Raw genomic sequence first — 72,089 nt, 5'->3', positions numbered from 1 at the left:
TATTTAAATCAGAAATTAATTCGGAATTAATTTTGGGATTAAATGAATTAATTAAAAGTACATGGCTATTTTGCAATTAACTGATAATTGTGAAATACGGCTCTTGGACTCTTTGGATAGGAGTGGATGTTATAGGGAGGCCCTATAAGTTTTTGTCCAAGGCTTCTAGAAGAGGAATCCATGGTTTGTTTAGGCCTTATACAGCAAATTAGGGTTTCCACCTACAAACCCTAGCTTTAGGACTAAGCAATCTCAAGTATAAAAGGAGCCTAGCCCTTGAGATTTTTAGCAACTTGCTCTTAACTTGAGCATATCCAAAACATTGGTGCAATTCCCTCCTCTCCCATCTGATCCTCTTCCAAAGCGTGTTTGTAAGCCATTAGAGGTGTCATATTTGAGGCATTTGCTCTTAAGCGTTCAAGATATACAAGGATTAACTGTTATTACTACATAACAATTGAGGTATGTATTAATTTCGATTCTATAGATGCATATTAGGGTTTCTTTTTTGTACTCAAGTTTGCATGTTCAACTAGTGAAATCCTAGATCCAAAGTTTATAGGGTTGCATCAACACATAGGATTTGTAGTTATGCTCAAAATCCATCAGTGGTATCAGAGCCTAGGATGTTTTTCAGTTAAATATGATGCAATTGTGAAATATTCAAAGGAGAAGGGACAAGAATAGCCATTCTGTTCATAGAACAACGAGTTCATATTGGAACTTGATGAGTTGGCTCCAACTCGACGAGTGCATTACTCAAGCTCGACGAATTGTGCTGTCAGATCCCAAATTTTCGGTTGTGACAAATCTTTCATGGATTGATTAGGATAATTATCTTAAATTCGTTTTAATGGGTTAAATTGGAAAATTTAATCAATAATCTTGTATCATTATCATGAATTCATGATTGGGTTAAATTTTAGATAAACATAAAATTAATTTGTTAATTTAATCATTAAAAATTCAACCTAGTATTTTTTGAAAAGTTTAAAATACACCCTTATATATTGTAAAATTAAAAGTATATATATATATATATATATATATATATATATATATATATATATATATGTATGTATGTATGTTTGTATGTATGTATGTATGTATGTATGTATGTATGTATGTATGTATGTATGTATGTATGTATTCGAAAAGTCAGTCTTACCATTAGTAGGCCTCATTCATAAAGCTGGTCTATAGGGGAGTTTAAGGAAGCGACCTATAAAATTACCGCCATTAGGTACCTACTTTTACTCACCGCTCTTTTGACTAGTGCAGGGTCGTTAGTCGAATGGTTTTGATAGGACACTAAACTCTCATTAATAAGTATAATGAAGTAAATAAAGTAAGTAAATGTTTTCAAGAAAATTCTCAATCTAAATTACTTTAGCAAAATGTGAATTTGATGCTAACCCATGAAATTACACATTACACTTTATGAAAGTCGTTACAGAGTGTGTGTGGTTAATTGGCACACTGGTATCAACTAATAATGGGTGGCGATTGGTAGCTCGTAAATTATCATTGATCAATGGAGCATGTGTGATTAACTGACTCATTGATTAGGTGATAAATGGAATCGAGAGTACCAAGCTAATTTGTATGGTTACTCACACCTTGTTTGTGATCCTCAGTATCCCAGTCACAAATGGAAAGGGCATAATCGAGATTAAACATGCCATTGAATAGTTCAATGAATCTCAAAAATCTAGGAATATCATTTAAAACCTAATTTATTTAAATTTTGTATTTTTTCGTGGTGAAATTGGTAAATCGTCATTTACCTACCTTCAAATAATTTACAATTCGATTACGACATCCCTCTTCTGAATTGTGAATTATTATGTTGGGTCCTAGCCTTAACATTTCATTTGGGTGTTATATTAAAGATTTTCTTATCTACTCAAAATTTCTCTTTCTTCTTTTGTAGACGTTTACCTCAAGCAACCCTTCTGGCTCCAACAAGAATTCCTCAGACGCCTTCTCGCTCTTGAGCATTTGTGCCAAGGTCACATTCTGTGACAACCTGAAATTTCTACCTTATACATCTATTCAAATCAATCAAGTTCAGACTCATTTTATGATCTTGTAGCACTGTTGTGAGTCAACTAGAGTGTTCTAAGCCTAGTACCTTCAAGTTAGGATGTAGAAATAGGTCCCACAAGTTCAAACACTTCACAAAATGGCCAAACACTCCATCACGAGGAGCGTACGGCCGTACACTTGGGTGTGCGGCTGTACACCCCCCTCTGGCCATACACTCTAAGCTATATATGGGGGGACTTAGTCTTCATTCAACCCTTTTCACCTCCCTTTGTCAAGAACTCGTTTATTCTCTCAACTATCATCCAATTCTGCACCTAGATCTTCAAGATTGTAAGTATTCTTCCCTTGATTTGTTGATTCTTCCTCTATCTTGTATGAATCACTGAGTTCATCCATGAAATCACTCCATTTGGTAGATCTTCAAGTGTTCTTCAGTTTTACCAAAAACAACAAGAACACCTACTAAGTTTTTGGACCTCAAAGACCCCTATAGGCTTCTATATCGTAAGTACTCCTTCCCATGCTTGTTACTTAATGGATATGCTGCTTAGAAATTGTCCAAATCATGTTCATCAAGTAGTGTACGGCCGTACACCCCCCATTGGTTGTACACCCCTTTGGTTGGTTCATATTAGCCTCAAAACTCGCATTCTATGCTAAACCATGTTCAAGATCACTTAGAGGATGCAAGATATGACCTTGAAGCACACTTTTGACCATCTTTACAAGACCATCGAGGGTATACGGCCGTACACACCCTTTGGGTGGCCGTACACACCCTTTTAAGGTCCAAAATGGTAACTAACACCCCTCTAAGTTAAGCTATGGCTAAAACACACTTCCTAGGTGGTTCCCAAGGCCTTAAGACACACTTTAGCATGTTTCATAGGGAGTGTGCGGCTGTACCCCCACTTGGGTCGCACACCCTGGCCGCACACACGCAAAACTGATGCACTCTGGCCTTACATTCCATTTGTGAGGCTATATACCCCTTATATGCAATCATATGTGATTGTAGCACTTCAAAATAAGTGTTTCCAAGTGCCTAAAGTAATTCCCTATCACAATTAGTTATATGAACACTAATTTAATACATGTATGTACCATTATACGCTTATTAGGATCTGCTTGTGCCCAAGATTTCACTTAGCATTTAGCATCCTTTGCCGATCTTCCAGTCAAACAACTCATTGTAGGTGAGTTTATACCCATGCAATCAACCTTTTAAACTATTTTAAATGCTTTTAAGGCAGGGGGATACAAGTAAACATAATTGAGATTGTGTTAGTATACACATTGATATACTTGCTAAACATCTTGTTTCAAACTGCTTTGAAGACATTGTTAGGCTTCTTTATAAAACCCTTTCTAAACTGTTTATTAAACTCTTATCAAACTCTTTTACTTTCAAAACCATATTCATTTATGTATTAGTGTATAAGTATGCTTTAATGGACTTAGGACTATTGTGGATAATCTTAACTCATGTTCCTTGTTTGGTTGTGGGCTTCGGGTAGGATACACTAGTCCGACTATCGATTAACTCATAGTTATACATGCTAAATACGTAATAGAATATAAAATTTTATATTTAAAAGTTTTACTTAACTCAATTGTTTAAGCTGAGCAACTGAGCCTTGTCTACAAGTCGAGATCAAACAATCATCTAGTAAACTATAATATGTATAGTTTAGCGAACATATACAAAAAACAGAAGCGAGCATATACATATACATTTACATATATAAAGAATGGAAGAGAACATATACATATATAAGAATAGGAATGAACATATACACATACATATACATAAAAGTACAGTAAAAATACGATAACTAGAATGTGAAACACTACTTCATGATACAACAATACATTGTCGTATCACCTTTGTAACCAGAGTCTCTTCGAGGGAGAACAGGCATTGTGTGTATAGATCTATATGGGAAAGTCACTCTCACACCCCGACTGCTAGCTACAGTCCCAGTCAGTAAGGCCAAGGGGTGACAAAATGTCACCTCACTATTTTATGACGCCAAAAGGTCGTCAGGTATTTAACCGTCAATCAGTATGGTTACAACTAATTCACATCTAACCCTTTAATTAACCAAACCAGATTTAAAAAGGCAATAAGACTCTCTAAGGAGTGTAGTACATTTAATACAACTCTGAGTCTTCAGTTTTATCATTTCATATTCGGTAGTGTTATTGCTGAGATAAAACATTCTATTTTTCCAAATAGATGATAGTAATAAATGGGAGAAAACTTACTTTTATAAATTACTACTACATTTTTCTATACTATTTCAAGTATATATGCAAACATTACATTTTTATATGAGAACAAACATGTAAAATAGTCGGGCCCCGGGTAGAAGGCTACATTCAATTTAAGCAGGAAATATAGGATTTTCTAGGAAAACTTTACAAACTTTTCAAGGTTTTAATACAAACATTTCGAGGCTTTAAATTACTAAATGACACTAAACACTTATGAACTCACCAGCATTTTATGCTAATACTCTCTTTCAAAATAACCTGTATTCTCAGGAAACTAGTAAGATAGGTACACATTGCAGCTTTTGAAGGACGGAGAGGATTCAAGACTCGTAATTACTTTGATTATACATTTTTGGTGTCATTTAAACCTTACAAAAGAACAAACATCTATTTAACTATTCTATTAATGCAATGGATGTTGTTGCTTGTTTTACTATTATGCTTTGTTATGATGTTGTACATGACGTCATCCGCCCCAAATGTTTTCGTCAATTCGTTTTGGGGGTGTGACAGATTGGTATTAGAGCATTGTTTATAGTGAATTGAGTATATCAACCCATAAAAGATATACAAACTATAAACACAACGGGATTAAAATACTCTGACCAAGAGTTTATACTTTTAAATTATAAAATATTTAACTAACTATACATACATGCATGCATACTAAGGTCAATATAATACTAGAATAGAACGAAAGTATTATGATTGTTGAACAACACAGGTAGGCTTGGGGATGTATGGTCAGTTTCGGGAATGACATAGCTTGATCAACTATGTCAGTCTGAGAAGTCATTAACATATGCCCAAGAATGGTTATGGTGTCGCAACAAGTATAAAAAAAACTTACTAACACTACTACAACGAAAACTTTAAAAAAGAACAAACTTAAAATACTATAGGAGTATTTTGTGTTACCATAATTACTTATTTGAGAGCTAAAAAGGTCTTTACCAGTAGGTCAATAGTTGCGGAGTGAATACGCTAAGGTTATATGTGACTAAAGTGTCATAAACTTAGAATCTCTTATCTTTGCTTTATTTCCTGTTCCTTGTTTGGTTGTGGACATGGAGTTAGGGTCACCTAGTCTAATGTCTATTCTAATTCTGGTCATATATGACTGGTATGCACTGCGTAATTATTGAAGTAACTGGTAAAGATCGTCCTATAATTATCTTAATTAGTTCGTCTATTAACTTTTCTTTTCGCCTATTCTCGCATAGATAACATGGATGGCTTCCATCTCCCCGACGATCCGTACTTTCCCAACCAATGCAATGGTGGATGGCTCGATGATTAGCCAGAAGAGAACCATCCAATCCCTTTGGATGACAACCTCGCAGATGGATTTTTGGAGGATTCTGACTCCGAGCCTGAAGTCAATAACCTTCCCCCTGTGGCTCCTGTCCCAAATCCTAACCCCCATCCGGCTTTTCAAGGCTCGACGCCTCCATGGATGGAAAGCTTGGAAACATGGAGTTAAGAGCAGGATCAACCCATTCAATTCATTAGAGACAAAAGCTTCTATGACCTGTCGAAGGAGGCTCAGCAGATAGGGTCCTTCCAATCCTGGTCCACAGAGTTGCTCAAAACGAAATACAAGGTAGGACAACTCTCAATCGAATCAAGGAATTCAATGCCAATGTGAGAATGCATACAATCCGCACAATTCATCTTGGAAATGTTCGTGAGAGGTCTATGAGAGACCACGAGGCCCTGCAACAAGAGCTTTCTGTGACTTGGTGTGAAGTCATAGAACTCCAGCTTCACAAGAGAGTTTATGAACGACACCTTCTTGACATGGAGCGTCAACTGGCAAGCTTGATGGTTCACCCGAGGTGTACCCATCGCCGGTAGAAGATGCTCTGCTCATCCTCTCTTTTGGTTTAAGGAATATCCTTCGTATCTATTCTCTATGTAACTCTTTTCCTGTAAAATATTTCTGTCTTTCAAGTACTGTAACTAAAACTCCTATGCTGTCAAAATTTTCCCTTGTTGGTATGATCTAAGACCTACTCCATGGTTGAATTTTACAAACTCTATGTAACTCCATACCAACTATAATGACAGAAGTAGTTTCCGCTATATGATCATCTCTTTTAAATACTATTCTGACACTGTATTTCTCTTGATAACCCTAAATAAAGTCTTATTACCATTTTATCTCTTATAGATAAAAGATTTAGCCTCGCAAGCATCCAAACAGATGTACGCCTGTAAATCAAACTCCACCACCACCACCCGCTCTGCAATATGATGCGGTGATGTTCCAGGCTATTGTGGCCGTTGCAGTGACTGCAACCATGACTCAAGTAAATTCTGGTGGTGCTAGTGGAGCTGGGATGGGCACCAACTCTAACCATGGTGAAAGCTAAACACATATACGGGAGTGTACCTATAAAGACTTCATCAGATACAAACCGATGTTCTTTAACGGAACTGGAGGAATAATTGCACTGTCTCAATGGATCGAAAGAACAAAAGCAATCTTTGAGATTTGCTGCTGTCATGATGGAAGCAAAGTAAAATTTGCTGCGTACACCTTCTCTGAAAGGGACTTGACATGGTGGAATGGACATGTCAAGTCCCTCACACTGGTAGTGTCTAACGCTATGGGAATTGGAAGAGAAGCGATCCCACGTACTTGCAAGATATAAAGGATGGCAGGATCAAGCCAACCTCGACAGGTATTTACATTATTCAATCTATAAAGTCATCGCATTCTAATTCTTGGGTCATTGATACAGGATGTGGTTTTCACATTTTCTCTAACTTGCAGGGACTAAGAATAAGTGAGGATGTGGGGCATGGGAAGATAAACCTGATTATGGGAAATAGTTGATCATCGCCTGTTACCAAGATTGGGATTTACTCTTTAGTGCTTAGTGGTGGGTTAAGTTTAGATTTATATAATTGTTGCTATTCGTCAGAAATGACAATGAATATTATTTCATTCCACGGTTTATACAGACAAGCTATTAGATATTCTTTAAATAATGAGAATGGTTCTATTAATGCTTATTATAATGGTGTATTTTATTTTGAAGTGTTACCTTGTGATGGTGTATATGAACCTGCAATGGTTGTAGACAATTTAAGAAATAGTGTGTTACAAATTGATGCATCTAATGGTTTAGACAAAGCATGCTTGTGGCATTGTCGTCTTGGACATGTTAACAAGAAATGTATTGCCAAACTCCAAAAGGATGGAGTGTTGGAATAATTTGACTTAAGGTCAGATGATACATGCGAGTCTTGTTTGCCTAGAAAGATAACTAAAAAACCTTTCATGGCTCCGTGTGAAAGAGGTGAGGGATTGTTGGATCTTATACACACGGATGTGTGTGGGCCATTCAGATCCACCACAAGGGATGAAAACCGATTTTATGTTCCTTTTACCGCTGATTATAGCAGATATGAATATATCTACTTAATCAAGCATAAGTAAGAAACCTTTGAAAAGATCAAAGAGTTCAAACATGAATTCGAGATCAATTGGGCAAGAAAATCAAGATACTCAGATCAGGTAGGGGTGCCAAGTATCTTAGTATTGAGTTCCACGACTACCTCAAGGAATGTGGTATTATTTCACAATCAAAACCTCCTAGGACACCATAACTTAATGGTATGGCTGAGAGGCATAATTGAACCTTTTTGGACATGGTGCGTTCCATGATGAGTTGAGCTTCACTTTCAATATCATTTTGGGGGTATGCCTTAAAATACTATCGCCCATATTCTTAATCTAGTCCTGACAAATAAGATATCCAAAACACCTCACGAGATGTGGATAGGGATGGTTCCCTCATTGTCACATATCAAGGTTTGGGGTTGTGAAGCTTTCGTCAGACGAGAGACTCACGACAAGCTTGAACCTCAAAGTAAAAGATGTATTTTCATCGACTATCCACAGAAGTCCTTTGGGTATTTGTTCTACAGACATAGTGAGAACGTGGTCTTTGTAGCATGAAGGGGAGTCTTTCGAGAGAGAGAGAGAGAGAGAGAGAGCTCATATACAAAGAGGACAAATGGAGTACAATTGATCTTGAATAAATTCAAGAGTCAAGCGATGATGGAACCTCTAACACTAGCGCTCAACCTGAGGAAGATATTTCTGTTGAACCAATTGACGAGTCATTGCCTCTTAGACGTTCCACTCGAGTTAGAATGGCACTAGATTTTATGGTTTCCATACTACTATAGATGGTGATACGTTTATCAGTGATATTACACTGGTAAATTTAGATGAGCCTTCTAAATACAAGAAAGTCATGGCCGGCCCTAAGTCTGCTAAATGGAAGAAGGAAATTAACAGTGAGATACAGTCCATGTATGACAACCAAGTTTGGAATTTGGTTGATAATGTTCCAGGTCGTAAGACATTTGGGTGCAAATGGATCTTCAAGAAAAATACCAACATGGATGGAAAGGTATACACGTTTAAGGATCAATTGGTCGTGAGGGGCTTTACTCAAAACCTAGGGGTTGACTATGATGAGACCTTCTCACCAGTGGCTAAGAACAAATCTATTAGGGTTATGTTAGCAATAGTTGTGTTTCATGATTACGAAATATGGCACATAGATGTTACAACCACTTTCCTTAATTGAAAATTGGCTGAGGATGTTTAAATGAGTCGGCTAGAGGGGTTTGTGGATGCTAAGTACCTCAATAGAGTATATAAGCTTGATAAATCAATCTATGGATTGAAGCAAGCTTCTCGCAGATGGAATCTTTGCTTTAATGAGAAAGTCAAAGAGTTTGGTTTCTCTAAGAGTGAGGATGAGTCCTGTATATATTTCAAAGCTAGTGGGAGTATAATCACCTTCCTGGTATTGTATGTTAATGACATAATACTTATTGGAAATGACGTTCCAACTCTGCTAGAGGTTAAGTCCTGGCTAGGAAAGTGTTTCGCTATGAAGGATCTGGGAGAGGCTACATATATTATAGGAATAAGGATTTTGAGAAATAGGAGTAGAAGACTAATTCGATTTAGTCAAAGCACATATTTAGATAAGGTGATAAAGCATTTTTAGCATGGAAAATTCAATAAAGGGAGAGCTACTTATCCAGAGTAATACCAACCTATGTAAGACTCAGAGTCCGAGTATTAATGCAGATATAGCAGAGATGAGTCAAGTTCCATATGCTTCTGCCGTTAGCTCAATCATGTACGCTATAACATGTACTTGCCCTGATGTGGCTTTTGCTTTAATCATGGTTAGTCGATATCAGGTAAATCCGGGTAAAGCTCATTGGATATCCGTTAAGAACATCCTTAAGTATCTACAAAGGATGAATGATTGGGCCCTTGTGCTTAGTGGCAGTGATGACTTAAGAGTTGCAAGATATAGCGACACCAACTTTCAGATCGACCGAGCAAATTTCCGTTATCATTCAGGCTGGGTGTTTACCCTTAATGGAGGAGCAGTAGCTTGGAAAAGATCCAAGCAAGAGACCATAGCTGATTCAATGTGTCAATCCAAGTATATAGTTGCGAGCGAAGCGTCAAAAGAGGCTATGTGGTTGAAGAACTTCATTGGAGACCTTGAAGTTGTACCAGCCATTAGAGAGTCAATGGAGATTTTTTGTGATAATGAAGGGGAGATTTCCTTGACCAAGGAACCAAGAGATCATGGAAGATCTAGGCATATTGACAGAAAATATCATTTGATTAGACATCGAGTAGAAGGACACCTCGTCGTTAAGAGGGTATCATCAGAAGATGCGATAACGGTCCATTTTTGGTCAAGTCAAAGTCAGAGAAAGTCAACGAGTCAAACTGGTAAACTCAACTAGTGCTTGTATGTTGGGGCTTACTCTATGATTACTAATGTACAACTCTATCATAATACAAAGTGTCACTCAGAAGTTTCAAAGGCATAGAAATTCTAAACCATAACCAAGGTGAGTGATGTAACGAATCTACAAAGCATAATATTGTACCCTTCGAGGGCATAAAACACTCATAACGAGGCATAGTGGGGTTTATAAACCTTTCATTATGGGGCCAAACACTAACAAAGGCTACAAACAAAGTCTCCCTCAATCTCTCCCACCCTATCTCTATCTCTCCGAAATATCTCTCAAAATCTCTCCCAACCTCTCTCAAACCTCTTGGTAATAAAAATCACATTTTACAATGTTTATTTGAACATCCATACCATCCCAAACCTTCCCTTAGTCGAAAACAGTTTAAAATGGAAGAAGGAATTCAAAAAGAGGCCTGAAGGTCCATATGTCACTATTCACCTGCGAACCCTTGCAGGTCCTTGCAAGCCCGAAACTACCTTCGCTTTAATAAGAGGTTCACACTCTAGCCGGAAGATCTCACTCCAAACCTCATCCTCGAATTCGTGCTCTTTCACATGCTTCTCAACAAAGTTCGCAGCATAGCCTCACGCACCGGAGACCTTCGTACCCCCTGACTCTTGCACTCTCGGACAGGTTCGCTCCTTTTTACAAAGGTTCGCTGTGAACCCTCTCGCACCCGAAGCCCTCCTCTTGCAATGAACTCCACGCTCGCAGTTACTACCCTTCTCACCTGCGAACCCTCTCGTATCCTCAACAACCTTCGCAGTCTCGCATTTCCTTCTCAGTTTTTTACCACTTTCGCATTTCAAGCCCATTTTTTATGATTTTGATGTAGCATTTTCACCCAATTCATATTTTTGACATATTTGGCCCCCTAGGCTCATAGTTTATTCTTATTTTGGGAAAATATTATTTATAAATCATATCTTTTGTCCAAGATAATATTTAAAGGCTTGTTGACTTTTTCATAAAGTTATGACACTAAGTCATCCGCACACCCACTTTATGTCACTATTCACACTCTACCTAGTCAAATCATTGTCCATTTTCTAGTCTTCCAAACACTCGCTCAGATTTCCTTAATCAAATCCACTCAAAGAATTCTTTATTCTTCACATTTCCACAATCTCATTCGCCTTCACCCAAAACAAACTTATTCTCTCTCTCTCTCTCTCTCTCTCTCTCTCTCCCTCTCCCTCTCTCTCGCACTCTCTCTCTGGAACTCAAATTCCCCAAGAAGATCTCGAGTTTATCCTCCATTCTTGGTAAGTATATTCATTCAACTCCTCAACATTCTACACATTATTATACAAATCGTTATCATTTACACAAATATTCACATATTTGTTCATAGTATCGTCAAAACCTCAAGTGTTGTTCAAGTGTTCTTGACTTAAAATCCTTCATCCTCGACCTTCCAATCTACAAGAAATCACTCAAGGTGAGTTCATACCCCTATACTTTCATGTTCTCTTCAATTTTTAGGAGCGTGGGGGGGGGGGGGGGGGGATACAAGTTACAACACTAAAATACATTCTAACTCAACCAACAAATTTCAACAGAAACGTTATGGGCTATTCATGAACTATTTTGACCATCTTAAACTTAATATTTTTCAAAACTATTTAATATGAAAATATTTAAGGTTTATACTTGTTTAATGAATACTTGCACACACTCATACGATTTTTCTATAATTTATGTCTATTTTTACAAAACTGCGTATCATTTCATAAATGAATTCGGACTAGTCTGTGAATCTGGACATTTTCACACTGGTTAGAGACTACTAAAAATCATCATAAAAATTATGAGCAAACTAGACAGATTTTCTGGACTTCTAGATTTTACGTATTCAGTTTTCGACTTTCGGTGATTTTTCTGTCATTTTTCTAAAAACAATGACAGAAAAGTTAAAAATAGTAAAAATAGTTTACAAGTTTATTTACACTTTTAATCATGTTGAGCAAAGTGTATAACAATAAATAGCTACATCTTGATTGTATTTCATATTAGCTTACTTTCATGAAATAGAAATAGTCATTCATCATAAGGATTATCATTCACTACAAACATATATGATAAACTATAATATTTATACTTTATGGTTCGTTACACTACAAACTCACTATGAAAGGTTCCATTTATACTACAAAAAGGGTTTTCATTCACTAGAAACATATATGATAAACTATAATAGGTATAGTTTATGGTCCATTAACACTACGAACATACTAAAGAAGGTTCAATTTATACTAAAAAAGGGTTTTCATTTACACTACACGTAAACTCGTTGAATCAAATTTGTGAGACATTACTTCATTGTATTCTTTAGATTATTAGTTAAAGTGCTGTATTATAACCATAATCTCCTATAGGGAGAGCGTGATACTTGTATATAGATCTATATTGGTACTGACAATCCCACACCTTAGCTACTTGCAATAGCTAGACCGGCAGGTCTGGGGTGACAAATATCAAAACATTCCGACGCCCGAAGTACTTTGCAACAGGCTTACTATGTCATTGTACAGTTATAATAACTCACATAGGGAAACAACGACACATATAGTTTACTAGGATTCTTATATTCAAAAGGGTTTTATTTATTTAAAACTGCGTATACTATCATAAGTATGGTAAATACTTGTACATTTCGGTCTTTGAGTCTTAAGACTACATCTCAATTTATAAGGAAAATATTGGATTTTTCTTAAACATACACTACATTTACAAAGAAAGGTTTTCAGCTCTATATATACAAAAACTTAAGTACTCACCAACTTAATTATTAACACTCTTTCAAAATTACTTGTATTATGAGGTAATCAATAAAAATAGGTAACTACCAGCTGTAATGATGAGATTTTCAAAACAAAATTTTCATTTTTCAACAACCATATTTTAAATATAAAACATTCTCAAAAGTGTTTCACAATAATTATTAATCAAACATGTTCCCAAGATCATAAATCAAATCTCCTCTCAGTGTGTACGGTTCATGCCAACACCTTCCAACGATCCTCGCTAGTACCTGAAACACATAACACAACAACTATAAGTATAAATTCTTAGTGAGTTCCCCAAAATACTACATACAACACATATGCCACTCGAGGCTACTGTACATCCCACCGGTCGATGTCTCTCAGCGGGACCCTCCAGTCCCGTAGTTCGTTGGACCCCCTAGTCCGGTGATAGCTCGTTGGGCCCTCCGGCCCGGTCTGAATCGTTGGACCCTTCGATCTGGTCTATACAATTATATATCATGCATACATCACATAGCACATAATCTCACACATGGCAAGCAATCTCATACATAGCACATAAGACCTTCCGGTCAACTCATAATGCCACTATAGGTAACGTATGGTGAGAAGACTCACATCGTGTAGCTCGGTAGCTCGGAATCTCGGTCTCCGTGAAATAGGATCTAGCCTCCGCCTAATCATACGAAAATAAACACTCGGCATCAACACAATTTCTAAAACTAGACCACTCCCCCCACTTAGCACTCTTAGGAGGGTAATAGACCATTTTACCCCTCTCTTGACTCAAAGACCCCATTGTTGACCAACCCTAAAAGTTAACAAAGTCAATGGTCAAACTTTGACCCGACTCGTCGAGTGCACTTGGGCGACTCGACGAGTCTACACATGTTCACTATCTCTCTAGCCTCTCATGACACGTCGAGCCTTTCCACTGCTTGACGGGTTACACCTGGCATGAATCGTGGGGCCACCCTGACTCAACTCATCGAGTTTAATTATGAATTCGGCGAGTTCCACCTTCAATCCTCTACCCACTTTCAATCCAAAACTCATATCTCTCAAAGACACTCAATAAAGATCAAGGAGTAAAGGTCTTCGCACCTCTTTGGATCGAGATTTGAAGCCTCAACACAAGAAGGGACCATTTGCTTCACAAATCATACTATAAAAGGGGCTAGAAACCCTTACTCTCAAAACCTACACCAAAACTGAAAGAGGATCGAACATTTACCTCAAGATGAAGTCCCTAAGCTCTGAAATCCACATATTAGCACCCTCTTTAGTTCCTCTTTCCTTGGCGACCTTCTTCTTGCAAAGGCACCCACACAAAGATCAAAATTGGCTTCCTCTCTCTCTCTCGCTCTCTCAAAACGTTCACACACTCTGGGGTTTCTCTCTATCAACTGGTAGCCGCAAATGAAGGCCATAAGGGCCTTTAAAGAGGTCTCAAACCCCGGGGATTAGGGTTTCATTAAATAGCGTGGACTAGCCAAGTCCACGAATGGACTCATTGAGTTCGCCATTAAATCAGTCTGACCATCCGCGCTCCTACTCGGTGAGTCTGAGCGCCTACTCGCCTAGTCTCTCTCCTAAAACTCAATATTAAAGCATAAGTAAGATACATGGGAGTCCGGATGTTACAATTCTCCCCCACTAGAATCAAACTTCGTCCTCGAAGTCTCATTCCGCAAACAACTTGGGATGCTTCTCACGCATCTCGCGCTCCGGTTCCCAAGTCAGCTCGGACCCCCTCCGATGTTGCCACTGGACCTTCACTAGGGGTACTTCTTTGTTCCTCAGAACCTTGATCTTCCAATCCAAGATTGCTATCGGCTTTTCCACATAATTCAGACTCGCGTCCACCGGGATATCCTCTAATGGTACTACTGTCGACTCGTAAACTATACACTTCCTCAGCTACGATACGTGGAAGGTATCATGAATCTGGTCCAACTTCGCAGGTAACTCCAAATGATATGCGCTACTCTGCCCACCCTCATGATCACCCTAAATGACCCAATATATCGGGGCCCCAGCTTGCCCCTCTGCCTGAAACGGATCACTCCTTTCCAAGGAGACACCTTCAGGAGCACAAAATCCCCGACTTGAAACTCGAGCTTTGACCGATGCCTATCCGCGTAACTCTTCTGGTGACTCTGAGCAGTCAATAACCTCTGTCTGACCTGTTGTATCTGCTATGTCGTCTGAAGCACTATCTCTGTACTACCCATCACATGTTGCCCTACCTCACCCCATCAAATGGGATTCTGACACCTCCTTCCATACAACAACTCAAAGGGTGGCATACCAATGCTCGAATGATGGTTGTTGTTATAAGAAAACTCAGCCAAGGGCAAATGCGTGTCCCAACTCCCACCGAAATCCAACACATACGCCCGAAACATGTCCTCAAACGTCTGAATCGTCCGCTCGCGTTTTCCGTCAGTCTGTGGGTGGTATGCGGTACTAAGATGCAGTCTCGTACCCAATTCCTCATGAAATTTCTTCCAGAACCTGGAAGTGAAACGCGCATCTCGATCTGAAACAATCGAGACCGGTACTCCATGCCGCGATACCACCTCTCTCACGTACAACTCTGCCAGCTTCTCCGCAGAAGAGCTCTCACTAGTAGCAAGGAAGTGAGTGCTCTTTGTCAACCTGTCCATAATCACCCAAATTGCATCGATAACCCCTCGTAGTCCTTGGCAATTTGGTGATGAAATCCATGGTAATGTGTTCCCGCTTCCACTCAGGAATCTTTAAAGGCTGCAGCTTAGCATGTGGATGCTGGTGCTCAGCCTTAACCCTGTGACAGGTAAAGCATCTCTCTACAAACCACACAACATCCCTCTTCATACAGGGCCACCAATATTCTCTCTTCAGGTCTAAATACATCTTAGTGTCCCCGGGATGGATCAAGAACGTTGATCGATGCGCCTCCTCCATCAAAATGGTACGCATTCCACCCACAAACGGTACCTAAATCTGACCATGAAATGTCATATGCCCCCGACTATAGGTAACGAGCCCTGATACTTGCTCGATAACCCTTTCTCTCTTACGATTCTCTTGTCTCACGGCCTCAGCCTAGGCCCCACGAATGGTGTCCAACACCGGAGTCATCACTGTCAATCTCAAGCAAACCTCTCGCATCGGGGCGCCCTCCACCCTACGGCTCAGGGCATTGGCTACAACAATAGCCTTGCCTGGATGGTACAGGATCTCATAGTCATAATCCTTTACCACGTCCAACCATCTCCTCTGGCACATATTCAGGTTGGGCTGATCCATCAAGTACTTCAGACTCTTGTGGTCCATGTATATAGTACACCGAACCCTGTACAGATAGTGACGCCAGATCTTGAGGATGAACACGATTGCCCCCAATTCCAGATCATGGGTGGGATACCTAGACTCATGAGGTTTCAGCTGCCTTGATGCATATGCTATCACATGCCCCCTCTGCATAAGCACCGCTCCCAACCCTGATATCGATGCATCACAGTACACCATAAAATCCTCCATCCTTTCTGGGAGTGCAAGCACCGAAGCTTCGCACAATCTCTGGCGATGTGTCTCAAATGAGGTTTACTGCTCCAAACCCCACGAAAAAGCAACACCCTTCCGGGTCAAATTGGTGAGTGGCATGACGATCTTATAGAAATCCCTGATAAGTCTCCGATAATAACCAGCCAACCCAAGGAAACTCCTGATCTCGGTAGGTGACCTCGGCACCTCCTAACTCATCATAGCCTCGATCTTGGCCAGATCGTCCAATATCCCTTTCTGGTTAACGAGGTGCCCAAGGAAATGGACCTTTCGTAACCAGAAATCACACTTGGAGAATTTGGCATAAAGCCTATTTGATCTCAAAACTCCGAGGATCTCTCTCAAATTCTCCTTATGTTGCTCTCTAGATATCGAATACAACAATATGTTATCGATGAACATGATCACTGAGGGCTCCAACATCAGCCTGCACACCTTGTTCATGAGGTCCATGAACACCGCCGATGCATTGGTGAGCCCGAAAGGCATCACCACAAACTCGTAATGCTCGTAACGAGTCCTGAACGTTGTCTTCTGGATATCCTCATCTCACACCCTCACCTGATGATATCCATAACTCAAATCGATCTTGGAGAACCAAGATGCTCCTTGCAATTGATCGAACAGATCGTCGATCCACGGTAATAGATAATGGTTCTTGACCATCAATTTGTTCAACTCTCGATAATCAATACACATCTGGTGTGAACCATCCTTCTTCTTGACAAAAAGGAACAGGGCTCCCTAAGGTAAGCTACTTGGTCTGATGAACCCCTTTCCCAACAGCTCCTAAAGTTGCAAGGATAACTCCGGTATCTCGAGCAGCGCAAGGTGATAGGGTGCCTTGGAAATAAGTGCTACCCATGGCACCAAGTCGATACGAAACTCCACATGCCTCTCGGGAGGCACACCCGGCAACTCCTCGTGGAAAACATCAGGGAACTCCCGCACAATCGGGACCTCATCAATCGAACTTGGGCTCCCAGAGGCCACTCGCTTGTCCATCACATAAGCCACAAATCCCCTACAACCCTGCTGCAAACTCTGCCTTGCCCTAGCAGCCGAACAAAATGCTAACTCAGGACGGGTACCCTCACCGTACACCGTAAGTACTCCCCCACTAGGGTGTCGAATTGTCACCAGCTTACGCTCGCAGTCTAGAATAGTCGCAAATTGGCTCAACCAATCCATGCCCACTATGACACATACGTCCCCCATCGCAATCAGGACTAGATCGATCGAGAAACCCACACCAAAGATCTCAGGTCTATATCCTCGTATCACCTCCGTGGCATACACTGCTTGCTCATTAGCTAAAGAAACTCACAGAGGTCGACTCAAGGCCTCTCCACAAATACTGATATGATGACTAAAAGCTAACGACACAAAAGATCGACTCGCTCCCAAGTCAAATAGCACTAAAGCAGGTACCTAATTCACAAGAAAAGTACCTACGCATAACATGATATACGTATAATATCTCAGACTCAAATAAATAGAGAGAAGAATACATACCGGCCACAACATCGGGTGCTATGCGGACCTCCTCCGCTGTCAACTGCAAGGCCCACCCACGAGCCTTTGGCGCCTCGGCCTTCACTGGCCGAACCTCGGTAGCCCTAGCCGCAGACACAGATCCCTGCTGTAGCTTAGGGCACTCGGCCTTCCGATGGCCAGTCTGGTTGCAATGGAAGCAAACAGAGAATCCCTTGGGGAAATCCCTCACAATATGCCCCTCCTTCCCGCACTTGTATCATACCCCTGCCCTGCATAACCCCTCGTGACTCTTGCCGCACTTCCCACAAGTGCGGCCCTTCGCGCTCCCAGATCTCGAATCAGCGGGCATAGCCCGCTTGGCTGTCGGCTGAGACTGAGATGGCCGTCGATCCATCCTCTATGACTCGGCCTCCTCCCTGGCCTGAGTCCAACTCAATCTCCCTCTTTCGGGCATTTCCCTGGAGCTCAACAAATGTTTGTTAAGTCGAGTTCTCCACGAACTCTTGAATATCTCTCCTAAGGATACTCAGATACTGGCTCATGTGAGCCTGCTCGATAGACACCTGCTCAGGGCAAAACACCGCCCTCTCATGAAACTTCGTGGTAACAATTGTGACAAAATCGATACCTTGCTTGAGGGTCAAGAACTTCTGAATCAACCTTTCCCTCTCCACCGGGGGAACATACTCGTCTCTGAACATGGCGGTGAACCTCTCCTAGGTCACCTCAGAAATCTCTGCCAGAGTGAAGCTCGCCGTCACAAACTTCCACCAATCCTTCGCCCCCAAGCGGAGCTGGTTCAGAGCGAACCGTACCCTCAAGTGCTCTGGACAAAAACACGTATAGAAACACCCCTCGATGTCAGAAATCCATCTCATCGTAGAAATTAGGTTCTGCGTCCCATCGAACTCTGGTGGCTTCGTGTTGCTGAATTCTCGAAACAACAACGAGTCACCTCCCTGAGGTCTAGCAGCAGCAACAGTAGCAGTAGCTGCAACAGCCGCAACCTTAGTCACTGCTGCATACTGCTCATCAAAGGTCTCAATCAATGTGGTCTTGATGTCCCTGAATATCTCTGGAATCTCAGCCCGGATGGCAGCAACGACCTCCTCAGGAATCAATCGACAGATCTCCTCGTCGCTGACACCACTGCTCCCAGGTGTGTGTCGTGTCCCAACCATGATGTATCTGACATACAACATAAAAATATCAGAGATTTGATCGAGCATAATCACACTCGATAACGCAACCCTAGTCGTCCTCTAATATGCAAAGGATTCCTACTTGGACTGCTCACTGATCCGTTATCTTCAGTAGTATGGGTCTTATACTACTGACCACACTGCATAAGCATTTACCCCAAGTCCTCCACCTTGGATCCCAGATCGCAAGTACTCTATTCTCGCTATGCATTGGCTACCCTCCGATAGACCTCTCATGAGCTCCTAACTGCTACCTACTCACTCTCAAGGCATCTCCTAGTAGCATTAATCTTCTAGGCTAAGGCATCACAAATCAGGCCACTCTAGTCCTAATATAAATACCTAGCCCACTCTAGCATGCATAACATAATATATCATATAACACATAATGTAAGGTTATTTTGGGGATTCACCGTTCGGGCACTGGATGACCGTACACACTACTCTGCTCTTCTCTTTTAAAACCTTTTACTCTTTCAAAACTTGTTTTGTTTTTAAAAATCTCTCAAATCCACAGTTTGAGTTCAAATACGCCCGAAGGTGCATCCGAATCCCTCAAACCAAGGCTCTGATACCAACTTGTAACGACAAGATTTTCAAAACAAAATTTTCATTTTTCAACAACCATATTTTAAATAAAAAACATTCTAAAAAGTGTTTCACAATAGTTATTAATCAAAGATGTTCCCAAGATCACAAATCAAATCTCCTCTCAGTGTGTACGGTTCATGCCGACGCCTTCCCACTGTCGTCGCTAGTACTTGAAACACATAACACAACTGTAAGCATAAATGCTTAGTGAGTTACCCAAAATACTACATACAACACATACGCCACTCGAGGCTACTGTACAACCCTCCGGTCGATGTGTCTCAGCGGGACCCTCCAGTACCATAGTTCGTTGGACCCTCTGGTCCGGTCATAGCTCGTTGCGCCCTCCGACCCGGTCTGAATCGTTGGACCCTCCGGTCTGGTCTATACAATTATATATCATACATACATCACATAGCACATAATCTCACACTTGGCACACAATCTCATACATAGCACATAAGGCCTTCCGGCCAACTCATAATGCCACTCTAGGTAACGTATAGTGAGAAGACTCACCTCGTGTAGCTCCGTAACTAGGAATCTCAGTCTCCATGAAATAGGATCTAGCCTCCGCCTAATCATATGAAAATAAACACTCGACATCAACACAATTTCCAAGACTAGACCATTCCCTCCCTTAGCACTCTTAGGAGGGTAAAAGACCATTTTACCCCTCTCTTGACTCAAAGACCCCATTGTTGACCAACCCTAAAAGTCAACAAAGTCAATGGTCAAACTTTGACCTGACTCGTCGAGTGTACTTGGGCGACTCGACGAGTCTACACGTGTTCACTATCTCTCTAGCCTCTCATGACACGTCGAGCCTTTCCCCTGCTCAACGGGTTACACCTGACATTAATTGTGGGGCCACCCCGACTCAACTTGTCGAGTTCAAGTATGAGCTCGGCGAGTTCCACCTTCAATCTTCTACCCCCTTCCGACTCACCGAGTCATTCCCCCAAGTTGACAAGTTACTCACTAAGTGTCTTACGGGAAACCCTAGCCCTACTCGCCAAGTCTGTTCTTGAGACTTGGCAAGTTCATGCCATGCTTTTTCAGAAATGACCTCCTGAGGTCAGATCTATTCCTCTAACCCATAGATATGCCCTCCTTGATAATAATAAACACGTAAAGTTTGGATCCTGATCCCATGCAAAGACCCAATGACTCTATTTGATGAAATGACCTCAACATGCCATCCAAAACTCATATCTCTTATAGACACTCAATAAAGATCAAGGATTAAAGGTCTCTGCACCTCTTTGGATCGAGATTCGAAGCCTCAACACAAGAAGGGACCATTTGCTTCACAAATCATACTCTAAAAGGGGCTAGAAACCCTAACTCTCAAAACTTACACCAAAACTGATAGAGGATCAACCATTTACCTTAAGATGAAGTCCCTAAGCTCTGAAATCCACAGATTAGCACCCTCTTCAGTTTCCTCTTGCCTTGGCCACCTTCTTCTTGCAAAACCCCCCACACAAATATCAAAAATGGCTTCCTTTCTCTCTCTCTAAAAATGTTCACACACTCTAATGTTTCTCTCTCTCAACTGGTAGCCGCAAATGAATTCCATAAGGGACTTTAAATAGGTCTCAAACCTTGGGGATTAGGGTTTCATTAAACAGCATGGACTCGCTGAGTCCACGAATGGACTCACCGAGTCCGCCATTAAATCAGTCTGACCATCCGCTCTCCTACTAGGCGAGTCTGAGCACCTACTCGCCGAGTCTCTCTCCAAAAACTCAATATTATAGCATAAGTAAGATACCTGGGAGTCCAAATGTTACACCAGCTTTTGAGGATGGAACGCTATGGCGTCAGACAAACTCTTTTATCATTATATTGTAATCAATTTTGAAACATGTAACTCATGAAACCATGTAACCTTCTCGATTATATTTATGGTGGCTGTATTTACTTTGATCATAATTATACTCGTTGTTATGATATTATACATGAAGTCCTCCACCCCCGGACATTTCAGCCATCCTTGGTTTTTGGGTGGGATAGAAGAGAATCGTGTCGATGCCCTCACAAAGGGTCTAAGTAGGATCAAGTACGTTCAACATGAGAGGGACATTGGTCTGAAGGATGATATTAATTTTAGTGATTAGATAACTATTTTGAAGATCGGAACAAATAAATGTAATGGACATTTGATGATTAAATAAATGGAGATTTGTTTATAAGTATTGTTTACTATCTTTTATCAATTGTTTATCATTGTGTTTCACTTTTTCATGTTTTACTTCCTTAATAATTGGATTAATTAAATTATCCACAGTCGATCATACTTTGTAAGTAAGTAGCGAATTTAGGCTGTCATCGGCTTGTAGATTGTATAAGTGTTTAGACGTAGCAATGGTTTGCTGCAACATTCATTAGTACTTTTGAAATAGGGATTGAAGTATTAGATTAAACCCATGCTCATAGACTTACTTCATGGAAGTTATCACAGGTAATTATGAGATGATAATATTGTATAATCTTTAAACTGAGATATATGAGTTGTTGTTTACGAGTTGGTTGTGCATTGATAATGTGTAAACGCATCAGTAACTTGATGTTGTAAAACGTATTGTTATGTACGATTTGATGATTAACTAGTACAAACATATAAGTCAAATTTTGTCTATTCCTTTTTCCCTAAAGGAAAAAGCAATTTCTTGGGCCCCTCAATGATTTGGTGTTGACTTATGCGTCGGGCTCGATTAGGACTGAATTGATGTGTTGAATTAAGTTCTCTGTCATTACAAATAAAAAAATCAGGAAACAAACTATCGAACATTAAGAATGACTATGTCCCATGTCATTTATCCATATGCTATCATGTATAACGGAGGATTATGTGATCCTTTATCTTAGGACACGTAACTGACTAGGTCAGAGTTCGACAGTGGATTTTAAGAGCTACAATATGCTGGTAAAATTTGAAGTAGTAATTACATTTATAGTTATTAGAATTATCCAAGTGGGAGATTGTTGGATTAGGTGTCTAAATCCATAACTATAATTGGTATATACTTGAATTGATAGCAACACAGTCCTTTTGGGTTGCCTTCATTCTTGCAACTTCACAGGATGACTTTTAGAGAGAAGTTGAATTTATTATTTGGAATGATAAATTCATATAAATGATTTATTAATATATTATAAGAATGATATATTAATTGGAAATCATGTTATTTAATTCATATTTAATCAGAAATTAATTTTGGAACTAAATGAATTAACTAAAAGTAAAATTGATGTTTTGCAATTAACTGATAATTGTGAAATAGGGCTCTTAGCCTACTTGGATAGGAGTGGATGTTATAGGGAGGCCCTATAAGTTTTCATCCAAGGGTTCAAGAAGAGCAATCCATGGGCTGCTTAGGCATTAAGTAGGAAATTAGGGTTTCCACCTACAAACCCTATGTTTTTTTGCCTTTGCATTTTCTATTTTGCATTTATTGTTTGTTATCTATGAGCTATGGTAGTCTAATATATTGCGTTTTGTTTTGTTCTTTGTTTTTGGTTGTTCTCAGCACATTTGATGAAGGGAGTATCATGGATCAAGCTTCGCTACCGCCTATATTTGGTTTGATGAGTTCATCTTCTTCTTTCCCCTTCTAAATTTGCGATCTATTTGTCTTCTTTTTTCATCTTCTGCTTTGTTTTCCTTCTCCCAGTCAGTTCATTCTATTTTTTAAGTTTATCGAAGGAAATGGATAAATGAATGATATATATATATATATATATATATATATATATATATATATATATATATATATATATATACTTATTAGTGTTTATGGTTGATATATGTAGGGTGGTACCTCAAGGTTTCTTGGATTCGTCGGTTGCAACTGGCATTGCAATCGGATTACTTGAACTTTCAGGAGATTGAGATGTAAAATTTATAAACTTCACTTGCATATGTTTTCATCTTGATTGATACATAAACAAATATAACCTTATGTGATTTTTTTCATGGATAATTTGTTCGTTAGAGATGCGTGTTGGTGTGACTTTGGTAGAAGAAATCATCCTGAGATTGGTCTTTGATGTTGTTTATTTGTTATTGAATAAAGGTGGAAATGATAATGATGTAGCATCTGCATCAAGTTATGATTCCTTTTATGCATCTTCATCCTATATTTTTTTATGGTGTATTTCCATATACTATTTAAGTTTATAATTCAGGATTTTGTGATTAGGTACCCATTTCTCTACAAATTATACGTTTATACATGATTAACAAATTATATATGTATGAGTAATTAAATTGTGTATGCGTCATGTCACAGGGGGGCAGTTTGAAGTCATTGGAATTTGAGGATTCAAAATTATGATCGGATGATGAGACTGAAGGTATAGTAACTTCTTCACAAACAGATGAATTTAAAGATATGTTAAGGAATGAAGGTAAATAACAAATGACTATCTATTCAAAACTATTATAAATCACTATTCATTTTCTAAAAGTTTGAGTTTTTATACTAATAAAAATATCAATTACATGTCTACCAAGGACATAATTGAGTTGGAGCGAGAATATGACAGAAGAAACAATGTTGTTAAAATGGCCAAATGGATCAAGTTATTTGAGCAATAAATCAACAATGTTAGTGAACAACATATGAAAGACACACAAGTTTCATGTCTATATCATCTTCACCCTTATAAATATTTAGCAATTTAGCATTAACATGGATATCTAATATCATATATGGATTTTGTAGGCTGAAGAACATGAGATGGAGAATAAATTGAAGGAGCCTCAACAAGAGATCAATGTTATTGATTTAGATTGCCTAAGCGTTTGTTTGTTTCATGGATCTTGTGTAACATCAGAGTATATTTAATAACAATAACAATAACAACAACAACAACAACAACAACAACAACAACAACAACAACAATAATAATAATAATAATAATAATAATAATAATAATAATAATAATAATTTATGCTTTGTTAATTATCAACTTTCAGATTGCAGAATACTAAGGATGATTTATCAGAAAGTTTAACGATTGCAAGAGATGAACTTAGAGAGATCACTTATGAGGTGTGGACTTGCTTTAATTTATTTCTTTACCAAATTAGTCAATGTCAAAATCGTGACCCACACCTGACTCAGACAAACAAGGTATTGTAATTGGAAATGTCTTCACCAACGATGCATCAAATTATGACATCATTAATGATTTGATGAGTGTTGGTCTGCATAGGTTGTGGAAATAAAGGTAAAGTGTAACATGTTACTTTTTTTCTAAATATTCCTTCATATTTTTATTAGGGCTTAATTTTGTTTTTCATATTGGTTTTAAAATTCAGCCCATATCCTAATGTTAGATGTTGATAAATGGGCTATAGAGGATTTAGGTGGCCATATGTGCCTCCTTATTTCTGTTCCGCCTATGGATATATGTTAGCTTCTCATATTTCACTTCAACAAATACCAACCTACTTCCACTCATTTTTTTTTGTTTATTATAGCATTTTCTCAATTTTTGTGATTAGCCTAATTTTTTTTTTCTATTTTGTTTCCTTACGGATGGTTATTTTTTTATGCTAATAGTTTTACAATGCGACTGTCTTAAAATTGGTATTTCATCAGGTTTCAGGTCTTTTGTTTGAAGGTGAAGGAAACATCAATAAATAAGGATTAATAAAGACAAACTTGGTTACGAGAATTGAATGGACTTTATACTATAAATCTCTAATTATGTCGAGTGTCAAGTATTGTTTTTATGGTATGTGAGGACAAAAAGGAATTGTACTAATCATATACAGGAAGGTAAGAAAATTATGAAACTTAACCATTAAAATACAACTTTTAAGTATGTTCTCCAACTGTGAAGTCTATTGTGTCTCTATTTCATAGGGAATATGTTGATTATTGTCTCTGAATTCCAAGAAGAAGCCATGTAACTACCATTATTTAGCTTCTATAAAATAGCGAATGTCACTGCCAAGTTTCATTTGACAATAAACTTTCATTTTATAATTAGGTCTCCAAAAGCAATTGCTTTCGAAACAACTTTTCAACTAAAACATATTGAACGAGATGATTGATTTTCATTTCTCTATATCTATAGTGTTGATGAAGAAGGCCAAAAGATATCTGTTCGATTGGGCTGGCTTTAAATTTCCCAGCCTTTTATTATGAAATCATGAATTCATCTAAAGGTTTTGCTTTTAACTTTTAATCATTAAATTAATATGATTTTCATTTGTGATTACCATTTGTTCTTAAAAGGGTATGTTATTTACCCAAACAGTCTTATGATGAAGCAATTTCACAGCTTCATACTTTGAAGGAGGAATCATATAAAAATACTACTTTGATTATGCAGCTTCTAAGGGACAATGTCACCGTTTGGACATATGATATTAGAAAGGAAGGAAGGAAGTTTGTTTTATGTGTTTTTTGTTCTTTTAATAACATACGATTATTATTTTAGTCTTTTGATTAAGTTTATGATGCTATAGAAGATTCACACAAACACGGTGGTAGTGGCAAAACTAGTGGTTAGATTGACAATGTAGAGGTTGGTGATTCATTTTAGTTTTAGTTTTTGATTAAATTTTAATTTGATTTATGATTCTATTTTTTTAATTTCAATTAAGGGAAGCTGTGAAAAGAGAGGGTGGTGTTGGTTATGGAATTGGAAGTGGTTGGTGATGGACAGTTTGGTGAGTATGAAAACATCGAAAAACATTTACCTGTTATTCCTTATAATTATCTATAAAAAATGTTTGAATAGATGAATATTTTTTTATCTATTGTTTATGCTTGGTATAAGAAGTTGAGCTTCATAAGGAGAAGACAAATGGTTAAAAATTAGACATAGCACATGTTTTTTATGTCAGTATGTTTGATGAAATTAACAGTTTCATGCAATTCCAAATGACTGGGCCCATCCTGAAATCAAGCCATAAGAACAGAAGATCCCTATTTTCTTCCTCTTTCAATACTATCTATATGATTGACAATCTTTCCATTGTTCGATGTCAATCAAATTTTAATGTACCAACAATGTTTTGCATGGATTTGAATATTATGAATATTTATCTTCAAAAATAACTTACATCCAAATGAAATACAATGACCCATGCGGAGCATGCGTAACTATGCTAGTTGTTGTTGTTGTTGTTGTTGTTATTTCTTTTTTTATTTCTTTATTATCTTTATTTAGTACTTAATCTCTTAAAGTTTATCGAATCACGTTTCTTCGTTTTGTTCGCCGATATAATTCTATAGAATTTTTATACTTAATTATATAATTATTTATTTTAATTAATACAACCACTTTTGAAAAAATACTAACAAGAAATAGGGCGTTACACCACCAGACCCCCTCACCCCTACCAGCGAAGCCACCCCCACCCCTTCCGACCACCACTGTAACGCTTGGAAATGAAGATGTTTCTAGAGGCCCATCGGAATTGGAAAAATCACATTTTGGCCTAGTAAGTAGTATGTGGGGCGTACAACAGGGTACACTTAACGTACTAGCTAGTAAGCTAGGACGCAAGGCGTACATTATGTGTATGCTTAGCGTACTAGTGATGGAAGGTCTCATGTTTGAGGCCTCATACGCTGGGTGTATGAGGAGTATGCTGAGCGTATGAGGGAGAGGCAAGAAAGTCCTAATTTTTCTAGTGTGCCCTATATAAGCTTTATGTTAGCCTCTTTTGATCATTTCCTAGCTACCCTCCATATCCTAAAAACCCAAATTCGTTCTGAAGTCCATTTTTGGTGATGTCGAGCTCTTGTGAGGTTTTGTGGAGGGATTTGTGGATCTAGAAGAAGAAGAAGAAGACGCTCGAAAACTTGTTCTTTGGAGGAAGGCTTTGAGATCCAACATTAGCATCTCCTTTTGGTAGCTTGGAAGGTATAAAGTTCAAACCTTGCCATTTCAAAATGTCTCGTAACCATTATTCTGGTAAGACACCAAAAAGCTCTCTGATAATCCATAATATGACAGGGGACCAACTCCCTACCCAACCCTAAAGATTGTGACTTCCCTTATACGCATATGGGTCCTATGCTTTCAATAGTAAGAGCCCATACTACCTTCCATACCTACCCATATTTGTCTCAAGTATCACCATAACACCCTAACAATATACATAAACATGGCGAGCACTCGATCCTCATTCCTAGAGGAATGCTAAATATGTCGTAACCGGCCTCCCGGCCTCACACAACCCACCCATCCATGAAATTTACACCAACCCTATAGAACTAATGTATGCTAGCCATACATAACGTTGGACCCTATTGACTTTCGAATATCCAATCCTACCCTAAGCCCTAATCAATAAGAATAGAACATAAGGCCAAATCAAACATTCTCAGGCTATAAGATCTTAATTATATACAGTCCTAATGCATACACAAGCAACTACAGGAATGATGTCAATCTCATATAAGGAAAACCCAAGGCTAGCAGGCATCATGTAATCAAACAATTCTATCATGCAATTCCTGAAGATCCCTAGCCTAGTACTAGCATGTTGTTCTAACATATCGCATAATCAAATAACTGCATGATATTTTAGGGTCTACTTTTGGTTCCGACTGATCGTACACTTTACATCCTCTTTTACTTTCGAGTTTTTATGTATGTTTGGTATGGGGTGTTTTAGGGGAAACCCACCAAGCTTTGTGCTTACAGTTTTATGTTTATAGTTTCATGTAGTTTCAGTTCAAAAGGGAAGGATCTGGGATGATCGCACCATATCCACCAACATTTCACATTTTATGACATGATTTTTACTCTTATAACTATTTTATACATTCACATTTTGTTGGATTTTTAAATGAAAATGATGTTTCTGTTGGTTTTATAAATGGAACTTTTACATAGTAATTTTTGGGAGGTTACACGTACAGTCAATCAAAGCTTAGAAAACTTATCCATATTTGTTATGTTTGTTGATATGTGGAATGTTAAAAAATGCATGCTAATATATAAGTTTAAGAATATCTTGTTATTTGCTGCTTAGAACCTATATTAATATTAGTTAGTTATCTGACAAATAAGTTAGGTTGCACGCTCCCAAAATTAAATAGTTTTAGATTGCATGATTTGGCACTATTTTGTAGCTCTCGTGAGAGTCAAACTATTGTAGTGTCGGATCTTGCAATCAAAAGACAGTTTGGTTTAAAGGTATGCAATCATATTCATCTAGTAGTTACTTAATATTGGTAGACGTTTTCCTCGGAAAATAGTAGGATGAAGTGGAAGAAATCCAAGAAGAATTCTTTGAATGGTCTAGTATGCTCAAGGGTCATATTAAAGTGATATTGCTAATTAATATATGATACTAATGGGTAATAGTAACAACAACTTGATATAATTGATTATTTATTAGAAATTGATTTTAATAAATATTCAATAAACTCTTATAATTAAATTGGAAATTATTTATTTCATGGAAATAATATTCATTAGCAAATAACATAATATATACATACATATATATATATATATATATATATATATATATATATATATATATATATATATATCATATGGTATAATTTATAAGTCATGTGCAATATTTTGGACTAGAAAGACTTTTGTCTTTTAAACAAAAGCCAAACTTTATAACTTATAAAAGAGCTTGTGAGTTTTTTATAAAAGTTTGACTGCTTTTTATATCTTAAAAACGTGACATGATTCTAGGAAGCATGTTATGGGATTTAGATTATTTAAAAGAAAATAAACTATGCTTTAAAAGCATGGGGAGACAAGTAGGCTTTAGGAGACATTACTGTCTTAAAGTGTTAAGGACTTATGGTCCATAAAATCATTTTATGCATATAAAAGATGAGGCTTGCACTCATTCTTTATACTTGATGCAAATGGATGAATCCTCTCATCTCTATCCCTCTCTCTCTAGTTTTGGTTAGAAAAGTTGAAGAACACTTGTATCTTTTGCTCTTTTTATGTTCTTATTTTGATAAGAACATAAAGTTTAAGAGTTAAGAGTTTATGGACTAGCATCTACATCAAGTTGAGTCATTGTTGGTGTCTCAAAAGGTTCTACATTCTTCATCATCTTCCAAGCCTCACAAGAGTACCCAAAGAACAAAAAATGTTGTTATTTCTTCATACTTTCTATGTTTGGTATTTTAATATTTCTATAACTTGCAAGAAGATCGTGTTATGTTATTTCAAAATTTTAAGTCTTTCGTTTGGCATATTTTATAGTTTTTGAAACTATTTTTGAACTAAAACCCAACAATTGTTATTAGAGCCACCTTCAAGTTTGGTCATAATTTTTTTATTTTTGGAAACCTTAGTTTTTAGAGAATATGGAAAACTTGTTTTTGTCTAAAAAATAAGTTCATATATATTTACTATGACAAGTTTTTATTTGTTATTTTATGTGGCAAAAGTTTCATGCATCTTTTGTTATTTAATGTTGTCTTAGAAAACCAAATGTTGTTTTATGTGTATGTTGATGTATATTATATGCATAAACTAGACAATAACTATTATGATTGTTGTGTTGTTTTTCTGGTTGTTAAAAAATGGTTGTAATAATTTATTTATTCATATGGTATGTAATAAATTAAATAGATTAGTTTTCTTGTTTTATTTTTGTATGTAATAGATTAGTTTCTAGATTTAATTTATTTGTACAAAAATGTAACAAGAGATAGAGTCTAAAAGGTATGCAGGATTTTTAATGACATTTTCTGAAAAGTGTCATTAATGCTGTTTACAAAGGGTTGTTGGACCTTTAGCGACAGGTGCTGAATTTTAGCCTTCAAGAAGTTTTTCTAATCCTTTGCAAGCAATTTGTGTTTACTCAAGTGAGAACTTCTACAACAACATTACAGGAAGATTTTTGGTCCTCTTAAATGTCCATTTAGGAATGGACTTGGCATTTTTGTGTTGGCTCACAAAAATATCATTAGTTGGTTATGTTTATGCACATATCTTTTTATGCATGTTTTGTGTTGTTTATTTTATGCAATGATAATGTGTGGTTGATAGATTAGTTTTCCACATGCTAAAATAATTTTGGACAAAATAAATATCACATGGAGTTTGGGTTTTCAAAATTGGACATAAGATGTAACAAGTTATTATTTTAAAAATAAAACCCAATTTATAGAATTGTTAATAACAACAAATTTGGAAATACTCCATTATAAGTTTTAAAATGGTGATATTTGTAACTTATAAAAACTCCATATATATAAGTAATAAAATGAAGTTATATTAAAGATATAAAAGGTTCAAATGCATTCACTTAATGTCAGATATTAAAATTGAATTGCATCAAATTATATATAAAAAAAAAAAACTAGTTTTTATATAGAACCTTTATAAGTGATTTTCTTTTAAAAATTGATATTGTGGATTATTATATACATGTAATAACCATGATATCATATGTTTTTAAACTAGAATGATAAAAAATATAAAGACCCTTGTTTTTACAAACCTCAAATCTATGCAATCCTTTTGAAAACAGTCGCACATATCTTGTATGCACAAGTGGGATAAATGATACCTACATGCTTAGTGTTTTCTTTTGATGACCGGGTTGTCTTCGTGATTTCTATAACCAAGTTATAGGCCGATTACACAAGTTTTTCAAATTGGATGATTTGATCGGCAATCTTTTGTGATAAAGTATACCTAAGCAAGAGAAATCTGAGACATAGATAGTATCAAACATGTCTAATTAAATTTTTTATTAGAGATCCCTTAAATCTAGGAATTATATAGTAAGATATAATTGATAATCGATATCTACCGGGTTGAATTCAAATGGATGGGATAAAGGATACCTAACCATTTATATTTTTTGCAACTTGGATCCTAGACTTTAATACTTAATGTTTTTGGAAACTAAAAGGGTATTAATTATTAAAGATTAAATATTGAAAATACTAAATGAATTTTGTTAAAATTTTCTAGTTAAATAATCCATTATCATTATCATGAATTGTCATTTTCTTAATGACTTAATGAAACAATAACATTCAATAGATATAACTTCAATAAATGGTTTCATGTCTTAAGAGACAATCTCGTAAGAAATATGAAATTGTATACACCTAAAGGTCCTAGTCCTAAACTATTTGCTTTGAGTAATCAAACTAATCATGATGCATAGTAAAGGCATCACTGTGATACTAAAGATGCTTCTAATATCAAGTTAGGAATAGTTATTCATGACTTCTAGGAAGTCTTAGATAATTTAAACATATATCTGATGATATAACAAGTCAAACAATATTCAAATAAATACAATGATATTTTATTTAAAGCTAGTTTAAACATTGGAATAATGAAAGGCTAAAATAGTCACGTAGTGTGATCTCAGAGGCCCATGTTCTATGGATTGAACACCTTTAAGCCCAAGAAATTACTAAAGCCCAAATAGATATATCTTATTTCTTTTGTGAAGAAACTAGACACTGGAAGAGGATTTACTCCTTTTATTTGGATAGAAAGTCTGGAAGAGACTAGTACTTCTAGTATCTACTAGATAGAACTCATACTTTTCATATAACACTTAGGTACTCGGTACTTAAATGTTTATATAATATTCATAAATGGCTTTCATATATTTATCGAAGAGTAACCAAGCTGAGCACAACTAAGTTGGAACTACACTCTTGGACTTTACTTTATTATTTATGCTTAGAACATACATTACTTTTAATGTAAAACAATATATGTTTTGGAACAATGTGTGTTTTAATTTAGCGTGTCTAAATTTATCTCTCGGTTCTTTTATTCAAATGTTTGTTAATTTACTCAATTGTTTTTCATAACGATAATATTCATATTCTGAAATGATTAACTTATATTTATGAGAGTAGATCTATTAATAGAATTATGGAGTAAATATCAACATTTTAAAAATAAAATTAACTTCTATATGAAATCACTTTTGACTTAAACTTGATTTAAATAAAACTCATCTTTGACATTGTTATCTTTATTATATAAATGACATTCACATATTCCAAATTCAAGAAAGAGATATTTGAAAGAAAATAATATAGTTTATTTGACATATGTGATCCTTATTTATATGTAAAGGATTTCTAATCATATTTCCACTAAGGTGTAGAGAAAATAATTAAAGAACTATACACCTCGATATATGACTTCCTTTCTAATGAATGTCTAAGATTAAGCACAAGATACCAAATCAAATTTATTAACAACTATAGTAGTTTTAATTACATTTTACGTGGTAAAGTATAATTGTGAAATCTTTGTTGAAGGTTTCAAAAGTTGAGATACAAACCGGTAAGAACCATCTAAGGCCTTAATAATAGTAATGCACTACAAGAAAAAACCGAAATAACTACGGAAAAATTCCATAGCTAAAACATGATATTCCGTAGTTAAGTGTGATTAGAGACGGAATTTGCTACGAAACCCATTTGTTGCAAAAATCTTTGTTACTAAACTATTGTTACGGAATCCGTAGGACCTTTGCGACGGATTTTGCAACACACTTATTCCGTATCAAAATAGCTATAAACTATATCCGTAGCAGTAACGTAGCAAATTAACAACAATTGTTGTCTGTAGCATGTCCGTAGCAAACTACCTACGACCCGATCTATAGTTAATCTATCACAAATTAACTACAATTGTTTTCTGATCCATAGTTAATCTGTCACAAATTAACTACAAACCATCCCCGTAGCTAATTTCCATAGCAAATCCACTACGGGTAATGTCGTAGCAAATATTCCATAGTAAATCTACTATGATCTAATTATGTAACAAATAGTTGGTAGTAGATTTCACGGTGGTGGTTTCAAGCTTTTCTTCCATTATTCACATTTTTGTTACAATTTACAATAGCATCAAATTAACACACCCACAAACTAATATACACACAACATCAAACGCACCCTCCATGGCAGTCCTTGAGGCGGAAGCCACCATGGCCGGTGGCCATGGTGGTTCTTCCTTGGCTTTTCTCCGGCAGTAGTAAATCTGAGACTCCCACCAACTAGTGAGTGACGGCTGAACACACACATATACCCACGAGCTTGAAGATATCAACACACAAAATACTCACAGAGACCTCGACTTCTTGCTTGGAAAATAACCCATCACCACCACAGGTGGGTGGCAATGGTAGCAGCTCAAGAAACAGTAGCAGTGACGCTACATCGGAACGAGAATGGAGATAGAGAGGAATGACACGGTTGAGGCTGATTCCCTATTGACAGCAGCAACGGTACCGATCTCGCCTCCCTGCTTCCGGCGACCCAAGAGAAACCCTCGCTGCTCATGACTTCATTGGCGGCAGGAGGATCGATGGCAGCTTCAAATCGACAGCAACGACGGCAAGGAGCAGAGAAGAGAGAAAGAAGAAGAAGAAGAAGAAGAAGAAGAACACGACATCGACAACTTCTCTCTCGGGAATATCCTTCGACCAAACAAAACAACAGAACCAACATGGGTTGCGGTGGTGATGCTTGACGACTCCAGCAATAGCGGTCCAATGTAACTCGACAGAGAAAGGGAGGGGATAGCGGCGCTGAAGGTGAAGGAGGGTGAAGCCAAGGTTGTCGGCTGTTCATAGCTAGGGTTAGGGCTCACGGGATGATGGGTTTTATATCCCGAGTCCCATACCATCTATCCCATATTGACAAGATTAACCCCTCCTTCCCTAAATTCTTTCAAAACTAACTCATAATTTACCTTTGTAATCCTTCTCTCTATAATTCTTTTCAAATCAGGCTCGAACTTACACTTTAGCCCCTACTCCATAAAATCCATTCAATATAAGTCCAATATTATTCATTAACCTTCTAAACTTATATTCCAATAATTATTAATTGATTTTGGACTATGAAAATATACAGCAATACTAGGATTACTTCCCGGGACTCCTACTTTATATTTAATTACTCCATGAAAATTAGGATGTTATAAAACAAACGGGATGTGATCAGCCCCTACCTTAAAATTGCAATTTTTAATTAAGTAATTAGTAATTGAAATTCGAGTTTCGGTTTTAAGGGTTTAAACTTTACTTGAGAAACCTCCAAACACTTAAAATTGCATATTGGAAACTTCTATTGTATAATATTTATGGTTTTTATATTATAGTATAATAGATACGACCTATGATCTTGTAGCAAATTTTGTAGCGACATAGCTACGGATTTTGACTTCTTAACAAATGTCGTAGCAAGCTATCTACAAACTTCGATATGGTAGCAAATTTTATAGCAAAATAGCTACAGATTTTGATTTCGTAACAATTTCCGTTGCAAAATAAATACAAACTTTAATCTATAGCAACAGTTGTAGCAAAATACCTATGTCTTTTAATTATGTAGCAAATTTCGTAGCATGATAACTACGGACTCCGATTGCGTAGCAAAATTTTGTAGTTATTAAAATATTAGCTATAGAATGCAATTCCGTAGCTAATTCCGTAGCAAATATACCAACGTCTAACTAATTCGTAGTATATTCAATAGTAGAATAGCTATGGTTTTCCATTTTGTAGCAACATTCCGTAGTTATTCAAATATTACCTACGAAATGTAATTCTGTAGCAAGTTCCATAGCAAAATAGCTACGAGAAGCCATTCCGTAGCATAATCCGTAGAAGAATAACTACGGATTTTACTTTTGTAGCAAATTTCCGTAGTTATTTCGACTTTTTCTTGTAGTGATGGATGAATTAAATCTTACTTGGTATGATTTACTTTCTAATCGGTAGAAATATATCCTCCTTTAATCTTTTTCAGATAATACTTAAATCATTAGTAATTGTATCTTGAATACAAATAACAACTAATAATTAGATTAAACACTTTATAAGATTTAGTATGAAGGGCTCCATCCTCATCTTACTTAATGTTTTATGGATTTGAAGTGAATGTTGGACTAAATCCTCTAAACCCAAAATCTACTAAATACATAATTGTATATATAATACTCTAAATATGGCTTATAAAATCATATGCAAACCCACCAAGAATAGTCCCCTTATTCTTATGAAGGCTAAGTTAGTAGAAAGCATGCTTCTAATGACAAATCTAGTGGGAGGTACATGGAACTTGAAGCAACTCAAGAACCATAAAATTATGTAGTAATAGTTGGCACTATTTTTAACAATGATTGTTAAACTTGAATAATAGCTATTCACAAACACAAATTGTTTGCATTAGTGGTAAAAATCATCTATGATTTGAGAAATGTGGAATCTCTCATTAGTGAGCTTTTATTGATGGTTTCTGGAAAATCCATCAAGTACCAAGATGATATGTCAGATTTTAAATTTGATAAATGACTTAGAGTCATGAACATGAGATGTAGTCCATGTATGAGAATCATGCATGGGCTTGATTAAAATTTATCCTTGTAGCAAGGATAGAAGGAGAAAATGATGCTTCTACAGAGAATAAGTTACATGGACAACCATACACATTTAAAGCAAGACTGTGGTCCTCATCATACTCATGACATTGACTGTATCAAACCATTTTCACAAGTAGCTATGATTAGATCAACAAGGATATTATTTATTATAAATTCATATTCTTAATATGATATCTAGCAAATAGATTTCAAGAAAGACCGCTTTTCCTAATAGACATCTACTAGAAGATATATATATATATATATATATATATATATATATATATATATATATATATATATATATATTAGCTTGGAGGTTTTCTTAATCCTTGTTATCCTAACAAAATGTGTAGAGCTTGAGATCCACTTGTGGATATAAAGCAAACATCTCAATGTTGCAATCACCATTTTAATGTAAAACCACAAGGTATGTTTTGTATCAAAATGAATAGAACGTGTATTTACTAAGAACTATGGGGGTGTAATGACATTCCTAATCATTTATGATTGAGATATAATTAATCATTTGAAATCACATTCTGACTAAGCAAGGTTATTTTCACCTTGACTCAGAAAGTGTTTCTAAAATGGAAGCCTTACGAAGGAGAAGATACATTCTTGGAATGTAAAATCTATAAGGGAAATATAAAATGAATGTTAAAAGGTTTCATGTCCTTATACATATATTGGCAGTATCTTGAAAGGGATCAAGACACAAGATTATTTTGGAGGATTCTTGGCATTGTCATATGGTACCATTTTGATCTAGCCTCAAAAGTACATAGCTCATAGGCTTGAACTAGATGAAATGATTTATATTTCATTTGCTTGGAAAATGAATTCATTATTTACACCATATTATGCATAAGACATGGTATTTGATCATGTTGTAAGCATGTCATAGGATACTAATGACAATCAGTTTAGAAAACAATATTTATGGAAAGAACTACACAAGATGTTGATTTCTAAATAGATGTAAATAATTATGAATTATAATTGGATTTGACTTCATTATGGAATAAAATGTAAGTCATGTTGGAATGAGGTCCAAACAAAACATAATGACACAATCTACTACAAAATAAGAATATGCTATTTTAGAAGTTGAATTCAAATATGATTGGATAAATTGGATCATTGAAAAACTATATTGATTTCTTCCATTCAAGGATCACATAGAAATCTTTGTGACTTCGAGAGTATACTTAATCAAGTTAAGAGACTCTATGTCACGAAGGAACACCAATCATATTTTCCAAGATACTTAACTATACTTAGAGTTAAGTTAGGTATGGAGATGATAGTATTCATAAAATTCACAAAAATTAAATTTTGTAAGATCCATTGATCAAGTCATTCTTTTGAGCTAATTATGAATGGTCACACTTTAGCTATAAAACTTTATTATTCTAGAAATGGATTTTTTATTTGGATTTAGTATTTGGATATTGGAACATTAAAACAACAACTATTAGATAATGTTATGATATATTGGGATAACGTCATCACATTAATACTTGTTGTGTTCTATATTAAGATGTTTAATCCATTTATAATGTTATTATTCTAAAAGTTCATAGTCGGTTATCATTTTGAGAGCAATTATGAAGTAAGACTAATATGAATTGGATTGGTTGACTCTCACTAGATGAAAGTAGGCAAGTGGTTGTAACGAAGTTTCATACATACTTCTTACACAACTAGTATCGAACTGATCCGCTTCAAGATCATCTCATGGATCGGTATCATGAATGATACTTGATTAAAAGGTACTATCTTTGTATCCTTCACACCTAAGATACATAGTGCGACTTAAGTGTAGGGAGTACTATGCTTTGATATGGTCAAATGTTGTTCCTTAACCGGGCAATTATAAAAGCCATTTTCAGGTATGGTGTGAACTATACAAGAGGATTATGTAGTCAAGATGGGATTTGTTCCTCTTATGTGTTGAGATTTAGACATCTAAGGCACCTTACCAAAAGTTGAACAAATAATGAGATTGATCGCGATCCATATCTCATGTCCAACATGATGCTCAAGAGTCATATTAAAGTGATATTAGTAGTTACCATATGATATTAATGGGTCACGCTAACAACAACTTAGATAATTGATTATTTATTAGAAATTAAATTTATTAAATATTCAATAAACTCTTATAATTAAATTGGAAATTATTTATTTTATGGAAATAATAATTTTCATTAGCAAGTAACATAACATATATATATATATATATATATATATATATATATATATATATATATATATATATATATATCATATTGTATGATTTATAAGTCATGTACATTATTTTGGATTAGAAAGACATTTGTCTTTTAACCAGAAGCCAAATTTTATAACTTATAAAAGAGCTTGTGAGTTATTATAAAAGTTTGACTTCTTTTTATATCTTAAAATGTGACACGCTTATAGGAAGCATCTTATGGGCTTTTGATTATTTAAAAGAAAAGAAACCATGCTTAAAAAGCATGGGGAGACAAGTAGGATTTAGGAGATATTATTGTCTTAAAGTGTGAAGGACTTATGGTCCATAAAATGACTTTATGCATATAAAAGACGAGGCTTGCACTCATTCTTGATACTTGATGCAAATGGTCGATTTCTCTCCTCTCTCTCTCTTTGTCTCTAGTTTTGGTTAGAAAACATGAAGAACACTTGCATCTTTTGCTCTCTTTGTGTTCTTATTTTGATAAGAACATAAAGCTTAAGAGTTAAGAGTTTATGGACTAGCATCTACATAAAGTTTAGACATTATTGGTGTCTCAAAAGGTTCCACATTCTTCAATAACTTCCAAGCCTCCCAAGAGGACACGAAGAAAAACAAATGTTGTTATTTCTTCATCCTTTCTATGGTTGGTATTTTAATATTTCTATAACTTGCTAGAAGATCCTTGGTGGGTATAAAATGTTTATGTTATTTTAAAGTTTGAAGTCTTCTGTTTACCATATTTTGTAGTTTTTGAAACTATTTTTGAACTAAAACCCAACATTCTTTTAGGACTTGCATGTTAGAATTACCTGATAAATTAGATGCCTTATAGCCTAGGGAGTTATTTGTTGATTGTTGCTTAGAACCTATTTTGATATTAATTAGTTATTTGACAAATACGTTAGGTTCCATGCTCCTAGAATTAACTAGTTTTAGATTTTCTGATTTGGCGCTATTTCCCAGCTCTCATGAGTGTCTAACCGTTGTAGTGTACGATCTTTCAGTCGATAGATAGTTTGATTTTAGTAGCATGTAATCGTATTCGTCCTATAATTAATTAATATTGGTATAAGTTCTTCCAAAGCTAATAGTAATGTAAAATGGAAAGGAATATTAGAAGGAGAGTCTGAGAAGTTTAATAAATGCTTGATATGGTATATATCCATAAGGTAAGTCATTAGCAAGATGAAAAGTTCTAGTGGCGTTTAGGAAAAACCTATTGTGAGTAATCATAGGACACACACACACACACACACACACATATATATATATATATATATATATATATATACACGTTTAGTGGTTATCATGTGTAGTTTCGGATGTGACTTATAAATTACGAGACAAATTTTGGGACAAGAGTAGCTGTGCAAAGTAGTAGAGGCCTATACAACCTGAAACACAACACTCGCACTTTGACTGGGAAAGGAATAGATAGTTAGGAAAAGAGTGTGGCTAACAGTACGTAACTGTTTCATTTTCATCATTACATGTTGTATGGTGATGTGACTCTAAGTTCGGGCCCAAGTGGCCATATAAGATTGAGTATGATTTATGTAAGCAAGTTAGGTTCTAAGAACCTTGTCCGACATAGTACCAACTTTAGTCATCTGATTTAAGAAGGAAGTATTCAAGATAATCAACAGAAGAGTTGCAACCTTTGTTGGGGAAAAGTAACTAGCAACTAGACTTGCTACATGTTATGGTGCGGTTGTATGTCGAGCCCCATAACCCAACGAGAGAAATATGGAGTGAATTCAACTAGCGTCATTGTTTCCAAGTAGTTCTACTATGTTAGAATACCCCTACGCCTATAGGAATTAGTTATATGTGTTTATTAGAGCGTTTCAAAACAACATTGTTGTAACGCCCGTGTTTCTGGGGTAGGAATTAATGACGATGTAATAGTCTAGGTTAACCTTTGTAACTCATTTTGAAATAATAAGAATGTATTATTTGAATATTATGTGTTTTATGCTTAATTGTGTGGCTTAATTGAATTAAGACTAAAAAAAGCGTAACAATAAAATGTTAGATAAAACCGATATCGATTCATGAAGACGTAGTGGTCGTGACAAGGATTCCGAATATATAAAGAATGCCGAAATCCGAGTTATAACGAAGAAGTTATGACATGTCTAAGTTTCGCGACAGAACCGATACGACACTACGTGATGTAAACAGTGACCTTACGATAGAGCGATATTTAGCCTTAGTGATCTAAATTAAAGTCGTAGAGTTCGTTCAACCAAGAGTGTGCATTAAAAGAATGTCCAAATCTGACTTCGTATGAGGAAGTTATTATTTTTCTAAGTTTCAGATTACCAGTATGCAACCCGGAGTTCGGATTTGAGATCGAGTGATTTCTAACAGAAAATCTAAACGAGAATCGAAGATATCGTAGATAGTAGTGAAACAAATTAAAGATAGACGAAAACGGACGTCAGATGAAGAAGTTATGGATTTTTAATGGAACAATCCTATCCCAGCCTGTTAAAAATATAAAATTTAAAATAAACTCAAAATTAGCCGACGGAGTCTGAAGGAAAGTTGTAGATCATAGTTTCACCTACGTGTAGATATATAGATCGTCAAAACTGGAGCTTGTATGCGACCGTTACGAATTTTTTAAGTTTGAAAATACAAAGTACGCCCAGCGTAAGGGAGTACGTCCAATGTACTCATGTTCTTGGCCTCGGATGAGCCACGTCGCAGCCTAGAAAGCCTCCGGTCTTATCCACCCAGTACGCCTAGGGTAAATGTCGACAAGGGAGTATGCCCAGCGTACTCCAGGGTTACGCCCAACGTAACCAAGGGTTGAACACCCTATAAATAGAACATGAAGGTAGCCGAGTTTGGTTGCCAAATTTCTTCTCTCTCACTTGTTTTTCCCCTATTTACGTGCAAGTTATACCCTCGAAACCCCGGTATTATCTCATGACCCGAAGCGAGTCCTGAAGCCCGGAAGATCCCGAAAAACAGCATTCCCGAGCCAAAACTCTACCTGTGAGAAACCTGGTTTTCAAGGAAGCATCCCGGTTTCATTGAGGAATTACTACTTGAAGATTTGTAGTGTTGTCCGATAATCATCTTACCAAGTGAGTGTGTAGTTACTTTCTTCTAACACATAAATACGAAGTATTTCCATAAAACACGTGCTATGTGTCTATATGTTATGTGTTATTTGAAATGAGTCTTGATTGAAAGTTCTGTACATGTTTTATGTTGTGTGTATGTGTGTGTGTGTGTGTATATATATATATATATATCTACATCTACAAAGATGTTTGGTAGAACATGGGTAGATAGTGGATGTGCAATGAAATAAAATGATGAGAGGACTCGATGTTGTTGATCTAGTTAACGGAGTATGGATGACGACCACAGACTCTTTCTAGATAGTCCAGTGGAACGCTGACAAGCTCATAACCTGTAGGTGTTGTGAACAATGTGTTCACCGGTGTACTCTATCACCCTCACGGTTGTCTTTAGGACACTTATTGTTGAGGAAGCCCCTTTGCAATATTGTACGCCTCGATGAAAATCCTAGATTAGGTCCCTTGTGATAGTTGTTGTTTTAGGGACGTAAAGTGAGGATAACGGAAATGGGTAATCGGGTTATTAATTGTTAGTGAAAATTAAATATAATTATTTATTGTGGGTTGAAAACCCTATATGCTCACTAGGCTCCCAAGCCTGACCCACTCAGTTTCTTTGTATTACAGGTAGTTAAGTTAAGTATGGAGATGATAGTATTCATTGAATTCACAAAAATTAAATTTTGTCAGATCCATTGATAAAGTCATTCTTTTGAGCTAATTATGAATGGTCACACTTTAGCAATGAAACTTCATTATTCTAGAAATGGATTTTTGATTTGGATTTAGTATCTGGATATCGGAACATTAAAACAACAACTATTAGATAATGTTATGATATATTGGGATAACGTCGTCACATTAATACTTGTTGTGTTCTATATTAAGATGTTTAATCCATTTATAATGTTATGATTCTAAAAGTTCATAGTCGGTTATAATTTTGGGAGCAATTATGAAGTAAGACTAATATGAATTGGATTGGTTGACTCTCACTAGATGAAAGTAGGCAAGTGGTTGTAACAAAGTTTCATACATACTTCTTAGAGAACTAGTATCGAACTGATCCACTTCAAGATCATCTCATGGATCGGTATCATGAATGATACTTTATTAAAAGGTACTATCTTTGTATCCTTCACACCTAAGATACATAGTGCGACTTAAGTGTATGGAGTACTATGCTTTGATATGGTCAAATGTTGTTCCTTAACCGGGCAATTATAAAATCCATTTTAAGGTATGGTGTGAACTATACAAGAGGATTATGTAGTCAAGATGGGATTTATTCCTCTTATGTGTTGAGATTTAGACATCTAAGGCGCCTTACCAAAAGTTGAACAAATAATGAGATTGATCGCGATCCATATCTCATGTTCAACATGATGTCTGTAGCAAATGGATAACTGCTAAACCTACCTTATAAACCCATTGTAGCTTTGAGCTTTTTGGGAATTGGGCATTGATAGAATGGAAAAAAGTCGTATGTTGTTAGGGGTAGTGAAATGTTGTACGTCACCACTATCTATATCAGTCTACTATGAGTCTTGCGCAAGTGGGAGATTGAAAGATCTAGTATGCTCAAGAGTCATATTAAAGTGATATTAGTAGTTAACATATTATATTAATGGGTCACGCTAACAACAGCTTAGATAATTGATTATTTATTAGAAATTGAATTTATTAAATATTCAATAAACTCTTATAATTAAATTGGAAATTATTTATTTTATGGAAATAATAATTTTCATTAGCAAGTAACATAATATATATATATATATATATATATATATATATATATATATATATATATATATCATATGGTATGATTTATAAGTCATGTACATTATTTTGGACTAGAAAGACATTTGTCTTTTAACCAGAAGCCAAAATTTATAACTTATAAAAGAGCTTGTGAGATATTATAAAAGTTAGACTTCTTTTTATATCTTAAAAATGTGACATGCTTATAGGAAGCATCTTATGGGCTTTTGATTATTTAAAAGAAAAGAAACCACGCTTAAAAAGCATGGGGAGACAAGTAGGATTTAGGAGATTTTGTTGTCTTAAAGTGTTAAGGACTTATGGTCCATAAAATGACTTTATGCATATAAAAGACGAGGCTTGCACTCATTCTTGATACTTGATGCAAATGGTCGAATTCTCTCCTCTCTCTCCGTTTGTCTCTAGTTTTGGTTAGAAAACTAGAAGAACACTTGCATCTTTTTCTCTCTTTGTGTTCTTATTTTAATAAGAACATAAAGCATAAGAGTTAAGAGTTTATGGACTAGCATCTAAATAAATTTAGACATTATTGGTGTCTCAAAAGGTTCCACATACTTCATCAACTTCCAAGCCTTCCAAGAGGAGACGAAGAAAAACAAATGTTGTTATTTCTTCATCCTTTCTATGGTTGGTATTTTAATATTTCTATAACTTGCAAGAAGATCCTTGGTGGGTATAAAATGTTTATGTTATTTTAAAGTTTTAAGTCTTCTGTTTACCATATTTTGTAGTTTTTGAAACTATTTTTGAACTAAAACCCAATATTCTTTTAGGACTTGCATGTTAGAATTACCTGATACATTAGATGCCCTATAGCCTAGGGAGTTTTTGTTGATTGTTGCTTAGAACCTATTTTGATATTAATTAGTTATTTGACAAATACGTTAGGTTGCATGCTCCTAGAATTAACTAGTTTTAGATTTCCTGATTTGGCGCTATTTCGCAGCTCTCGTGAGTGTCTAACCGTTGTAGTGTATGATCTTTCAGTCGACAGATAGTTTGATTTTAGTAGCATGTAATTGTATTCGTCCTATAATTAATTAATATTGGTATAAGTTCTTCTAAAGCTAATAGTAAGGTAAAATGGAAAGGAATATTAGAAGGAGAGTCTGGGAAGTTCAATAAATGCTTGATATGGTATATATCCATAAGGTAAGTCATCAGCAAGATGAAAAGTTCTAGTGGCGTTTTGGAAAAACCTATTGTGAATAATCATAGGACACACACACACACACACATATATATATATATATATATATATATATATATATATATATATATATACGTTTAGTGGTTATCATGTGTAGTTTCGGATGTGATTTATAAACTACGAGACAAATTTTGGGACAAGAGTAGCTGTGAAAAGTAGTAGAGGCATATACAACCTGAAACACAACACTCGCACTTTAACTGGGAAAGGCATAGATAGTTAGGAAAAGAGTGTGGCTAACAGTACGTAATTGTTTCATTTTCATCATTACATGTTGTATGGTGATGTGACTCTAAGTTCGGGCCCAAGTGGCCATATGAGATTGAGTATGGTTTATGTAAGCAAGTTAGGTTCTAAGAACCTAGTCCGACATAGTGCCAACATTATTCATCTGATTTAAGAAGGAAGTTGTTGAGTTATAAATACTCTTTGATCGATTAGATCTTTGCAACAGGTAGATAAAGAAAGTAAAACAATGAAACAATACTTCAATAATGGATTTGAATGTGTTGAATGATTAGAACATTCAATCCTCAGCAGAGCTCGATAAAGAACTTCCGTTGTAGAGGATTCTAGGGTTACAAAAGAGATCTTCTAAAATTACACGTAAAAACCCCGATCTATCAGTTACTAAAAAGATGCATGCAAACATCTAGTAATTCACAAACCCTAGAAAATAAGATATGGATGGACAGGCCCATACCGTATAAAAGATGGGCTAGGAAGCGAGCCCAAGACGCAACACCAAGTACCCAACAATCTCCCCTTTTGCGTCAACTGGGGCGAGACCTCACTCCAGCTTGCTTACCCCCGCAACACTGGCTTTCTTGATGGTCTTGAACAGGCAGGGGATGATAGCAAGAAGTGTTTGTCGGAAGTGAATGTACCAATTTATCATATCATTGAAGTACTTTTTATCACTATCCAAGTTTTGCTTGCAACGATTGATTATACCCAGAACATGCTCCAAACAGGTAGTAGTGTAAAGATGTTTGTCAGCCAAAGCAAACAGGCATTTCTGACCTTCTGCTCTGGTGAACATGACTGAGTTCTGTTTCGGATCAATCTTTCCCATCTTCATTCGGTTTATATCGCTTGCAGAACCGACTGGAGTGATGATGGGCTTCTTCCTTAGAACATTAGCAACCTCTTGATCAAGCTTAGCCACCTCCAAAATATAGCAAACTAACATTCTCTTGAAATGGTCTATGATCGGACCATATTCAGCTTCATTAACAAAAAGAATGTTGTGCAAGACAATCCAATCATGAGGGTTGAGGTTAGGAAGATCAGCCAGAGAGATGGAATGCTCAGATTTTTTAGATCCCCTCAAGACCTTGAATCTAACATTAACGAAATTACCTTCACGAACAGGTTTAAGAACCCGAACGTTGGTTATCTTCTGTGCGCTCCATATCTGGTACAGAGGTTGAGCAGTCCTCAGGTAATAGTCTATAAGCTCCCTATCCACCTTCAGTGAGGATGGGGAACTTCAGCTGTATGAGCGAACGCATGGAAGATGAAGGCCTTTCGGGTCAGGGGCATGTCGAACTGGGAATCGACGGAATTGACAAGATCTAAGGAGATGACCGGTTCTAACCACAGAGTGCAAGGGGACTCAATGGCTTCTTTGATAAGCACTTCGAGAGTCCAAGGAGGAAACAAAGTTTTCCTGCTTTCAAGGAGATCATGAGCCTCCTTTATCTTCCTCTCCTTGGCCTCGGCTTCCCTGACGATGTGAGCATTTTCATCCAGCTCTCTCTCTCTGGTCTGCTTCCTGACTAAGCTGACAATCGGTTCTTGATCATCACTTTCATCACTGTCGTCGGCAATTTGTTTGGCTTTGGTTTGAGCACTCAAACCTGATGAAGGAACAGGTGTTGGTTTGGGTGCTTTCGGAGGGACAAGTGATGAAAATGGAATAGTTTGAGCTTTGGAACTTGGAGGGGGTTTTGGTTGAGCTGTGGACTTCTTTTCTCCCCCTTGTTTCGGATGGTCCTCCTGCTCAGGAATGCCTTCAATACGGCTAAGCAGGGCAAGAGCTGGAGCGAGCTTCTCTGCAAGACTACGCCTCACCGAATAGTTGAGAATCGGATCATGGGCTTCAATGATGTTAGACAGAGCTCCATGGACATCTGAAACAGAACTCTTGACCACAGCTTTCTCAGACCGAAGAGAATCGATCTCCTTCTCGGCTTGGGAGAGCTGATGAGTTGCCAAAGTAAGCTCGAAAGACTTGCGAGCAAGCTCTTCCTTTGTGGTGGATTCGGTGGCAAGAGTGGCTTAGAAGGAAAGAAGATGATCCGCAACCGAAGACTGAAATGATTGGTTGTCTTCTTTGAGTTTTTGGCGAAAGCTGGCAAATTGGTCTTTTTCAGTTTCGAAGGAATGGACCAGCTTCTCCACAACGGTGAGGATCTTCGTAGTGTTTGTCTCTGATGCCGCCTGTAAAGACTCCAGCCAGATCTGGGCGTCTTGAAATAGTTTTTCGACTTTTTCGGTCGCAACAACACTAGCCTTCGTGGATTTGTCAATGGCAACAGCAGCTGAGCTGATAGAGGCTTCATGTGCTTTGGAGAGAAACTCCACCATCCCCTGAATGGCAGCCTCCGAAAAGTGAGATGTTGAGGAAGAGGAAGAAGCCACAAGATTGTCAATCTTCTCGTGGAGTTCCTTGATGTGCTTTTTAGTGACTGGAGCATCATCATCATCATCACTCTGAAGTTGATAGGGGTTGTAGTAGATGGAGTCAAAAACGGTATCCTCTCCTCCCAAAAAGGTTTCGGTTTCAGCAGATGGAGTAGGAGATAAGGGTGCGGTTGGTGGTTCGGTAGTGGTAGTCGGTTCGGGAGCAGAAGTAGGTTCGGGTTGTGAAGTTGGAACCCCCGTATCAGATACGTTGGTTGGAACTTCACGGGTAGTAGTTGTGGTGGCTTCTGTGAAAAGTGGTGGGGAAATTGAGGTTGTTGTGGTTGGAAGAGAAGTAGAGGTAGTTATGGGGGGAATAGAAATAGGGTTAGATATGGAGGGAATGGAAATGGAGGAGGTTATGATGGGAATGGAAGAGGTGGTTATAGAAGAAGGGGAAGGAGGTTTTGATGAAACATGTACCTCATGACCAGGCGACTCTAGCTGACTCATCTGAGTCAGAATGGTTCTCTTCCGAATCGCTGGAGGAAGAAGAGAGAATAAGTTTTCTCTTGGGCTGTACTTTCTTCTTCTTCGCTGGTGGGGAAAGATCTGGTTTTGAGGGTTTTCGCTTCTTAGGAGAAGGACCCTTTTCCCCCTTTGCTGCTTTCTTTATCTTCCCTTGCTCGGGTTTCTTCCCTCTAGCAGCAGGTTTATTTGCATCATTAATGGACTGAACCATTTCAGCAGAAAGTTCCCTTGGGCCTGAAGGACGAAAGTCCTTGTAGGATTTCATTATGATGCTCTCCTTTGACACCCCAGCGGACATAGAGTCCGGAATGGATCCGACGAAAGAAAATTTAGTCGGATCGGTAACAATTATTTTGGTGGTGTGGAAGACGCTGATGGTGGAGAGAAGGGAACCTGCAACAGTGGGAACATGAAGTTTATCCATGGCCCACTTGGTGATGAACGTCCAGAACCTGGCGTAGGAAACCTCAGTGTGGCGAGAGGACGAGCCTAGGCTCTGAATGAGTTGCTACCATAGAACCGAGCCATAGTCGAGGTTAAGGCCGTGATATAGACCATAGAGAATGGTCATAAACAATTTGCTGGCCCCATCAGAACCAGAACTACGCTCAGAGAGCCCTTTGAACAGAATGGTGAAGAAACCATTCCATGGAGGAGGGAGACACAATTTCTTGAACTTGGTGACAGTCCTGAGAATCTCCGCGTAACCCATGTTGTAGAACATCGAAAATAATTGCCCGACGGTGATGGAATCGGGATTAACCCTAGATTCATCGGCTTCAAAACCTAGGAGCCAACATAATCATGTCTTAGAGATGGAGGTCTTGTGAGAAAGAAGATCAAAGTAGATGCGATCCACTGATCTATCATAATGGGCTGTGGAGAAGACCTGGGAAAGGCATTCCATCGGCACAACCTCGACCTTGGAAAGAGCGAGCACCAATGGAGAGTATTTGAGGCACTCCACCATGGGATACATATAATTCTCGTAAGCTTTAGGGTTGAAATCAATCACCAGGCTTTGTTGAGCGCGGATAGGAAGAATATTTATGCGGGAAGAGGTTTCTTGAACTGATGAAGAATCCGCCATTGTTGAAGGTAGAAGATGATGAACAGTAGATGAGAAATCGCCTGATTTTGCTCGTTTGAGTTTTGATTGTGGTAAGTTTGGAATGAAGCAGATGTGTTCCTTTTATACCGTGGGTAGAGGAGAGAGAAAGATCATCCCCCAAATCTTCTTGATACACGAAACGGTTTCGGATTTGACTGAAGCGCGATGGTTGGCACCCCTGATGATTACGCATGAGAGAGAAGAACTGTTCCGTTTTGCACGCGTGCCCGTCACCTCACTATTGAGGCCGTTACTCTGTCGGCTGAGTCAACATCTTATCTGTTTAATAGCTGTCATCCAAACATAAGATTATAATGAAACCGAACGAGAGTTTTGGAAAATCAAAGATTTCCGTGCATAGAGTGTGAAAGATAAGGAAATAAAGCGAGATATATGTGGGAATTTGTGATGTCAATGTAGACACAAAACAGTTGATCCCGGGCACGAATCACTTTCTTCAAGGTCAAGAGAGACCTTAAAGTGTTTGTATGGATTCCCGTTGAATTATGATCAATCACTTTCTAAGAAGTGTTGAAAGGCATCTTTTTGTAAGGCTTAAAAGGGTGGCTTTCGCTTCAGTTTAGAATTCCGGACCTCGACATAAGACTGAGACTAAATGAAGTACTTGTGAGACCGATGTGGTCTGTTGAACAAGTAGGCTGGATAATATATATATATATATATATATATATATATATATATATATATATATATATATATATAGTGACTTGTAGAAGATAGGTGATGGTGAAATCTCAAAAAAAAAATTAAACTGGATTCTAAGGGAAGAAATGTTATGGTAAATAACAAATTCATAAGAATCACACAACTAAAAAGAGATTTCATGTTGACCGTCAATTCATGTTAGGTATTGAATTTTGGGTTTCACTAAGCATGTAGTGACACGTGGCTTAGAGCATAAACACAGAGATTTTGTAACCATAGACCTCAATGGTTAATTCTGAGAGTCTCAAGGGTTACGATATGGGACCGAAATATGATGGAGAAGAGTATTGAGGTGGTGAAGAGAAACGATAGTACCTCTGCTGAAAATAGTGACCAAGCAGTAAACTCTTAACTCATATGAGAAAAGAGTAAGGTAGCTCAGGATTAGAATAAATGGAGCAACCTTATTGGGAAGACAAGGTTTGTATATACCTTGTCATTAAGGCTTTTATTCAAAATCAGTTGAGGCTTTGGACAACATGCAGCAACATGCTTCTAGGGACGCTTAACTAGTTAGTATAAAGCTGAGAACCAAACCTGTCCCATCGATAAGAGAAAAACCAAACAGAATAAAAAAAATGAACCGAACCCGAAATAGACCGAACGCCCAGTTCATTTCGGTTCCTAAAAAAAAATATTTTTGGATTTTTAGAAAACAGCTTTACAAAAGAGAAAAACCAAAACAGAATAAGTAATAATAAAAAAATTGAAACGAACCCGAAATGGACCGAACACTTGGTTCATTTCGGTTCCTAAAAAAAATATATTTGGATTTTTGGAAAACAGCTTTACAAAAGTTTACAACCATAGACAACACCTTTTTGAGATTGAGCGAAAATATGTGCTATGGGACCGAACACGAAATAGACTGAACTTTCGGTTCATTTCAGTTCCCATGTGAACCAAACCCGAAATAGACCGATCGTTCAGTTCATTTCGGTTCATTTCGCTCCTAACTTTTAACTTTGGGATGATGTCTTTGGTACCGATTCTAATTCCATCATTCCTAGACCATGAAGGATTTTATTGAAACTGGCTTCAGGTAGGGCTTTGGTGAAGATATCGGCCAGTTGATCAGTGGTTCGAAAAAAGTGAATTTCGACATTTCCATCCTCCACATGATCCTTAATGAAGTGATACCTCAGTGCTATATGCTTGGTCTTAGAGTGTTGCACTGGGTTATGACAGATCCTAATTGCACTTTCTGAATCGCAATATAGTGGGATCTTTTTCATGTTAAGTCCATAATCTCTGAGCTGGCTTTGGATCCATATGACTTGAGATGTGCAGGAGGCGGCTGCGATGTACTCTGCTTCGGCTGTAGAAAGGGAAACGCAGGTTTGCTTCTTTGACTGCCAGCTGACCAACTTCCCATCAAGGAATTGGCAACCCCCTGTGGTGCTTTTCCTTTCTAAACGACATCCTCCAAGGTCTGCATCAGAGCAGGCTTGAACAAAGAAGCCTGAGTTGGATGGATACCATATATCGAGAGAGGTAGTTCGCTTCAGATACGTGAGTATATTTTTCACTGCAAGCATATGTGGTTCTCGTGGGTTCGCCTGAAACCTACCACAATAACATACGGAAAACATGATATCAGGCCTGCTAGCAGTAAGATACATTAGGGACCCAATCATCTGACGGTATAGCGTAATGTCAACTGCCGGTTTCTCCAATGAAGGGGTGAGTTTGGTGCCGAATATCATTGGAACTTTGACCTTTGAATCTCCCATCATACCAAATTTGGCAAGAAGAGTTTTGGTGTATGCTTCCTGGTTGATAAAGATGCCTTCGGGTCCCTGTCTGATATTTAATCCAAGGAAAAAGTTAATCGGACCCATGGAGCTCATTTCAAATTTAGTCTCCATCAGCTTTCTGAATTCAGCTGTTAAGTTGGGATTCGTTGAGCCAAAGATGATATCATCGACGTAAATTTGTACAATCATAAGGTGGTTACCTTCCTTCTTACGAAAGAAGGTTGGGTCAACCGAACCTTGTTTGAATTTAGACATCTTTAAAAACTTTGTTAGCATTTCATACCAGGCCCTAGGAGCTTGTTTCAGACCATAAACCGCCTTGTCCAGAGTATAGCAGTGATTTGGGAACTTCTCATTCACAAAGCCAGGAGGTTGCTCCATGTAGACTGTTTCTTCGAGTTCTCCATTCAGAAAAGCGCATTTGACATCCATTTGGTAGACCTTGAAGTTTTTGTGTGCTGCATAGGCAAGAAAAATGCGAACAGATTCCAGCCTTGCAACTGGAGCGAAAGTATCTTCATAGTCAATTCCTTCCTCCTGACAGTATCCTTTCACTACCAGACGTGCTTTGTTTCGTATCACATTCCCTTCCTTGTCCATTTTGTTCCTGAATACCCATTTGAGACCAACAACTGATGCATTTTGAGGAGTTGGAATGAGGCGCCAAACTTTGTTCCTTTCGAATTCATTCAGTTCGTCTTGCATAGCTTGAACCCAATCAGAGTGATCAAGAGCAGTGTTAACTGTTAGAACCTTTTTAGAAACATCACCCACAACTTGAGAGACAAGGTGATTTCTGGTCCATTTGACGAGAGGAGGGTAATTTGGATCATAGGATGGATCTAATTTAGCGCTTACCATCTCTTCTGGTTCGGATTGACTTTCATCTTCATAAAGCATATTGGCATTCTCCCCCTCGAATGATGAGCTTTCTAGAGCAGTCGGACTTGCGGGTATAGTGAAGAGTTCGGGTGCTCCTGTGCCTTCAGATGCTGTGGAGAGTTCAGGTGCTACAGTACCTTCGGGTGCTGTGGAACGTTCGGGGTGCTACAGTACCTTCGGGTGCTACAGTACCATTGTGCTCCCCCTCGACTGAAGCGTTGGAACTGGATACTCCTTCATTCATTTTCCTTGTAGCATCTTCTACTAGTTGCTTCAGATGATCCACCTTGTTGTCTGCTGCGCTGGCTTCCGAGTTAATGGCCTTCTCTGGTTCATCAAATAACTCGACAAATTTCTCAAAGAGATTTGCAATTGATAGTGTGACTTGACTTGTTTGAGGAAAGATTTCACCAGTTGTGTCTACGTTGGCTTTTAGCTTTTTGACATAGCTATCATCAAAGGTTACATAATATGTCTCTTCTATTTTCCTCGAACGTTTGTTTAATACCCTGTACGCTTTAGAAGTGAGAGAATAGCCCAGAAAAATCCCTTCATCGGCTTTGACATCAAACTTGTTGCAATGTTCTTTAGAATTGAAGATAAAGCACCGGGAACCGAATACATGGAAGAATTTAACATTCGGCTTCCTGTTGTTGACGATCTCATAAGGAGTGAGCGTGAATCGCTTATTGAGATATGACCTGTTCTGTGTAAAACAAGTTGCAGAGATAGCATCAGCCCAAAAATATAAAGGTAAAGAAGCAAAACTTAGCATGGTTCGAGCTGCTTCACACAAAGATCGGTTTCATCTCTCGACTATTCCGTTTTGTTGAGGTGTGTAGGGAGCTGAGAAGTTGTGACTAGTTCCTCTTTCTGCCAAGAATTCTTCGAATTCTTTATTTTTGAATTCCAGCCCATTGTCGCTCCTGATGCTGCGAACGACTTTCTTCAGCTGTACTTCAACTTGCTCGATGAACATCTTTAGTTTGTGAGTCGCTTCAGATTTAAGCTTTAGAAACAACACCCATGTAAAACGCGAAAAGTCATTAACAATAACAAGAATGTACTTGCTACCGCCGATGCTTTCGATTGATGATGGACCACACAAGTCAATGTGAAGTAACTCTAGTGGTTCAACAACTTTTGTGTTTATGATTGATGGATGACTTTGATGACTCTGCTTCCCCATTTCACATGCCGCACACAAATGTTCTCTATCGTACTTGAGCAATGGAAGACCACGAACATGACCTCCAGTGACAAGTTTGTTGATATCCTTAAAGTTGAGATGAGAAAGCCTTCGGTGCCACAGCCAGCTTTCGTCAGATTGTGCTTTTGATAACAGGCAAATTGTTGGATTCCCTTTGATCAGTTTGAGGTTTAGGGGAAACATTTCACCTTTGCGCTCTGATTTGAGAATAACTCTGTTCGTTTGCTTCTCAATTATTTCTGAACCCTCATCATCGAATGAGACCTTGAGACCGGTACCTCCAACAAGCTGAGATACACTGATGAGATTATGTTGTAGTCCTTCTACGTATGCAACCTTCCTGATCGTGAAATCACCGTTTGTAATCATTCCATAGCCTTTTATGGTTCCGAAGGAGTTGTTCCCGAACTTGACATTTCCACCGTTTGAAAGAGATCTGAATTCCCTTAACTTTTCCTTCCTTCCTGTCATGTGATGTGAACAGCCACTGTCGATATACCATACTTCGTCAAACTGCTCGTCACTGATAACCTGCACAAATTAAGCAGATTTAGGAACCCAAAGTTTCTTGGGTCCACGTGAGCCTTTCACAGGAACAGGAGTAGTAAGAGAGATGTCAACAAAATATGTTCTTTTTATTAACATTGTTTCATCTTTCTTTTCGATGGTGAAAACTTTAATTTTATTGGGATTTGATGCTTTTGGTTTGGACTCAGATTTAGCTGACGAAACCTTTTATTTCCCTTTCAGGTCAATTGAAGATTTAGGTTCTTGAGTTCGAGCGGAATTGGATTTAGAATGGGGTTGAGAAGAAGAATGATTGGAAGAATTAGAAGAGTTAGAATGAGAGAATTTAGACTGAGATGATTTCTTGACTTGATATTCTAGGTGACCCTTTCGGTTTTGATTATCAGTGGGACCGAACCAAGAATTTTGGTCTCTTTTGCTCTCTGAACCGAACCTCTGCTTTCGGTTGATGTTGTTTTCTGAACCGAACCTCTGCTTTCGGGTGACACTGCTCTCTGTACCGAACTTCTGCTTTCGGTTGTTACTGTTCTCTGAACCGAACTTCTGCTTTCGGTTGTTATTTCTCTCTTGTGATCCAATAGTATTTTTCTCTGACTTTAAATTTCTGTCACGATATGAGAAATAGGCAGTTTGAGACTGCCAAAACTGTTTTCTTTCAGAAAGATTCTTCTTGTATCTCTGATTCCTTTGTTGTTTTTGGTTTCTCATCTGCTTCGGCTGATGATGGATGTTCGCCTTTTGTTTTTGATTTGTGTCAACAGGTCCACTTTGAACTAATGAAGATTCACTTGAATCCGTTTTTTCTTTAGGAACATCTTTTGTACCACTAGTACTTGGTACGTCAAAGTTATCAGGCTTGTTCAGTGGCTCCGGAATATATCTTCCTTTTGTTTTCCAGGATGTTTGCTCTGATAGACCAACTGTTTCATCAGCATTGTCGATAGGGGCAGACCAGAAGAATTCATCACAACCATCAGCATTATCTTCGTTTACAATGGCTGTGAGTTCGGCTGTTTGATGTTCGGTTACACCTGTGACCTTATACACTTGATTTGGTGTTGTCCTTACTTTTTGATAAACAACAGCCTTTTCTTCAAGGTTCGGGGACTTTTGTTGGGACAAGCGAGCAAACTCCACAGAATTTTCTGAGATGAGATTTTTGTGGTTTTCGGGTTCGCTCTTGACAAACTCAGAACAGTCAACTTCATCCTCTACAGAAATTTCACTCATATCATCATCCTCATTAAGCTCAGATGCAATTTCAACATTAATTTTATTTTCTGAGCTCAAATTGGCATTCAATGAGTCAAACTTTTGTATGGTTTCGGTCCTTAGATTCAGTTTGTCATTTTCATCCAAAGGGTTTTTCAGCATGTCCTTATGGTCCTTGGACTTAATGAAAGATTCAATTTTGTCTAGACCATACATATATGTCGGATTAACATCCTGAGACGAAACCACACTTTCACAATTTTATGCTTCAGCGTCGATTTCATCCTCCTTAAACTCAAGGAAGGGCAAAATCATACGATGAATTTTCTGCCCTATTTCACAGTTTAAATGAAGTTGAGTAATATTATTGTAAAGACGCTTAGAAATCAAACAAAAAACATTTCGCTATTTTAAAAGTTTTAAATTGTCTCTTTGCAAATAAATGTTTTCGTCCTTGGTTTTGATTAACTCCGACTCCTTAAGTTTGATCCATATACTCCGTTCCTCACTCTTCGAAGACACCCTGCTTATTTGGTCAGTTAGGTTAGAATTGGTGACTCGAGTTTGAGGTAAACTGTTTTCTAGATGAGAAATTCTTGAATTAACATTTTTTAATTCTTTTTCATATGAGCATTGTGGGACTTTGAATGAAACAAAAACGGATTGTACCTTCTTGATCAGTTCATCTAGCTCGTTGAATTGCACGCTGAGCGGTTTTGCTGTAAAGCACATCTCCTGTTGCTCCTTCGTGTCTTCATTCCCACCATTTGTGTTGTATCCCCTCATCTGAGATACATCAAATACCATCAAGCATTTTCCACCACTATTCTTCTCTTTCGCCACATAAGCCTTTCCATGAGAAGGCCTCCTTACTTCATCATCTTCGGAGTTGGATGACCAGACCTCCACTCCTCCAATCTCATCATTCGCTACCAAACCCTGCACAATTAAAGCATTCATAGAAGGGTTAGCAGTAGATTTCTTCTTCCTGATCTCATCCAGCTTTTTCAGCAACAAAGCTTCTTCATCCTTTTCTGCCATTTTCTTGAGGACACAATCTTTTGCATAGTGATTCTTTCCTCCACAGAAATAGCAGCTCACTCCCGAATCTCCTTCATCTTTCGGTTCCTTCTTTGACTCTTCTGCCTTCGGTTCGTCTTTGACCTTTTCAGAACTATAACTTCCCTGCCAATTTCGGTTCTTATTGGTGGGAAATCTTTTCTTGATGAACCTCTTGGAGTTTGATACCATCATAGCATAGCCTTCAGAAGTAAGATCATAGTCCTCCATATTGAGTTCTTCATCTTCCATAACCGCTTTACTTTTGGATAAGAGAGCCAATGAACCCAGGCTTGAAACTACATTTTTCTCCTGTAGTATGATCTTTTCTTGAGATTTCAGAATGCCTACCAGTTTCGCCAGAGAATAAGATTTGAATTGCTCATGCGCTTTAACTGTGGACACTACTGCTCTCCACTCAGATCTGAGGCCGTTCAAAAACGTAACCTTCTGCTCAATTAGCTTCCTTTCAATATCATGTTTAATCATCTTGCTAAGAAGATGATTGAAGCGATCGAAAGTTTGAGTCACGGTTTCTTCGGCTCCCTGCTTGAATTCACCAAACTCGGATAAGAGTAAGGTTTGAATGGAGTGTTCAAGATCTTCGTCCGTAGAATACAATTCTCGAAGCCTGTCCCATATTTCTTTGGCAGTAGTACATGAACTCACCAGCCTGAAAGTGTCAGATTGAAAAGCGAATCTGATTAATCTCAATGCTTTGATATTGCACTGAAATTTATCTTTTTCGTCTTGGGCAATATCTTTAACATCTTTCAAAAGATCATTATACTCCTTTTGAGTTTTAATAATCCTTGAAGTTGCAGAGTGACCGAAAGGTCCCGATACGATTGCTTCCCAGATGAGGTACCCATTGACCTCAGATCCTATAACATAATCTTCAAAGTGATGTGCCCAGACTTCATAATCCTGGGTATAAAGGATGGGAATCCTCGTTGTTGATCCAATGTTGTTCGAGATATTAATGGGATTGGATTGCGACTCGTCCATGCTTGATCGAATAACCTGTTTGAAAGATCAGACTTGTAATATATAATATTAGGGTAAAACGAATAAGTAAAGAGATACGTCAATTATGGAGTGACGGCTCAATAAATATTAGTTAATGCGGAATAAACCCAAATAGCTTCTTTCACAGAAGAGATGTGTATGAATTACACAGCTTCCTGCTCTAATACCAATTGTTGAGTTATAAATACTCTTTGATCGATTAGATCTTTGCAACAGGTAGATAAAGAAAGTAAAACAATGAAACAATACTTCAAGAATGGATTTGAATGTGTTGAATGATTAGAACGTTCAATCCCCAGCAGAGCTCGATAAAGAACTTCCATTGTAGAGGATTCTAGGGTTACAAAAGAGATCTTCTAGAATTACACGTAAAAACCCCGATCTATTAGTTACTAAAAAGATGCATGCAAACATCTATTAATACACAAACCCTAGAAAATAAGATACGGATGGACAGACCCATACTGTATAAAAGATGGGCTAGGAAGCGAGCCCAAGACGCAACACCAAGTACCCAATAGAAGTAATCAAGATAATCAACAGAAGAGTTGCAGCCTTAGTTGGGGAAAAGTAACTAGCAACCAGACTTGCTACATGTTATGGTGCGGTTGTATGTCGAGCCCCATAACCCAACGAGAGAAATATGAAGTGAATTCAACTAGCATCATTGTTTCCAAGTAGTTATACTATGTTAGAATACCCCTACCCCTATAGGAATTAGTTATATGTGTGCATTAGAGCGTTTCAAAACAACATTGTTGTAACGCCCGTGTTTCTGGGGTAGGAATTAATGACTATGTAATAGTCTAGGTTAACCTTTGTAACTCATTTTAAAATAATAAGAATGTATTATTTGAATATTATGTGTTTTATGCTTAATTGTGTGGCTTAATTGAATTAAGAATAAAAAAAAGCGTAACAATAAAATGTTAGATAAAACCGATATCGATTCATGAAGACGTAGTGGTCGTGACAAGGATTCCGAATAAATAAAGAATGCCGAAATCCGAGTTATAACGAAGAAGTTATGACATGTCTAAGTTTCGCGACAGAACCGATACGACACTACGTGATGTAAACAGTGACCTTACGATAGAGCGATATTTAGCCTTAGTGATCTAAATTAAATTCGTAGAGTTCGTTCAACCAAGAGCGTGCATTAAAAGAATGTCCAAATCTGACTTCGTATGAGGAAGTTATGATTTTTCTAAGTTTCAGATTAGCAGTATGCAACCCGGAGATCGGATTTGAGATCGAGTGATTTCTAACCGAAAATCTAAACGAGAATCGAAGATATCGTAGATAGTAGTGCAACAGATTAAAGATAGACGAAAATAGACGTCAGATGAAGAAGTTATGGATTTTTAATGGACCAATCTGTCCCGGACTGTTAAAAATATAAAATTTATAATAAACTCAAAATTAGCCGACGGAGTCTGAAGGAAAGTTATAGATCATAGTCTCACCTACGTGTAGATATAAAGATCGTCAAAACCGGAGCTTGTATGCGACCGTTACGAATTTTTTAAGTTTGAAAATACAGAGTACGCCCAGCGTAAGGGAGTACGTCCAATGTACTCATGTTCTTGGCCTCGGATGAGCCACGTCGCAGCCTCGAAAGCCTCCGGTCTTATCCACCCTGTATGCCTAGGGTAAATGTCGACAAGGGAGTATGCCCAGCGTACTCTAGGGTTACACCCAACGTAACCAAGGGTTGAACACCCTATAAATAGAACATGAAGGTAGCCGCGTTTGGTTGCCAAATTTCGTCTCTCTCCCTTGTTTTTCCTCGATTTACGTGCAAGTTATACCCTCGAAGCCCCGGTATTATCTCGTGACCGGAAGCGAGTCCCGAAGCCCAGAAGATCCCGAAAAACAGAGTTCCCGAGCCAAAAATCTACCCGCGAGAAACCTAGTTTTCAAGGACGCATCCCGGTTTCATTGAGGAATTACTACTTGAAGATTTGTAGTGTTGTCCGATAATCATCTTACCAAGTGAGTGTGTAGTTACTTTCTTCTAACACATAAATACAAAGTATTTCCATAAAATACGTGCTATGTGTCTATATGTTATGTGTTATTTGAAATGAGTCTTGACTGAATGTTCTATATATGTTTTATGTTGTGTGTGTGTGTGTGTGTATATATATATATATATATATATATATATATATATATATATATATATATATATATATATATATATATATATATATATATGGGAAAAGTGAATATACCCTTAAGGGTATATAAGCTTAGGTACCCAAACCCACTATAATTAGTTGTTTTGTTTGATATATTCATTATAATGTTATTAAACTTCAACTTTAACTTGATTTACTTTGAAGATTTTCGAAATTTCACTATTGTTTTCCTCTTATATCACATCTTTTTGCCGAACACCTATTAGGTTATATATATTAGAGTTGAAAATGAAAATTATGTAAGAGGAAGATAAATGTGAAATTTATAAAAATCTTAGAAGTAAATCAAGTTAGAAGTTGAATTATAAGAACATTGGACAATCACAATGTATACATATGATACAAACAACATAATATGATGACTTTGGGTACCTAAGCTTATATACCCTTAAGGGTATATTCACTTTTCCCTATATATATATATATATATATATATATATATATATATATATATATATATATATATATATATATATCTAGAAAGATGTTTGGTAGAACATGGGTAGATAGTGGATGTGCAAGGAAATAAAATGATGAGAGGCCTCGATGTTGTTGATCTAGTCATCTACCGGAGTATGGATGATGATCGCGGACTCTTTCTAGATAGTCCAGTGGAACGCTGACAAGCTCATAACTTGTAGGTGTTGTGAACAATGTGTTCACCGGTGTACTCTATCACCCTCACGGTTGTCTTTAGGATATTTATTGTTGAGGAAGCCCCTTTGCAATATTGTACGCCCCGATGAAAATCCTAGATTAGGTCCCTTGTGATAGTTGTTGTTTTAGGGATGTAAAGTGAGAATAACGGGAATGGGTAATCGGGTTATTAATTGTTAGTGAAAATTAAATATAATTATTTATTGTGGGTTGAAAACCCTATATGCTCACTAGGCTCCCAAGCCTGACCCACTTAGTTTCTTTGTATTACAGGTAGTGGCGCGAGAGCATAAGTTAGAGAACTTGTTAAGAAATTTTTGTTTATAGACCAGTAGTTGTATATAACTTGTAAGGTCTATGTTTTATTGTTTATGATTTTGTGTCTGTATCGGAACATGACATCCCGAGTTTTGGTATATAATAAAAATACATTTCTTAAAGAAATGCTTTGATAAACTTTATTCAATCATATTGTGTTTTGGGAACAAATTCCGCAACTCTTTTAAATCAACGGATTTACTCTAAAATTATTTTAAAAGCATAAATGAAACCGGTCTTTTCTAGCCGTGATTTTGGGGATGTCACAGTTGGTATCAGAGCATTAGTTTAAACGAACTAGGAATTTGTAGGTTTTCTAGACTTAAACTTAGAATGCTAAGTGAAGATTATGTGGTGTGTGTCTTTGTATTTTTGACATGAGCACTAGTTTATTTTACAAAGATGCCTAAAATGCTTTTATGTGCTGAATGTTATATGTTTTCCATATATGATATTATTTGTTCGGATCTATGGTTTGTTGCTGATCGGATCTGGAGACCTTATGTGTGGAGGATTCTAAGCGTATGACTACGATATTAGAACTAGCATGTAAATGTTTCGTAGTGTTAAGGACGATTTAATTATCTATCGTGAATGAGGATCTAAATTCACCTTATTCGGTGTATAGATCAAAATGGTAAGAATCGGAAGTGGCTTTGGAAGCGCAGATGAAAACAGGAATCAACCACCAGTGATCGAGCGAGTACCCGTTGTAGCAGCAGCACCTGAGCCAATGACAATGGCTGGGGTACATTTAATGATTCGTCAGAGGGAAGAAATGAGACGTCTGCTTCAGCAGAATCATGAAGAACTTTCAATGCCGATAGAACAACCCAAGTTGAATGAAGGGCATTCGGAAGGAGGAAACTTCAGTGGGACTATTGGTCAACCAACCCACCGATTGTTAGGTGAGTTAACCACGATAGAGGAAATGTTGGGCGTGGGTGCAAGTATAATGATTTCAAGGCATCGAAACCACCATGTCTATCCAGAAGCTCGACGCCAGTGGAACTGATAAATTGGATCTCCGAAATGGAGACAATGTTTGAAAGTTGCGAATGCACCAACAAATAGAAGACCGTCCTTGTGATCCCACTGTTAAAACCTGGTGTGTTGAGTTGGTGGAAGCTGTTAACTGACTCGATGCCCAAGGGAGAAGCTATCAAGATGTCTTGGGAAGACTTTGTGGTGCAACTGAAAATTGCAATACTGCTCCGAGCAGGACCTTCTGGAAATCAATAATGAATTTCATAATTTGAAGAAGGGAAAAATGAGCGTTACTGAATACACTGCTAGTTTCACAGAAAAGATGAAGCGTATCCCATATTTAGTTCCAACTGAACTCTCTAAGGTCATAAAGTTTGACCATGGATTACCAGTGGAGTTTGGTCCAATGGTTAAGCAAGAAACCACATTGAAAGCCGTCATCTAGGCTGCTAAGAATGTTAAGACCCAAATCAGGGAGAAGGGTCTAGAGAGGTTAGAGGTTCGTGAGAAGAGGAAGTTCGAAGGACCCTCGGGGTCCAGCAAAAAGTAGAGATGCACATAAAAACCGGTTTGGCCCATAGGATCTGATCCGATCCGAAAACCGCATTTGGTCAAAACCGGTTTTGACCGAACCGATTCGGATTAAACCGGTGATGGGATTCAAACCGGATCTTCATTTCGGACGCGCAATCGGATTGGACCCCGGATCGAGAACCGGATTTGATTGAAACCGGATCCAAAACCAGTTTGAAACCGGATTTTTTTTGTTACCGTTAAAAAATGAGAAAAATCGCATTTTTTGGTTTTTTTTCCTAGCCGTTAAAACCCAAAAAAAATGGCTACTTTGACTTTTTTTCTTTTGACTTTTTGGCCCTTTTAAACACCTATATTTACCTTTAATTTGCTACATTTAAATTTTACACAAAAATTCTACTACTTATTTTCATAATACTCCAAAAAATGAGCTCGAGAAATTCAACCGCTGGTCAAGATTCGGATGCAACGGTGGTTAAAATCATACCAACCACTGAGAGTAAAGAAGTGTTGGAAGATTATGATTTGTGTTTGTTGTCGAACGGGAAGGAAAAAGAGAGATGCAAGAAGTGCGGAATGTTTTTGGGAAAAGATGGCAATAGTACGTTGAGGAGTCATACAACAAAAACTTGTCCGACTGTAAAAGGTCAAAGCGATCCAAATCAACCAAATATTACTCCCGACGGGTCGATCTTTATTTACAAGAATGATGAACTTCGTGAAAGCTTTTGCAAGTTCGTGATTCAAGAGAGCTTGCCTTTCAACCACTTCGACAACTCACGATTAACAAGGATTTTACGGGAAAAAATGCAACCACAATACCAGCAAGTCGCACTTCTCTTAGACATGATGCTTTAAAGTATTGGGATAGAGCCAAAAAAGATATGCAATTGAGATTTTTAATAATAAAAAGCACTGTTTCTTTAACCTGTGATGTTTAGTCCTCCACCGGTAGTTGTCCCAAAAGATATCTTTGTGTCACGACACATTGGATAGATCTCTCTACTTGGTTAATAAACAAACGAGTTATTGCTTTTGAACTTTTTGCGCATCCTCACACGGGGGCAAGATTATTTGCAATTTTAGTAAGCATTATAGAGACTTATAATTTACGCGACAAAATCTTCTCTATTTTGTTTGACAATGCAAGTAACAATACCGCTGGCGCAAAAAGATTAATTGCAAAATATAAACCTATTTTGGATGGCTCATTTTTTCATACTAGGTGTTTGTCATATTATTAATCTTGTGGTACAAGATGGTTTAAAAATGATAGATTCGACAATTGAAAAATTCAAAACTGTGTTAACTAGAGTTGTTTTGAAAAAATAAAGCTATAATGGAAAAATATCGAAAGTTTGCTATTTCCATTAACGTAACTCCATATAGTCCACATTGGGATTGTGACACTAGATGGAGTTCAACATTCATGATGTTTGAAAGTTTTACACGTCAAAGAATAGCTTTGCAATTATTTTACGACACAATTTCAAAAGGAAAAAACCCGGTTTCGGATTATGATTGGGATTTGATGGAAGAGTTTGTGGAAATGTTAAAAAGTTTTTAAACAATCAACCACTTTTCTATCGGGCGTGTATTACCCTACAAGTCCGTTGTTACTAAATGAATTATGGTTGATGTCCGCACAATTGGAACGTTTTGAACAAAGAAGTGAAATATTTGTTTTGGTTACGAGACCAATGAGACAAAAACTAGTCAAATATGTCAAAGAAATGCCACCACTTTTTACTTGCACCGTGACATTAAACCCATGTATCAATGTTACGGGTGTAGAGGCTTTGATTACCAAAATTTCTATGTCTTTAAATTTGCACAAAGATAACTCAAACTACATCCGTAACCAAATAAACATTTTTAATGATTCTTTTACTAATTTGTTTGACATTTACGCTACAAAATATGGCAATATGGCAAACACTTTTGCAAGTGTAACCGACTCTACTAGCGGTACATCGGGTGGGGGTGGGGTGGGGGGGGGGTCGAACGGATTTTCATATCAACGTCTATAACTACCTTTTGGATGAACAAAACAAAAGAGCACGCACATTAACGCCTAGTAGCGAACTTGGAATTTATATGGGTTCAAACTTTTTAAACTTAATGAGTGCACCACTATTTAAAATTTTAGATCTTTTGGCTTGGTGGAGAGAAAAGGAAGCACAATTTCCTATTCTCTCCGTCATGGCCCGTGATTTACTAACCGTCCAAGCTTCCACGGTAGCTTCGGAATCCGCTTTTTCTTTTAGTGGAAGAGTTTTATAAAAGTTGAGGACGAATCTTACCCCGGTTGCGGTAGAGGTTTGCTTTTGCTTGAAACATTACTTGGATTCTGTGGAATGTATACAACACTTGGCATCACTAGAAGGCCCACTAGCACAAAATGTTGAATTGGAGATCATGGATAAATAATATGCACAAGTTTATCAACACCTCCGGAAGACGAAGACGATGACGATGAAGTCGAAGACGAAGAAGGAGACAAAGAATATGGTATTGATGAGACCCCTAGTTATTTGCGTGGCGGTTGAAGAATAATTAAATGAAGGCGACACGAAGTGGAAGACCACAAAATCTATTTCCATTTAGCGAAATGTTATAACGCCACTTTATTATTATTATTATTATTATTATTATTATTATTATTATTATTATTATTAGTTAACTAGTTTAAAAACACTTTCTAATTCGACGTTTGATGTATGTTTTAACTATTTTAATGAACCCATGTTCATTTTGTGTTATGTATGAGGTCCAAAAAAAGTTTATTTAAAAAAAGGGGGCAAAGTCGGATTGGATTTCGGATCGGATCGGATTAAACCGAATCGGATGCGGGGCTCAAAAAACCGGTCAAATCCGGTTTGAAACCGGTTCGGATTAAGGATGAAATCGGATTTGGTGTGACATCATCAAACGAATCGAATAGGATCGGATAGGGTCTTTATGCATCTCTAGCAAAAAGGCTAAATTCTCGAATTCTAGTTCGAGAGGAGGTGGAGGAGGCGAAGCGAAGCGAAATGGTGCGACAAATGCAAGAAGAAGCATCATGGGAAATGTGACGGGGAAGTCACATGCTTCAAATGTGGAAAACCAGGGCATTATCCAACGAATGCACCCTCACCAAGAAAGTTTGTTATGGGTGTGGTGAAGAGGGGCACATCTCGAGGGATTGTTCGGAAAAGAAGGAAGCAACAAAACCCAACATTCCACTAAAGCCGAAGGCGAGAGCCTTCCAGATGACAATGGAAATTGCTACAGAATAAGTTGATGTTGCTTCAGGTACCTTTCTCGTAAACGAATTGTCTACACAAATTTTGTTTGATTATGGAGCCAACTACTCCTTTATATCGCATGAATTTGATAAAAAAACTAGCTTTGCCTCTTGATAGACTAGATAATTCTTTAATAATCGAAGTTGCTAGTGGCAAGTTTGTACATGTTAGTTTGTCACACCCCGAAAACCGAAGGCGGAAACGTCTCCGGGGTTGACTCCAAGTTGAGTATCAAATCCAATGTACATAGTAAGCAAAGTAAACAACCATTACATTACATATCAAAGTTTACATTTGTTCAAAACTAAAGTTGTACATTTGTAATACATAATATATATGAACAAAAGTAGAGACGAGTCTTCTGCACGCTCCGTCTTCTCCAAAAGATTTGCTAGGTACCTGTCTAATGTTGACCTGAGAATACAAGCAGTTTGAAAATCAGCATAAAGCTGGTGAGTTCATAAGATGTTTGTTTTGTGAAAATGTACGAGTTCCCTTTAGTTTATCGAAAAGTTGTTATCCAAGAAAATCCCATATTTTCTTAAGAGAGAAGGTTAATTGATTGTTAGGTTACACGGTTCTGGTTATGTTTAACTATGAACCCATGAAAGTCCCATACTTTCCTAATTGCACATTACTAGTTGTGAAATATGTAATGTTATTCAGTTTGCTACTCTTTCTAGTTATATAAGTGTTACCCAGGAAAGCCCCATGCTTTCCTGCATGTTGGTTTCTGATGTGAACGATGTTAAAGATGTAAAAGATATACACGTGATTAGGTAATGTTTTGTTTTCCCCATGAAAGTCCCGTACTTTCCTAAAAGTAATTGTTATTTATTGAACTTCGATATACTGATTTATTTCCATTCGTACCTATTGCATTATCTAGTTATGCTGATATCCTAATGGTAATATTTCGGAATGTACTTAGATTCACATCTTCATATTCGTGTTCTTATTCTTAATTAGTTATGATTGTACTTATTCATGTTCATATTCATATTCGTTACTGTATTCGTTTCCTTATTCCTACTCCTATTACTATTCGTATTCGTATTCGTATTCGCAGTCGTATTCGTATTCGTATTCGTAGTCGCATTCCTATCCTTAATCCTACTCCCAATACTATTCGCAGTCGTATTCGTATTCGTATTCGTATTCGCAGTCGTATTCGTATTCGTATTTGTAGTCGCATTCCTATCCCTAATCCTACTCCTAATACTATTCGCAGTCGTATTCGTATTCGTATTCGTATTCGCAGTCGTATTCGTATTCGTATTCGTATTCGTATTCGTATTCGTTCTATTCCTAATTATAGTTTCGTTATCCATTCTGTTCCTAGTTATAGATGTGTTATTCGTTCTGTTATAGTTTCGTTAGAGCATTTCATCGAGATATCTATGATTCGTTTGAAAGCTAAATTCGTAATTCGAACTATTTGATGAACACAGTTATTGATATTAGAACAAACAGAATGAAAACGATTAAACTGAAAACAATAAGTTTGAGTACAAGTTTTCCTTGTACTTTTTCTTGTATTCCCACCCTGAAAACAGTGAAAACAGTTGAAAAAGGGTAGGGGTATGAACTCACCGGACGAGAAATGTGGCGAATTCGGATGCTAAGTGTTGGTCCGGGACTCGTAAACACGCGAGGTTCCTAATTATGATGTAAAGATACACATTTGTATCTAATTAGGACTTAGATTGATTGTTGGATAGGGACAATTGCTTCAAGTCACGAAAACACTCCGATACAAGTGTTTGGAGAGACCCGGGTGGCGTTTAGGGACATGTAATGATGCGAGGGACTTGGGACTTGAGTATACTCCCGATGAATAAACTTATACAAGAGTTTTTGGTCCAAAACACCCATTCCCCATGAGTTTACGGCCGTAAACTCATGGTGGGTGGTTTATGGTGAAAATTCGGGTCATAAATGGGTATGGACACTTGGAAATGCTTGGATTAATTTTTCTTAAGGCTTGGATTGAAATAAAAACATCATTTACAATACATAAGGGAGTTTACAGCCTAGGCATGGGGTCTTTGGCCGTAAACTCTCAAATCTCCAAGATTTAGTGTTTTTAAGGTGTTAAAATCAATCACATGTGATTCTAAAAATTCCCACAACCCTAGAAATGAGTTTAAGGCACCATTTGACACCCTTTTATGAGTTTACGGCCATGAGACATGTTCTATGGCTGTAAACTCTCAAATGTGGGATATTGATGTTTGTAAAGCCTTAAAACTATTTTTAGTTGGTCCTTTGATTTATTTCAAGGCTTTTGGTGGTGTTGGATGGCTTTCAAACACCCTAGATTTGGATTTGCACCATGTTTCATGGAGTTTACGGCCCAAGCACAAGTCTTTGGCCGTAAACTCTCAAATCTCCAAGATTTAGTGTTTTTAAGGTGTTAAAATCAATCACATGTGATTCTAAAAATTCCCACAAGCCTAAAAAATGAGTTTAAGGCACCATTTGACACCCTTTTATGAGTTTACGGCCATGAGACATGTTCTATGGCTGTAAACTCTCAAATGTGGGATTTTGATGTTTGTAAAGTCTTAAAACTATTTTTAGTTGGTCCTTTGATTTATTTCAAGTCTTTTGGTGGTGTTGGATGGCTTTCAAACACCCTAGATTTGGATTTGCACCATGTTTCATGGAGTTTACGGCCCAAGCACAAGCCTTGGCTGTAAACTCATGTTAGTCCCCCAAAAATTGTGTTTTAAGTGTCCAAATGCAAAGATCTATGTTCTATAATTCATAACTAAGACATATGAGTGATTTGGAAGGGTTTAAGGGCATGAAAACCCTAGTTTAATGAGTTTACGGCCCAAGAATGATCCTTGGCCATAAACTCCTTCAAATGACTCAAAATCCAAGTTTAAAATGTTATAAGTCCAGTTCATAAAGCCATCTAGCCATATCTAAGGTCCAATTGTGCTTAGGAAGGGTTTTTGAGCTCCAAAACCCATGATATATGAGTTTACGGCCTAGGATGGTTCCATGGCCGTAAACTCATGATTATGGTCATATTTCATGCTTTGAACTCGAATTTGAAGGCTAGGAATGTTACATAACAAGCTAAGCGAAGTACCTCAAAGATTTGGAGCTTAAATTTGTTGATTTGGACCTTTAAACTTGGATTTAGGAGAGAGGTTAGAGAGAGAGTAGAGAGAGGAAGGAAAAGCTTCAAATGAGTGCTTAGATAACTTTAAATAGTGTCTAGGTTTTGGACACGGTGGAATTCTACCCGATACTGGCATTAAACGCGGCTTTTGGTCGCACCCGATTAAGTTACCGTCACCCGGTGGGAACGTTTCTATCTTTTTGAAATGAACACTTTTTGGGTTAATTTCATGAGTTCCTAAGGGATTTGAACAGTCATTAAATTATAATAACATATAAAATTTAATTAATTAACCCGAAGCGAGAACGAAACGAGTCGATTGACGGCGAAGTCTCACGGGTAGAACAAGTTTTCGACGATGGAAAAGTTCGAGTTGTTACATTATCCCCCCGTTAGAGGGAATTTCGTCCCGAAATTCAAAGATTTGGACTCAAATTGTAAGTTGAAAAGAGAATCGTGGCTGAGTTTACTACTTCGGATCTTCACGCTTCCACGTGGAATCGAGTTTCCACTAGACGTTCCAGTGAACCCTCACTATCGGGAAGCGTCTAGGTTTCGTTGGGTAGATATTTCTAAAAGACCGAGACGGTGGTGTTTGAGGAGGGTTATTGTTGTTCTGCGAGTTGGGTCTCTTTCTTGGAGGCATCTTGATCTAATAAGATCAGGAAGAGAGGATGATAAGCCCTCTAAGTTGAATCAAGAGATATGATACAAAGGATATCTCTTTATGACATACATAGAATTCTATTAAGCGATAAAGTAGGAAGGATTTTTCAAACAGATAAATTATCGCTAAATAAATGATTAAGGAGTAATGCTAGGATGAGAAATTCTATAACGGATTTGGCTCGAGAAATACTCCCATAGTATTTCATGATTCGCTGCAGCGACGGCTCATTGTTTGGGTATTGGGTAAGTTTTAGGCATGTTGCGTACCACAGTCACTCACAAGCACATGTTGGTCGTGTCTCGAATGAATATAGTTGGCCAGGCTATATTGATACTAGACACGACTATATAACTGCCCAGGTTTAACCGCAGTGTACAACACCCTTTTACTTATGTTTTGTTCTACTTTTGGTTACGGATTTTCGACTGTCGGGTATACTTGTATACTTTTGAAAATACTTATAATTGAGGCATACTTTTAGTTCTGAGCATTTAGGCCCTTTAGTGTTTATAGTTTTATACCATGTAAGGTTTGGTATACTCCATTCACTATAAACAAGGGCTCTGATACCAATCTGTCACACCCCGAAAACCGAAGGCGGAAACGTCTCCGGGGTTGACTCCAAGTTGAGTATCAAATCCAATGTACATAGTAAGCAAAGTAAACAACCATTACATTACATATCAAAGTTTACATTTTTTCAAAAGTAAAGTTGTACATTTGTAATACATAATATATATGAACAAAAGTAGAGACGAGTCTTCTGCATGCTCCGTCTTCTCCAAAAGATTTGCTAGGTACCTGTCTAATGTTGACCTGAGAATACAAGCAGTTTGAAAATCAGCATAAAGCTGGTGAGTTCATAAGATGTTTGTTTTGCGAAAATGTACGAGTTCCCTTTAGTTTATCGAAAAGTTGTTATCCAAGAAAATCCCATATTTTCTTTAGAGAGAAGGTTAATTGATTGTTAGGTTACACGGTTCTGGTTATGTTTAACTATGAACCCAGGAAAGTCCCATACTTTCCTAATTGCACATTACTAGTTGTGAAATATGTAATGTTATTCAGTTTGCTACTCTTTCTAGTTATATAAGTGTTACCCAGGAAAGCCCCATGCTTTCCTGGATGTTGGTTTCTGATGTGAACGATGTTAAAGATGTAAAAGATATACACGTGATTAGGTAATGTTTTGTTTTCCCCAGGAAAGTCCCGTACTTTCCTAAAAGTAATTGTTATTTATTGAACTTCGATATACTGATTTATTTCCATTCGTACCTATTGCATTATCTAGTTATGCTGATATCCTAATAGTAATATTTCGGAATGTACTTAGATTCACATCTTCATATTCGTGTTCTTATTCATAATTAGTTATGATTGTACTTATTCATGTTCATATTCGTATTCGTTACTGTATTCATTTCCTTATTCCTACTCCTATTACTATTCGTATTCGTATTCGTATTCGCAGTCGTATTCGTATTCGTATTCGTAGTCGCATTCCTATCCCTAATCCTACTCCCAATACTATTCGCAGTCGTATTCGTATTCGTATTCGTATTCGCAGTCGTATTCGTATTCGTATTCATAGTCGCATTCCTATCCCTAATCCTACTCCTAATACTATTCGTAGTCGTATTCGTATTCGTATTCGTATTCGCAGTCGTATTCATTCTATTCCTAATTATAGTTTCGTTATCCATTCTGTTCCTAGTTATAGATGTGTTATTCGTTCTGTTCCTAGTTATAGCTTCGTATTCGTTTTCGTTTTTCGTAATTAGTTATCATTGGAAATTAGTAAGTTATTCGTAGATTATGAAACATAGTTTAAATTAGAGCATTTCATCGAGATATCTATGATTCATTTGAAAGCTAAATTTGTAATTCGAACTATTTGATGAACTTAGTTATTGATATTAGAACATACAGAATGAAAACGATTAAACTGAAAACAATAAGTTTGAGTACAAGTTTTCCTTGTACTTTTGCTTGTATCCCCCCCCCCCTGAAAACAGTGAAAACAGTTGAAAAAGGGTAGGGGTATGAACTCACCGGACGAGAAATGTGGCGAATTCGGATGCTAAGTGTTGGTCCGGGACTCGTAAACACGCGAGGTTCCTAATTATGATGTAAAGATACACATTTGTATCTAATTAGGACTTAGATAGATTGTTCGATAGGGACAATTGCTTCAACTCACGAAAACACTCTGATACAAGTGTTTGGAGGGACCCAGGTGGCGTTTAGGGACATGTAATGATGCGAGGGACTTGGGACTTGAGTTTACTCCCCATGAATAAACTTATACAAGAGTTTTTGGTCCAAAACACCCATTCCCCATGAGTTTACGGCCGCAAACTCATGGTGGGTGGTTTATGGTGCAAATTTGGGTCATAAATGGGTATGGACACTTGGAAATGCTTGGATTAATTTTTCTTAAGGCTTGGATTGAATTAAAAACATCATTTACAATACATAAGGGAGTTTACGGCCTAGGCATGGGGTCTTTGGCCGTAAACTCTCAAATCTCCAAGATTTAGTGTTTTTAAGGTGTTAAAATCAATCACATGTGATTCTAAAAATTCCCACAAGCCTCGAAATGAGTTTAAGGCACCATTTGACACCCTTTTATGAGTTTACGGCCATGAGACATGTTCTATGGCCATAAACTCTCAAATGTGGGATTTTGATGTTTGTAAAGCCTTAAAACTATTTTTAGTTGGTCCTTTGATTTATTTCAAGGCTTTTGGTGGTGTTGGATGGCTTTCAAACACCCTAGATTTGGATTTGCACCATGTTTCATGGAGTTTACGGCCCAAGCACAAGCCTTGGCCGTAAACTCATGTTAGTCCCCCAAAAATTGTGTTTCAAGTGTCCAAATGCAAAGATCTATGTTCTATAATTCATAACTAAGACATATGAGTGATTTGGAAGGGTTTAAGGGCATGAAAACCCTAGTTTAATGAGTTTACGGCCCAAGAATGATCCTTGGCCATAAACTCCTTCAAATGACTCAAAATCCAAGTTTAAAATGTTATAAGTCCAGTTCATAAAGCCATCTAGCCATATCTAAGGTCCAATTGTGCTTAGGAAGGGTTTTTGAGCTCCAAAACCCATGATATATGAGTTTACGGCCTAGGATGGTT

The sequence above is a fragment of the Lactuca saligna genome, chromosome 7 (assembly GCF_052625555.1).
Source record: "Lactuca saligna cultivar CGN05327 chromosome 7, ASM5262555v1, whole genome shotgun sequence".
Classification (NCBI taxonomy): domain Eukaryota; kingdom Viridiplantae; phylum Streptophyta; class Magnoliopsida; order Asterales; family Asteraceae; genus Lactuca; species Lactuca saligna.
Note: the sequence above shows the minus strand (reverse complement) of the source record.